The 72,089-nt window shown below is 32.6% G+C and overlaps 5 protein-coding genes and 1 long non-coding RNA gene across 11 annotated transcripts; 2 read left to right on the top strand and 4 right to left on the bottom strand.

Moving 5' to 3' along the window:
• The first annotated feature begins 6,996 nt into the window (after positions 1–6,996).
• LOC107262204 lies at positions 6,997–9,474 on the top strand. 4 transcript variants are annotated; one of them, XR_001536103.3, is made up of 6 exons: positions 6,997–7,256; positions 7,541–7,964; positions 8,095–8,199; positions 8,357–8,961; positions 9,038–9,121; positions 9,211–9,474. It is a non-coding gene; the product is annotated as an uncharacterized LOC107262204 (long non-coding RNA). The 4 variants fall into 4 exon arrangements; XR_007217095.1 differs by having other exon boundaries at positions 8,266–8,961; XR_001536102.3 differs by having other exon boundaries at positions 8,038–8,199.
• Positions 9,475–11,947: 2,473 nt separating this feature from the next.
• Positions 11,948–13,425, bottom strand: LOC107262205. Its single transcript, XM_015726580.2, has 3 exons — positions 13,261–13,425; positions 12,986–13,143; positions 11,948–12,644 (listed from the first exon to the last, which is right to left on the bottom strand). The coding sequence occupies exons 1-3, from the start codon at positions 13,423–13,425 to the stop codon at positions 11,948–11,950; spliced, it is 1,020 nt and encodes a 339-aa protein (XP_015582066.1).
• Positions 13,426–33,449: 20,024 nt separating this feature from the next.
• On the top strand, positions 33,450–40,855 carry LOC8286131 (protein NUCLEOLAR COMPLEX ASSOCIATED 4). The gene is made up of 15 exons (XM_015726581.3): positions 33,450–33,900; positions 33,987–34,079; positions 34,163–34,236; positions 34,451–34,512; positions 34,593–34,647; positions 35,174–35,274; positions 35,528–35,601; positions 35,756–35,857; positions 36,667–36,725; positions 36,818–36,992; positions 37,259–37,432; positions 38,284–38,443; positions 38,984–39,041; positions 39,126–39,231; positions 40,193–40,855. Exons 1-15 carry the CDS (start codon positions 33,535–33,537, stop codon positions 40,388–40,390), a joined length of 1,857 nt encoding a protein of 618 aa, XP_015582067.2. The 5' UTR covers positions 33,450–33,534; the 3' UTR covers positions 40,391–40,855.
• An 823-nt stretch (positions 40,856–41,678) lies between these two features.
• LOC8286129 (large ribosomal RNA subunit accumulation protein YCED homolog 2, chloroplastic) lies at positions 41,679–44,538 on the bottom strand. 3 transcript variants are annotated; one of them, XM_015726577.3, is made up of 7 exons: positions 43,795–44,538; positions 43,390–43,572; positions 43,177–43,269; positions 42,345–42,434; positions 42,184–42,264; positions 42,025–42,070; positions 41,679–41,929 (listed from the first exon to the last, which is right to left on the bottom strand). In XM_015726577.3, exons 1-7 carry the CDS (start codon positions 44,035–44,037, stop codon positions 41,853–41,855), a joined length of 813 nt encoding a protein of 270 aa, XP_015582063.1. In that variant the 5' UTR covers positions 44,038–44,538; the 3' UTR covers positions 41,679–41,852. The 3 variants fall into 3 exon arrangements, with proteins under 3 accessions (XP_015582063.1, XP_015582064.1, XP_015582065.1); XM_015726578.3 differs by having other exon boundaries at positions 43,177–43,266; positions 43,795–44,280; XM_015726579.3 differs by having other exon boundaries at positions 43,906–44,217.
• Positions 44,539–44,832: 294 nt separating this feature from the next.
• On the bottom strand, positions 44,833–54,557 carry LOC8286130 (protein S-acyltransferase 11). Its single transcript, XM_015726576.3, has 4 exons — positions 54,401–54,557; positions 52,250–52,472; positions 49,535–49,833; positions 44,833–45,708 (listed from the first exon to the last, which is right to left on the bottom strand). The coding sequence occupies exons 1-4, from the start codon at positions 54,449–54,451 to the stop codon at positions 45,226–45,228; spliced, it is 1,056 nt and encodes a 351-aa protein (XP_015582062.1). The 5' UTR covers positions 54,452–54,557; the 3' UTR covers positions 44,833–45,225.
• Positions 54,558–61,839: 7,282 nt separating this feature from the next.
• On the bottom strand, positions 61,840–69,270 carry LOC8286132 (probable U3 small nucleolar RNA-associated protein 7). Its single transcript, XM_002531087.4, has 7 exons — positions 68,923–69,270; positions 68,742–68,831; positions 68,214–68,346; positions 66,999–67,117; positions 66,273–66,340; positions 65,936–65,984; positions 61,840–62,986 (listed from the first exon to the last, which is right to left on the bottom strand). The coding sequence occupies exons 1-7, from the start codon at positions 69,010–69,012 to the stop codon at positions 61,955–61,957; spliced, it is 1,581 nt and encodes a 526-aa protein (XP_002531133.2). The 5' UTR covers positions 69,013–69,270; the 3' UTR covers positions 61,840–61,954.
• Between the last annotated feature and the right edge of the window lie 2,819 nt (positions 69,271–72,089).

The raw sequence follows: 72,089 nt of genomic DNA, 5'->3' as shown, positions 1-72,089 counted from the left end.
GATTGGTGACCCTAAACGAGGAGTGCTCCGCCATTCTGCAAAACAAGCTGCCTGTTAAGAGGCGTGATCCAGGGAGTTTCGTTGTAGCTTGTGTCATCGGTGAATTACCTATTAGTGGTGCTTTAGCTGACGTAAGAGCTAGTATTATTTTGATGCCCACTAGCTTATTTGATAGACTTGGTTTGAGTGAGCCTAAACCCACTAAGATGAGCATTTAATTAGCTGATAGGACTATTTAGATTCCTAGTAGAATAACCGAGGATGTACTTGTTAAGGTAGACAAGTTTATATTTCCTATTGATTTCGTTGTCATGGATATGAAGGGTGAGAGTGTTGTGCCGCTGATCTTAGGTAGAACTTTCCTTGCTACATCTAGGGTCATTATAGATGTTTGTAACGTGAAGCTCCAACTTAGGGTAGATGACGAGACTATCACCTTTGACTTAGCGACTTCCATGGGACATTCCCTAGACCATGATGATACTATATTTTCTGTGGATGTCTTAGATGATGTTGTTGAGTCTCATATGCAGGAGATTTTGCTTGATGATCCTTTGCAGGTTGCATTGCAGGTAGATAAGAAGGAGTTGTCCAACGAGCAAGTGTTGGAACAACTCGCTTGTTTGCTAGCAAGTGAGCCCAGCCGTTCTACTGACCCATTTGTTTCTCTTAATAGGTCAGATGTGCAGAAGGTGAAACCTTCAATTGAGGACTCCCCAGTCTTAGAGTTGAAGGAACTACCCAAGCACCTGAGTTATGCCTACTTGGATGAGGCAAAGAGGCTGCCAGTTATAGTTGCAACAGACTTGACTCATGAAGAGAGGGAGATGACATTATCGTCTCTTAGGAAGTACTTCACAACCTTCACATATAAGATTGCGGACATCCCTGGGATCAACCCTAGTTTTTGCTCGCACAAGATCCTAATGGAGGATAGTTTTAGGCCAGTGGTGCAGCCACAAAGACGACTTAACCCGAACATGAAGGAGGTAATTAAACTTCTTGATTCATGTTTGATTTATCCCATATCTGATAGCTCGTGGGTGAGTCCTGTGCAGGTTGTATCAAAGAAAAGAGGGATGACTGTGACAAAGAATGAGAAGGACGAGTTGATACCAACAAGGAGGGTAACCAGTTTTCGGGTTTGCATCGATTACAAGAGGCTAAATGATGCAACCCGAAAGGACCACTTTCCCCTTCCATTTATTGATCAGATGCTTAAGCGTCTATCGGGCCATATGTTTTATCCCTAGTAAAGTCGCCACTATAGCCTGGAGTTTCAGGCGCACACCCAAATGTTCTTAGTAACTATGAAACTGTAAGACTTTTCAACCTAATTAGGAACACGCTAACTAATCATTGAGATTAATGAGGAGATGGGAGTCGCCAACCAGGTAATCACCAGGAAACTTTTACTAATGAGTGGCGTTTCTCAGATTTCATAAGGAAGCTTACGCCATAGAGTCCAGAGATGGATGTGGAAGCCAACTTCCTTATTTGTCTATATTAGTCTTTAAATATATTGTTTAACAAAGTATTCCCTATAAATGAAAATAATTTATACACAGGCATGCTAAAACAACACACAATACACCTAAGTCTAGCATGTTTTATTCAAGCCCAGCCTATATTTAAGTTATTAATCTAACTTACTAACCAATTATGTATAAAGCCCATCTATTCTAGCCCATATACATGTTATACTCTTTGAATTCTATCCTTTAAGCCTAATGGACTACTTGTTATGAGAAGGCTCATTCATTGTGATCTTAATCCTAACTAAGTTCAAACCCTAACTAATCATGCCAAATGCCACTAGTCTACTTGGATTTTAGGGTTTTAAGCCCAGTAAAGGTTGATTAACCTATTAGACTACCAAATTCATGTTGGATCAACTTTTAGCTCTAAGTATTTGTAGCCCATTATAATCAATCAGTCACTTAATCATTTATTGGGTTAACATACGATACACAAAAATAAAGAAAATAAAGTAGAAAGAAAAACCCTAACTATTATAACCTCCTACAATTACGATTGTGAAACTAGAAAGACTAAGAATACATCGAAATATGCTAAAAATACACAAAATAAGGTGTCTAGCTTGATCAGCCGATCGACTATGTAGAGCCGATCGGCTCTAGGGTCCTTGGGCAAGTTTCCATCGGTTTTCCATTCGTTTACCAATACAATCTCGCATCTTAGAGCTGATTCCCACATGCACGTATGTTAAAAATTAGTTAGAATGAGATAAAATAGATAAAAAATAAAAAAATAAAAAAATAAAAGTTATAGAAGCCAAGAAAACTCTAAATCACTAAAACCCTAAATCTTATAAACTAATAAAAGATTATCAAAATAAAAAGAATCTTATTTTATTTAGGCTTAATTACTATATCATATTAACAAATAGATCTAAATATTAACCCTATGTTTTTAATCAAATCTAAAACCCTAATTAGCAAAACATCAGATCTAAAAAAACCTAGTTCTTAATATCAGATTCAAAAGCCTATTGTTATGCATATTAATAAAAAAACTAATATAATCATATTTATTAAAGATCAAAACTCTAATAATGCTTCTAAGAACAAATAATATAAAAGGACACAAAAGGAATGAAAAACCCGATTTTTATGATAGATGCATATGTATGGTGGTAGGAATCCTCAGGTTGTCGTCGTGGATGTTGGATCTGCGAGTCTCGAACGATGAGGAGGCAGTTGAATCAAAAACTGGATAGGAATCCATAGTTGGATTTGGATAGAAATCTACACTCGCTTAGTTTATATGTTTTAACTAGTGAAAAAAAAATATTGGAAGCCATAAATAAAATAGAGGATCCTGAAAAGGAAAAAAGATATTCTATTTAAGTATGTAGAAATGGTGCAAACCTCAAAAAAGGATAAAAATATGGCAATAGAGAAAATGATAGAGCCTCCTCCGTATAATTTTAGAACTATAATAGATAGAATACAATGCGACAATTCTAAAAAAGACATTACCTTACATGATTTAAAACATGAGATAAATGAAATGAAGAAAGAAATTAAAGAACTTAAAACTAGAATTCAGATTATAGAATTACAGAAAATATATTAAGAAAGAAGACACGACGATGAGCAAATATCTCAAGAATTTAATAAATATTACGGGAACATCAAGATTCTAATAATTAGATTCTAAATTTCCTAACCAAGGTAATATCTCATAAGTAGTATAGTCCTATAACAATTATTGTAAATGAGGAATATAAGTTTTTATGTATAGCCCTTATTGATTCAAGAGCTGACCTTAATTGCATACAAGAAAGATTAATGCCTTTTAAATATTTTGAGAAAACTACCCAAGTCATTAGAGCGGCTAATCAATAAAAATTAGCTATAAAAAATAAACTACGAGTGTTGCAATATGTAATAATAATATATGCATAACCCGATCTTTTGTAATGACAAAAGATACTGGTTAAGCAATCATATTAAGAAATCCTTTCTTATGTAGTCTTTACTCGATAAAAAGCTAAATGAAAAAGGTATAAGAACAATTTAGTTTGGAATACTTATTATTTTTAACTTTATAGATGAACCACAATAAACCTCCATAAATCAACTACAAACTCAACTTTCATTAAAAGAAATTTTTTGATAACGCTTCAAACAGAAATACATCATAAATCAATATAAGAGAAATTAATACAATCATTTAGAGCATCCCTAATAGAGTTCTTTATCTTAAAGAACATAATTCTATAATAAAGAGCATCTTAAGGAATATTCAAACATAAAGAGTAAAATTCTTCATTCAAGTCCAATAGACTCTTTATATTTTATTCTTTATTTTGCTTTTATTTTCATAGCATTAGTAGTTTTAATTTCTCTTCTCTTTTTAATTTTACCAATAAAAAATAAGAATAACAAATATTAATTAAATCAAATACATAGAAGCTTGTAGTGCATTTATTAAATATAGAGTAGAGAGTGAAGTTTAGCTCTTCATATGTAGATAGCCAAATTGACTTTCTGCATTAAAAAATAAAGAGTATATTGGAGTGTCATTTATGCTATGACTCTTTAAAATAAATAGTTTAACATATATAAAGAGTGCATTGAAGATGCTCTTAGAGCTATTCTACAAAAAGAAATATGTGCTGATATTCCTAGTGCCTTTTGAAAATGAAAAAGACACATAATAGAATTTACATATGAAGCTAATTTTGATGAAAGAATGATTCCTACTAAAGTGAGTTTCAGATGAAAAAAAGAATTAATAAAATATTGTAAAAACGAAATATCAGATTTAAAAAAAATAAAAAGTTAATAAGCAAAAGTTATTCTTCTTGGAGTTTCTATGTTTTTTGTAAATAAAAATATAGAAATAGAAAGAGGAGTTCCTCGACTTATTATAAATCATCAACCATTAAATAAAGTTTTAAGATGGGTTAGATATCTTATTCCTAATAAGAAAGACCTTATAAGCCATTTATATAATGCATCAATATTTTCTAAGTTTGATATGAAGTCTGGATATTAGCAAATACAAATAGCTAAGAATGATAAATATAAAACTGTATTATATCCCATTTAATTGAGAAAGAATCCTTAGTGCCATCCTAAGATTTGGCACAAAAAAATAAAGATATGTGTGCAAAATATATACATGAATAATGAGCAAGCATATCCCTACTTATTAGTAGGTATAAAATTGTATATAAATTATATAAAGATTATATATTATATATACATAAAAAAAAAGAAACAAAAGAAGAAACAATAACCAACTCCACATGAAGATATATGAAAGAAGTCTTGGAAGAAAGGTGAAGACGTAGGCCTTGGCATTTAGTTGAAAAAAAAGATAAAAATAAGACAAGCAGACAAGTAGACAAGCCTTGGTATTTGTATACTAAATTGGTGGCTATTAATGGATTTTAATAAGAAGGTAGCTTCGAGACGAAGAAAAAAATAAAAAAAGGACACGATCAAGAACACGTTCCAGAAAAAAAAAGAAAAGGAGAAGAAAAGAAGACACATCAAAGCAACTTACAAGGATAGCAAATGCAGAATATAAAAGAGGTTCATTTCCAAAAAAAAAAAAGGGAGGACACATCTCTCTCACAAAAACCTTTTGAAAAACCTTTTTACTACTCTACCTATTTAGAATAATTTTTAATGTACTTTTAAGTAGTGTTGTTTATTTTCTTTACATCAATAAATAGTGGATCATCAGTTCTGTAAATATACCTTAAATATATGAAGTGGGCTAAGTTTTCATATCTTTCCTATTTATATCTTGTCTGAATTAGCTTCATAAACTAATCTGATAATTTTTTATTTGTTTACTTTTAGTTTTATTTTGTAATTAAATATTTAAATTTATTATTATGTTGCTTATTATAAATATTTATATTAATATATATGTATTGAATATTGTGATTTGTATTAAATTAGTCGTTAGAATTAATTATAATTCTATTATTAGTATAAACTTTAACTAAATTTTGTTAAGTTAAATTATCTAATTAAATCATTTATACTAAAATTATAAAGAATAATTAAATAATAACCTAAATTATAAAAAAAATTAAATAGACAAAATTATAAAGAAAAATTAAATAATAAGCTAAATTATAAAAAAATTAAATAATAAGCTAAACTAATTAGGAAGCTGTATCTTAAATAGTATCAAAGCCTTAAGATTAATGGATATATAAGATTGTAAGGTTTAATAGATATAAAGTATTTGGAATCCTTCATTTATTTTTTTCTTTGTTTTACATTTGTTACTATAATATCCTACTTTCCACATTTAAAATAAATAGACAGTTTTTCTTAGGCTTTGAAGTTTCTAGTTTGAAATTCTTATTTTACGATAAAAGTCTATTTTTCTTAGAATAATTTTTATAAGTATATTTTCTAGTAATCCTATTTTGTTGAATTGGAATTTTCTTTCTATAGTAAGAAATCATACTATTATAACCAAATTATTCACATAATTGTCCTCATTCTCTTTTACTATTTATATTTTATTTTTTAATTTATTTTTATAGTCTTAAATTTATACATATTTCTATATCTTCAGTATTGATTTCAGCTATTAAATCTCCATAAGTATATTTATCGTAAAAAATTAATCCTCAATATTTATCTTTTATTTGCATCATAACTTTCTCACGAGACAATGTAGGTAACCCAGATAAGAATTTTTCTTTTCAGAATGGACTATTACAATCATATCCATTTATTGCTTTAGTAAAAAATGTATCTTTATACCATTAAAAATTTCCAATTTCACATTGTAAACTTAGTTTCTCTATTAATTTAGTCCAAATTGATTTTAAAAATTAATTTTTTAGTTCAATTATTCGCAACCTTAGCCGTGTTTTGATGGTCCTCAATCCCTTGAAACTCGAGACAAGCCGCAACTTTCATCATCGGCTTTTTCGTAACTCCCTTGATATCTGGATTCAAAAAATAGATGCTGACAATTTGCCCCCAATTTTTCGAGATTTATAAGCAAATGTATGATTAAATAAACCGAGAGAAATTAAAAATATCAAGAATACCTTAAAAAAGAATATGAGTATGAGTTCTAGAAGCTACGGTTCGTAGGCCTGAGTTAGTGCATACTTTTTATCTGGCTTTGACTTAGGGACCACACTCGTTCAATTTACGGACCATGCCTATCTGACTTAAGGACCATGCCCATATGATTTAGGGACCATACCCGAAGATAAATATTTGTAAGGACTTCTCTATGGCTTCTTGCAATTTTCACTTTGGGATGTGACTTGGTCAATTTCCCACTTCCAGGTTCTGAATTGGTGTAAACTTCACCTTTTATCAATAATTTTTACTTCTGCATATAATTCGACTAGTTTTGCCTTCTAAGGACTAAATTAGTAATTTGTCCATTGGGGACTAAAATATAATTTGCCGATCTGGGACCAAAATGGCAATTTCTTCGCTTTTAGGACATACAAGTATCCTTCCTTACTTATTTTCTCATTTCACTACTTTCTTTCTAACTCTTTACATACTCTTTCTTTGATTTCTTCTTCGATTCTTGATCAAATCTTTTTAAATTTGTCTTAAAATGGCAAGTTCTTCATCCAGATCGGCAAGCAGCACCCCTAGTTGCACCTGATTGGTGACTTTTCATCGTCAAATTCTCGTCAAACTGACTTAGGGTTGGAAAAAAAGGAGGAAATCCCCATTTTGGTTAAGTTGAGCACGCATCGGGCTTTCTCGATCATCGATGAGGTATTTTCTTCTACTAAACTTACTTTTTGATCTTTAATACACTTGAATAATGCACAAAATGTCAAAATATATGGAAATTTTAGCAAAAATTGGCTACTTTGGTAATGAACAACCGATCTATACAGTTGTGATTGGCTCTACATAGTCTAATTCAAATGCACACAAGCTGAAACGGCTTGTCACAGAATGATTCGCTTAAAAACTTTTAAAAAGCAGTATACTTACCTAATTTTCGACTTTAATGCATGTGTATTTGTATTTATACATGTTTTTATGCTTTTTAGAGTGTACATCGTGTCGATCAGATTTGCTGGGAACTTCTACGGTACCATAAGTGGTTTGATGACCTATCGAGCTTTGTTCAGGCTTGGATAAGCGACATTGAGTTCTACTAATTTCTTGCCTATGCAAAAGACCACTCGCTGTCTGGCCTACCAAAGCATCCCACTCCACTATAGAGGCTTCACCCCTCGGTCTGCTCGAGAGATCGACTAGATGGCCTAATCTTTTATGGTTTACTTGTTCGGGACCACCTTGTTCTGCGACTCGAGGAATTTGCTGAACTTTCACTATTTAGCCCTTTTGAGAGATTTGCACCTAGTCTCTTCATACAATTGGGGGTTTGTTGTACTGGCTTAATTGTACTAGCAAATGGACATTACAATTTGCATAAGCAAGAGGCGTTACTGCATTTGGCATATTGTACATGTAAGTTGTCCTTTCCGATTATGCATTCTTATTCTCTTTATTTGTACAATGTTTGTTGATTGCTTGAATTTAGGTGCGGGCCTTGGAGCTCGGCCTTATGGTAGGTTCTCAACCTATTAGTACTTCTCAGGCTTTCTCCCATTTGAGCTGCCAGGGCTCGAGCATGAGCGTCTCCTTGGAGTGGGCGTAGGTCCACGTGCACCACCTGTGGATTAAGTCTTTATCCTAGGACTAGGTAATAAAAAACATGTTAGTTTGATTTGTAAAATTAAAGCTCAATTACATACCTTTGTATTTTCAGATTTGTGCTAATTGGCTCGGGGACCGCCGATACTAGGATCCCTACATGCTATCTACTCTTGATATTGAGCACATGAGAATACTCTTCACAGGTACTGCTTTCCGAGTATGGTACTTAGGCGAGCGAATTTATGGTTAGGAGAGAGGCCTAGCCGCCAACAAGTTCTAGCTGCCAACAAGTTCCCATGTCACCACCTCTATCTATGTTTTAGACAGCTAACTTAGTAGATGAGGAGCTGGCAGAGTGTCTTGAAGGCTACGATGACCTCAAAAAGCTTACTATTAGGTCACAAAGGTTACACATCTTTTTACGACGCAACTATTGGGATATGTGCCCCTTAGACAAGGATACCATTGCTCAAGTACTTTCTCACCACTCTTCTTTTATTCAATTATCATTATATAGTTGTCTAAATATTGTTCTCGTGTTACAATTCTCATGTCCCGGTGCTCCTCGGGTCTCCGAGTTGGAAGAGAGGCGGCCAGCTCGCCATCTTTGGGCCAGTCGTATTTCTAGTTCCTCGACTATTACTGCTTCTGAGGCACCCCCGATGCTGATGTCAGACGTGATCTGTAAGAGCATCCCGTTCCATTCGGATTCGATTGTATCATATTGGAGCCCTTTTGGTATGGTAGACCATGACTGGCCCTAGAGTCGAGCCTTCTTCTAAAGTTCACTCCGAGCAGCTGTACACAAGTGAGTTATCTTTTCTTTACTACTTTGCACTACTTTATTTCCCTGAGATTTTAGTGACACATATATAATTATATAGATTTAAAGAGATCAGTTTGAGCGCATACATCGGCTCGCTGTGGCTGCTAGAAAACAGTTCTTTGACATCGGTGAGGACTGGAGGGTAAGTAAATAGAAAAAAAATGTATGGAATGTATGCATGTTATGTTATAAAATACAATGTATAATCCCTTGGGTTTTCCTTTTTCGCAGAGGGACCATTAGGGCTTATAGGGGCAGGTGGATGCCCAAAAATGGTAGATTGAGACCTTGAAGCTCTAGCTGTCTGCTCTTTGAACTTAAGGTTTAGAGGCTGATTCCGATGAGTGGATGGATGACTCGGGGGAGGGCCCCAATAAATTTTGATTAGATTAGCTTCTTTTTATGCTTTTTGAATACTGCCTTGTATTAACATTTTCTTATTGCACTTTTTATAAACCAGATTTTGAATATTATAATGATCTTGTTTACATTAAATACACGTCTTTATAGTTTACAACTTGCATAAATGTTGGAATGTCTAAAATACATCAAAAATCTCCAAAAATAGTGTTTTAGGGCCGGATGACATCACACAACCAATTGACTACATGTAGTGCTGATCGGCTCTACAGTTGTATAGTCTGATTCCACTACTAATTTCGAGAATATAATATGTGGACCCCTTTTTAGACTTTTTCAAATGCAAATCGTTCTTTCTTAGCTTAAAACTATAACTCAAAGAAGCGCGAAAGCTCTAAAAACTCTTCTCAAAACCCTAATTGATAATGAGTGGACCAAACTTAGGAAGTTCATCTTTCTTCCTTCAATGACATAGGGCCGACTGGCTCTGTGCTGTGGCCAAATCGCCTATTCATTTGATTTGTCTCCTCTTTCGCTAAATTTGGGATTTTTGCTTACTTTTATTAATGTTTTGCCTCTTTATAGTTAATTTTGAGCCAATTGGTTGTAATAATTTATTTTTATTATTTTTCTTTATCTTTTCACTTTATTTTGCTATACTTTTCTTAATAAAATGCCTTCTTATGTGATTATAAATTAAAAGTTGAGTATTTAGACCTAGGACCTGAAATTGGATCTTGGCATGCAATGTATAGTTTATTAAGTTTAAGGAATGGCAGTGGGCCTAACCTATAAAATCTACTTAGATTTAGATGGGCTTTGTTATATTTAGTTAATGAATTAACTCATTTAGATTGGAAAAACTAAATTAGGCCTTGGCATGTAAATTGTAACCCACTTAGGATAATTACTTGGTAATCAAAGCATAATTTATAGTTGGGTTAGACTAGGTGGGTCTCATTATACATAATTGAATAGTTAACTTAGGCTAATCACATAAAAGGGGTAATTGGGCTTAAATTAAAATGGACTAGACTTAGGTAGACCTCATATGCTGTAGTATTTGATGTGTAGAATTGTTATACTATATTTGTAGGGAATAAACTATTAATTAATAAAATTAAAAGTAAGGATACACAAATAAGAAAGTTGATTTCCAAATCCATCTCTAAATGTGACGAAGCTTCCTTATGGAATCTATTACTCCACTTAATTAGTAAAAGTGTCCCGGAGAATTACCCGGATAGCAACTCCCTTTCTCTACACTAGTCTATGTGACAAGTTAGCTTATTCCTATTTAGGTTGAAAAACCTTTCAATACCATAGTCGCTAGATGTACTTGGGTGCATGCCCAAAACCGTCACGTACAACTGGTAAAGCAATAATGACAACAATTACTTTAAGTTAAGTCCCTTTATATGCACGACCAGTTGCTTCAGGTCAAGTTACTACGACTGGTAGAGGTGGCAAATCTGCAATAAAGGATAGATGAGGAAGGAGTGCAAGGATAGACAAAGGTGGTAATGTCAACTGGCATTATGGTAAGTGGATTAGGATGAAGTGGTCTACAAGTCAATGGTTGGTAGTCATAAGAGTGTGGCTAAACAAATGTAGTCATTTTGCTATTTGTCGATGTATTACAAGGTCTTAGACTAGTTTACTACTTGGATTTAATACTTTGGTCTAGACACTATCTATTTTGGTACCATCACAAACTTGTAATGATATGGTATCTTGGTGTTGTCCATTTTAGAAAGGGATGGTGGTTGTAATGTCAAGGTATAATGTAAACAATGTGTTATATTGATGAAATTCATTTTGCCACTAATTTTTGGCACATTATTTTTAATTTCTCAAGATATAATATAGTAGGTCTTTTCAGATTTTCTAGCTAATTATTTTCTCTCTTTTTGCCTGACCAGCCTTTTTAGGTTTTCTGATCAGTAGGCTATTTTTCTATTATTTGTTTTTTATATATAGTATTTCTTGAGACAATCTAAGTTTATTGGTTCAGTGAACTCATCCCCTTCTAGGTCTGAGATTTTAGCAATGCCTTTAGGTAGGATCTTCTTTATCAAGTGCGGGCTTTTCTAAATTGGCTTGAACTTCCCTCTCGGGTTGAATGTAGTAGGTCTTGTATGTTGCAATACTAGATCGACGATTCTGATCTTTCCTGGCTTCACTTTCTTATTAAATGCCCTAGCTATCCTTTTCTAATACAATTTCATGTGGTATAAGGCTTTCATCCTTCTCTCATCAACTAGAGCCAATTGCTGGTATCTTTGCTCAACCTATTGGTACTCTGACATTTCAGCCTCTAATACAACTCTCAAAGACTTCAACTCTAACTCAATTGGCAAAACCATTTCAGTCCCATAAACCATAAAGGTGTTTGCCCAATCGATGTTCTCTCGGTTTTTCGATATCTCTAAAGTACAAAGGGTAACTAGAATGACCAGTCCTTGTGATTCCACATCATCTTCTAGAGTATTTTCTTTAGGTTCTTGTTGGCTGCTTCTACCACTCCATTCGCTTGATATCTATAAGAAGAAGATCTATTGTGCTCGATCTTGTACTCTGCTAACAAGTTTGTTGTCTCACTAATGAACTACACCCTATTATCCATCACGACATGATGTGGAACCCCATATCTACAGATCAGGTTCCTTTCTATAAATCTGGCCATCTGCCTTGCCCCCTCGCTGTTGAACAATACAGCTTCAACCAACTTTGAGAAGTAGTCAATTGCTACGACTATGAACTTGTGACCATTCGAATGAGGTTTAATTTTACCAATGATGTCGATTCCCCAAGCAGCAAAGGGCCAAGAAGATATTAAGTTGTGTAGCTCGGTTAGAGGTATATGACTCAGGTCATTATGCAGCTCGATCAAAGGTATATGACTAAGGTCATTGTGCAGCTGGTGTTCACGACATTTTCTTACCAGTGCTATACAATCTCTTTCCATTGTTAACCAATAATAACCTTGCCATATGATCTTCCTAGTTAACACTATGCCTTTCATATGAGGCCCGCATACTCCTTTGTACATTTCCTCTATCACTACTTGAGCTTCTAGTTTTGTCACACATCGGAGTTGTGCACCTGACACCATTCTTTTATACAGGATTCCCTCATGGCTGATATAATTCCTATCTTGAATTTGCAGCGTGTATCTTTCCCTAAATTTCTCTTCTTCTACATATTCCTTATTTTCTATAAACCTCTTCAGATCTAAAACTATAGCTTCTCTTTTGGTCCCATTTGAACTTGAATTATCCAATCCCCTTGATAACAAGGCGCACCTGATTTCACAACCACCAAAGGCTTCATGGAAAGTTATGAGGGATTCGCCCACATAGATGATAGGCTAGCCAACGCATTTGCCATCTAATTTCATCTCGAGGTAAGTGTACAAAAGAACACTTGGAGAAATTACATACTAAAGTCCTGAGATAGTTGACATACAGCTTCAACCTCTCTTCTTTTACAAACTAAAGTCTTGAGAAATTAACTGCTTAGCTCCCGCTACCATGGCTACTTCTAATCCAAATAAACATACTTTGTACTCCACCATGTTATTGGTCACTCTAAAGTCCAATCTCTTGGCGATTGGCAGCATTTCTCCTTTAGAACTACTGCTAACCCTGCACCTCTTGCATTTACAACTCCATCGAAGTACATCTTCCACTCTTGGATCTCGATTGCCCCTAGATTTTCATCAAGAAACTCCATATCCCAAGGGTGATCTCCTTCAATCACATTTTGAGATAAAACCACAGCTACGGCCCTACCCTTGACAACCTTTTTGGTGATGTACTCAATGTTAAACTCTGTTAGGAGTACTAATCATCTAGCCAGTTTCCCTGTAAGAGATGGAGCTTCAAACAGGTACTTCAAGGAGTCTATTTTTGAAATTGCCTGCACTTTATAAGACTGAAAGTAGTGTCTCAACTTCCTTATAGCCCATATCATGGCTAGGAACGTCTTTTCCATGATGTTATACTTCGACCCATAAGACAGCAACTTCTTACTGAGGTAATAGACTACATGCTCCATGTCCTTGGGTTTGCACTGTGCTACCATTTTTCCTATAACTTCCTCGTCCAATGCTAAGTATAGGATCAACAGCTTGCCATCATTCGGCGGCTTTAGTACCTATGGCTTCATCAGATACTCTTTGATTCTATCGAAGGCCTTTTTAATAATGTTCATCCCACACAACGGGCTGATGCTTCCTCAAAAGCTTAAAGATTGGATCACAAACTATTGTGAGCTTGAAAATGAATATGCTGATGCATTACAAACGTCCCCAAAAAACCTCTGACTTCTTTCTCTGTCTTCAACGCCGGCATCTCTTGAATAGCCTTGACCTTGTCCGAATCGATCTTTATGCCCCGTTGACTCACCATGTGCCCTAACAACTTTCCTGATGTAACTCTGAATACACTCTTCTTCAGGTCGAGTCTCAAGTTATACCTTTCCACTCGTCCTAAAAATTTATCAAGAGCCTAGAAGTGCCCTTCCCTTATTTCGGACTATCATGTCATCGACGTACACTCTATCTCTTTATGCATCATGTTATGAAATAAGGTAGTGATAGCTCTTTGATAATTCGCTCCTACATTCTTTAGTCCAAAAGGCATAACCTTGTAGCAATATGTTCCCCACTCAGTGATAAACAATGTTTTCAGCTTGTCCACTACTACAATCATAATCTGATTATACCCCAAGAACCAATCCGTAAAAGAGTACGTTACATTCAAGACGGCACTGTCGACTATTAGATCTATATGAGGAAGAGGAAAATCATCCTTAGGGCATGCCTTATTCAAGTCCCCGTAATCCATACACATTCGAACCTTACCATCCTTCTTCGAGACTGCGGACAATGTTTGCCAACCATTCGGGATAGTCAACCACATCGAGAAAATTGGCCTTAACCTGCTTAGTGACCTCTTCTCGTATTTTTTCTGTCCATTTCAGTCTTAATCTTCTTATCTTTTGTTTGACCAGCTTAATGCGCGAATAAGTTAGAATGGTGCTCTGCTATTTCCTGTCCAAACCTAGCATGTCATCATATGACCAAGCAAATACTCTTTTTCTTTTTTTGCTTATTCTCTCGAATTCTCTCCTCTCTTCAGGCGTTATATTATAATCTATCAAAATATTCTATGGATTTGCATTTGTGCCTAAATTAAATGAATCAATTTGTATAGAATTAATGTCAAACATATACATGTCATGATTATCAAAATGCACACTACCATCAAGAAAAGCATCATACAAGTAAGCAAAATTATTCATATCATTGATCTTAGAAAGGAAAGAAACATCATCCTCATAAATGTTGGACGTTATTACATCTTCATAGAAAACATTAATAATGTCATCTTCTATAAGAGCAGCTAGTTCCTCTTGACTTATTTTCTCCGGCAGGGTGGTGAGCTCTTCTAGATTCAATTCCTCTACTAGGTGGTGACCTTCTCTTGGACTTTCTTGATACTCAGCTTGACCATCTTGTCGATGATCAGGTTCTTGAAAATCTTGAACCTTGGTACCTCAGTCTTAGCTACAGTAATAGGTTCAAGATCCCTAGGTTAGGGTTTATACTCTAGACAATGTCTTTTAGAGCCTTACCCTTTAGTTTGCCCTTGTCTTCCTCTTCAGAATAACTTAATCCAGGCAGCTTGTCTTTCCCTGTCAAGCCTAACGCTCAAGCCACTCACAGCTTCATTGGTGGCAAAGGTGGTCTCGCTTTTAGCTTGGTCTAGCATAAACTCATCAATGTACCAAAAAATTTGGGGCACTCCCCTTCTAGTTGGATTTTCAGTATTGGCATTAGCAGCAGCAGTAGTCTCAAAGGCAACTACAACCAGGTCAAAAGCAATAGGGGGATTAGCTGGTGCAACGGGAGAAACAGGTAGGGCTTGGTTTTCAGCCATCTTAACCAATAGTTGTTGGAGCTCTTCCCAAATCACACCCCTTAAATCGTGAATAACGACATTCTTAAGAATCCAACATCTTGCTCGTTAGCTCTCTCATTAGCTATTTCATATGTAGCTTCAGTAGCTTGGCATCTTGATCTTTCAAGATGCTCTAACACAACTCGAATTCTCAGATAAATAGGTACTTTTTCCAATCTCCTACTATCTTGCCTCTTCCAACCCACAAGAAAATCTATATGGCTAAAAAGACAAGGGTTAGTATGATGCATGCGATGCGTGGTATGCATGATGCATGTGCAATGAACAAAGACAAAAAAAAAGGGGTTGGCACACACAGTAATATACAATTCATCCTTCCAACCTTATTACTCTCACAGATGGTTCATGTTAGGTCTTTTTTTCCTAATATTTTGGGTCTGGGCTTCTTGTAAAAAATAGGGGATAATAGGCCCAATGCGCATGCTATAAGCTCTCAAAGCATATTTAAAACAAACAAGATAATGTTTCTCAATATAAGTATAAAACCCTGCATATTTTATAATTAGGGCATGATTCCACATATTTGGGCCAAGGCCTTTAGTACTTAGGCTTTAACACACTTATAAGGAAAAATATTTCATATAGCATGCAATAGGGTTCCTAAGGGAGATTGTTACTATCATTACCATAAGCTGAGTCTTAGATAAGGATAAAAGGCTCCTACAAGTAAAAATTTTTCTTCCTTGGCTCGTCTCCCTACTCAAAGGTCCATGCGAAGAAAGAAATTCACTCATTACTTATGCTAGATGGTTAGCTACTGTTGCAATTCTAGGGTTCCAATGGAACCAAAGACCGACACCATCGGGGCTATAGGGACCAAAATGCACAATGTGTGATAATGGTGTAATGTGCAAGAATAATTTGTTAAATAATAAAATTAAACACAAACATACACTGGAATCAGCTTCTCTTATCCCTAGTGGAGTCACTACTGTGGGTGGCAATTTCGGGCTCGCACCCAAGTGTCTTTAGCGATTATGGCACTGTAAGGCTTTTCAACCTAATTTGGAACACGCTAATTAGTCATTCAGACTAGTTCGGAGATGGGAGTCGCCACCTAGGTAATTCACCGGGACACTTTTACTAATGAGTGGCGTTTCTAGAGATGGCTCTGGAAGCCAACTTCCTTATTTGTGTATCTTAGTCTTTAATTTTATTATTTAACAAATCATTCCCAATAAATACAGTAGTTTATATACAAGTATACCAAATAACATATATAGTCCATCTAGGTCTAGCCCAATTTTATTAAGCTCAACCCACATTAAAGTTGTTAATTTAGCTTACTAATTAATTATGTGCAAGTCCTTCTTAGTCTAGCCCAATTATAAGTTATTTTACAAAGACTTTAATCCTAGATGGACTACTTATTATGATAAGGCCCATTTGTTTGAACCTAATTCTAATATGGCCCAATCCTAACTAAAACATGGTAAAGCCCCTTAAGTCTATTTTGATTTTAGATCTTAAGCCTAATCAAATATTGATTAGCCTAATGGACTACAGTCTTCACATTGGGTCCAATTTTAACCTAAAGTCTACGTGCCCGTTGTTTAGTTAAGTAGTCATATTACAATTATTTAACATACATTAAACCAACGAACAAATAAAAATAAAGTATAGAAAAGTAAATCTAATTATTACAATCCATCCTACAACTAAAATTGTAAAGAAAAAGTCCTCAAACTAAGCCTCAATACACAAAATCACTAAAAAATACATTAAAACTCATGAAACACCAAAAATTAGGGCAAAAGAGTGTTGAGTCGATCAGCTATAAGCATAGAGCCGATCGACTCTAAGGATTCTCTAGAGGCTTTTTGCGATTTCCTTGCAATTTTCATATCCTAGAGCTGATTTTTAACATGTACAAAAGGTAAAAGATGATTAAAATATGAAGGGAATAAAATAAAAAATAAAATAAAGTAACAAATAACATCAGATTGAGCTAGAAATCCTAAAAGGTTATACAAACCTTAAGAATCTAAAAACACAGTGGACAGACATGGTAGATTAATTATATAACTTTAATGTACTAATTTGATTACAAAATAATAAGGAAAAGACAAATCTAATCATATAATCTTAATCATGCGATTAATCAAATTCAAAATCCAAAGACCGACATATTATCATATTCAAAGACTCTAATGCTCTTATTATCAGATTCCAAAACCCAAGAAATCTACAACATGTTAATTCATAAGAAAAACCTTAATCTAATCACATCAATCATGGAAATAAGATATAATAAGAAACCCTAATCATGTTCCTAAGGAAAAAATATAAATAATGAGGAAACTAGTTTAATAGGAGAATGATGTTGATTATGATAGATGAATGTTGGAGGACCCTCAGGTTGTCACCGTAGTTGATTATTCTGTGAGACTCAAGAGATGATGAAGCGGTTGAGTCGAAGATCGGTTGGGAATCTAGTGATGGATGAGGTATTGAGAAAGCTTCTGTCGTTTTTAAAAATAAGTTTCCAAATCTCAATTCTTTCTTAATGACCTTCTTTCTTAGTTACCAAAAAATCTTTGCTCAATAATGAACGTGAGTTTTTAAATCCACAGTATTCTAATCGATATTGTTGCCTTCTATTGTCGTTCTCCCTTATTGTCGTTGTTCCTCCCAAACCCTAGGCATAACTTTCTATTTATAGAGGTAGATTTTTTTAGAAAACGCCAGAGTAACAAATAAACTTCGATTTTTATTGAAAATTCTTTTAAAGAATCAATAAATATCCAATATCAAATTTTTAAAATTTAAATAAATATCATTAAAATCCATCGATTATCGTCAAATACCTTCTAGAATATTTATCTGGACGTAAAATTATCAAAAGAAATGACGTCAAAATGAGAAAACCTAAATTGGCACTATGTAGAGCCGGTCAGCTCTGTGCAGAGCAGATTGGCTCTACATATAGAAAGTTTGAAAAAAGTTTGCAATTAAGTCCCCAAACTTTCAAAATCTATCATTTCGACCCTTAAACTTTATTTTTATTGATAATTAACTCCAAATTGATTTTAGAAAGGTAATTTTGGTTAGATTAACCCCAAGTTTAACCTCGGATTTGCTCGTCCTTTATCTCCCAAGACTCGAGAAGGCATTAACTTTTATCATAGGATTTTTTATAATTCCCTCGATATCTAGATACGAAAAATGGATGCTGACAGCAACATATTAGAGAATGGCAATTCAGATCTTCCATAACATGATTCATAAGGAAGTAGAGGTATATTTGGATGATATGATGGTCAAAACAAAGACTTAGAAATAGCACTTTGAAGCATTAGACAGAGCATAAAGGTATAACCTCCTAAGAAATGTGCATTCGACATGATAGAAGGCAAATTGCTTAGGTTTAAGGTAAGTGAGAAGGGTATTAAAATGGATCCTAATAAGGTAAAGGCCATCAAAGAAATGCCATCGCCAAAGACTGAGAAAGAAATCAAAGGATTCTTAAGCAAAATTCAGTATATTTAGCCGCTTCATTGCCAAGCTCACTACTATTTGATCACCAATTTATAAGCTGTTGAAAAAGGACGAGAAGATAGAATAGGATGAGAAGTGTCAAGAAGCCTTTGAGAGTATTGAGAAGTATTTGATGAACCCACCAATATTGAGGCCTCGACAACCAGACCGGAGTTTGATTCTCTACTTAGTTGTAAAAGCATAAGCAATCAAGGCTATGTTGGCTCAGTCAACCGAAGCCGGCTTAGAGCACGCAATTTACTATATTAACAAGAAATTATTTCCATACAAGGTGAAGTACAACGAGGTAGAGAAAAACTGCTTAGCCATGGCATGATATTCCAAAAAGCTAGGCATTATTTCTAATCCTATTGAGTACAAGTTGTATCCAGGCATGATCTAATGAAATACTAATAGGAAACTTCGTCCTTGGTCGACAAGCTGGGGAAGTGGCTATTATTATTGACAGAATTTAATATTGAGTACACCACTAAAAAAGTATAAAAGGACGCGCGATAGCAGAAATCCTAGCACATAATTCAATTGAAGATGATGAGTCGTGCAATTTTAAGTTCTTGAATAAAATTTTAGTGGCTATATCGGTTGTTGGATGGAGGATGTAGTTTGATGGGGTGGTTAACAGGAATGGTGCACGATTTGGAGTCATCCTTGTGACACCGTGTGGTGAAATATTGCCTATTAGCTTTCGGGTCACTAATAATATGGTTGAATATGAAGCTTATGTCTTTAGTCTACAAATGCTACTAGCTATGGGGATCAAAGAGGTGGAAATCCTTTGAGACTTTATGCTAGTAGTATCTCAAGCAACTAGAGATTGGGACTTAAAAGAGGATAAATTGAAACCATACCATGATTACATTCAGGTAATCACTAAAGAGTTCACCTAGTGTCAGTTTGTGCATATCAGCAAATATGGTAATACGATAGCAGATGCATTAGTAGGGTTAGCTTCAGTTTGGGAAAACCCAAGAAAGGTCAAGACAAGACCCTTAGTCATGGTGCAGTCATATGAGTCGTGTCAAAAGAAGAAGAAAGAAGTAGATGGTCGAGTTGCACTATTGGATGACAAGCCATGGTATTATAATATTTTAAGGTACTTAGAAGATAGGATATATCATAAGTATGCTGATAAACATAATGGGGTAGTCTTTCAAAGGTTGGTTGTCATATTCATAACCCATCAGGGGGGTTGTTACTCAGATGTGTTGATGAAAAGTAAGCGTTAGGGATAATAGAGCAGGAGCATGCAGTCATTTGTGGCAATCACATAAGTGGACCATCACTATCTAAAAAGATCATCAGATAAGGATACTCTTGGCTTACTATGCTCACTGATTGCAATCGGTCTGCTAGAAGATGCTATCAGTGTTAGGTTTATGGCAACCTGATGCAACTTCCACCATCTCACCTATACACTATAAAGTTCTCATGGCCATTCTCATCTTGAGGAATAAATATTATAGGGAAAATCAAGTCTTCTACTAACAGCAAACATCGATAAATAATAGTGGTAGTGAACTACTTTTCAAAGTGGTTAGAGGCAGAATCCTTCACGAAGGTAAGGGCAAAACATTTGGCTAAGTTTATAGAGAAAAAGATAATATGTTGGTATAGGCTACCACATCATATAGTGTTTGGTAATAGAGTTCATTTCTAGGGAAAGTTTAAAAAGAAAATTATAAAATTGAACACCACAAATCTTCCCCTATAGGTCATAGGCGAATGAAGCTGTTAAGGCAGCTAATAAGAGTACAAAGAAAATCTTGGCCAAAATAACTAAAGGGTCGAGAGATTGGACAAAAAAGTTTTCATACACCATGTGGGATTATCAATGACGAGTCCTAGTAGGAGCAACCCCTTACTCCTTGGTTTACAGCATGGAAGTTGTGTTGCCAATAGAAGTTGAGATCAAGTCGTTATGAGTAATGATAGAAGCTGAGATACCCAAGGTTGAATGGGTGAAGGACTGATACAATCAACTTAACTGATCGATGAAACTAGAATGAGGACCATGTATCACACACAATTATACCAGCAAAGGATTACTCAAGTTTTTAACAAGCATGCTAGCCTCATCCCTTAAAGGTGAATAATTTGGCCTTATAGAGGAAAAACCGATAGATCTGGACCGGTTGGATAAATTCCAACCTAATTGAGGAGACTTGTGTTTTGTTAAGAAGATCTTCTCTAAAGGGGCACTAATATTGTCAGACATTAAGGACAATAAAATCAGTCAACTAGACAACATAGATAGACTCAAGCGATAATACATCTAAAGAAAACATAATTAAAAAAAAAAGAAAAAAGAAAAATAATAAATAAGCTTTTCGGATTGAAAACCCGTAAAGGGCGGTCTGAGTAAAAGTTAAAGCGGTTCACTAAGGTGAAAACCGAGAAGCACCTTAGGCAAAACTAAGAACTAAATAAAAGGAGAGAGAGTGCTCGACTGGTTAGAAAACGAAAAAGAGCTAACCAATCAAGGGAGTTAGATTGTTTCCAGCATGTTTTAAGATGTACTTTGATTAAATTGATTAATAACGTGACTTTGGATTATGAGAATATATTTCCAAGATTTTATATATGTTTTGCAATTTTCAAACAACATCTAGCAAATACAACAATTTTCTTTTTTTGCATTTTCTACTATTCTAATTCCTAGTCATTGGCTAATACAGGAATAGTGTAGCATCAATGTTAAACATCAGTGTGCCTAAGCAACCACCCCAGCTCTGTAAGTGTCATCCATGAAAGAATCACTCAGCTCCAACAAGTTTTGAAGAATGGTTTGGTGGCTCCAAGTTTTGCAAACATGGTCTAAGAATTAAGCGAAGACAGGTCCTAGCTTGAATTCCTGGTGGGTAGTAAGAATCCTCTATGGCCTTCCATACTGACGGACGAGTCTGGATGGGGTATAAAATGAGTTAAAATCCAGCCCTAAGAGCACGATACAAAAGGTGTAGCTCTACAAGGTGATTTGAGTTATATGCTACCAAGGGCACATCAAGTATACCTCTTCATTAAGAAAAGTACTCATCCACTCATGCCACTTAGTGTAGTTGCTGGCGTGCGTGGCTTAAGAAATGTTGAGCAATATACTTCTTTGGGGACATATGCAGAATAGTAATGAGGCTTAATCTCTCCTATTACCATATCTAAAAAGAAAGAAATAAAAGGAAAAAAAAGAAGAAGAAATGAAAACGAGTAAAAAGCAAGTTTGCTAGGTCAAAACCCTAATTGGCAACTTAGGCAAAAATTAAGACGGGCTCACTAGGCTGAAAACCTAGAAATGGGCGGTCTAGGCAAAAGTTAGATCACAAAAGCAATAAATAAATATCAAATATGGAGTAGGTAAGTACCTAGAGGATGATCAAACTACCCTAGAGTTGGTTACTATGACCTCTTCAAACTATATCTAATCCTACTAAGGTCTCTGCTAGGGTGAGAAGGTGGTAGTGCTGGTCAATTGAGGAAGCAAGCTTACAATGCTCAAGCCATTTAAGTCATCCTCGTGCACCAACAAGAATTGAGCTATCAAGCAGAAGTGTTAGACTCTCAGCCAGGTTAGAGTGGTAGGATCGACAGACACTAGTAACCTCATCAAGAATAGGAGGTCAAGCCCAAGCCCTTTACAATGCCCCGCCAGGCTCTGAGTGGTCAGATCGAAAAAGTTTGCAACCTTCTACATCGTCGGTGATCCTGTATAAGGTAAAATTATTGCATTCGAAGACTGTGCATGAGCATCTAGGATGGCAGCAAACTCCTCCCATATGGGGCAAAATTCTAAGCTCCCGAAAAGGAACACATGGGCATCAGGGTCCTAAAAACTTAGAGCTGCATGAAGGAAGGCGGGATTAAATCTCACATCCCTTAAGAATCTGAGACAAGCCAATGGAGGTCCAAGTGTCAACTAGACACTCTTAGAGACGCCCTTCAGTAATGGTTGAAAAATAGCAAAAGAAGCTTCGCTCATAATATCGAAGAGATTTAGGCCGAATGGAGATGATAAATGAACAAAAAATACAACATTATGCCATTTATAGGCCAAGCTAGGGCCTTAGCCCTCGTGGGTTAAGCTTACCCCATGTGGAGTAAGCTTAAGGCCACATGGGTTAAGCCTTACTCCATATAGGTTTGGGCCTTATTTAATGCAATGTGGGTTTTCTTTTTTGTGAAATTCAAGCATTATTGTATTTGTAACCATTTTTTGTAGTTAAATATTATTTAACAGGCTTTGTTTAACATGATTTCTTTTCATATGTGTATGTAAACTACATGTGATTTCCTACCATTCAAAGTAAAAATAGCAAATAAATAAATGAAGTAAAAGTTCAAAATTCAATACATATAGAAAGCAGGAAAGAAAAGTTTCTAAAGGTAAGGTTGCATAGGACCATAAAGAAAAACTCTAACTATGAGAAAATAGGGAAAACAAGAGCATATTAAGACGCATCCTTACCATGTCCATCACCATCACCATCGCCGCTACTGTGACCATCTCTATTATCCTCCTTTAATAAGTCAGTAATGTCGATGGTGTCATCAAAATCATGGGTCCGCAATCGAGTAATCTCCTCTTCGAAAGCGATCCTCTCGAAGGCCCACTAGGCACGCTCCTCCTCAAAGCTTGCATAAGTGGCATCCACTATGCGCGGGTCTCCTACCACTATCTCTGTTGCTTGCTCCAAGAGGCCCGGTTGGCGTTCCACTATGCCACATCTGCCTGCTTAAGCAAACACACACAACACATTATTTTATATCATGCATGCATTCATAAAGCATAAATAAATTGGAAGATAGAGTTACCTGGTGGTGGTGAGTAGTCTCCGGGGTCATGGGCCCCAATGCCTCATAGAGCCAGCTTGCATAATCCATCGAAGCTTGAGGAGCTTGTAATCCAATACAACAATAAAAATAATAAAACCACACAGGCAACAAATACATAAAGTGACAAAGTATAAGGACTTATGTGGGTCGTGTCATGCAACTGGCACTCCAGTAAAAGGACTTATCAAGGCGCAAATATCGAGAGACATAGCCATTCTCAGTCAGCATCATCACGACGAGCAAAATTGGGTGTATCAGGTCTCCAAACATCATACCCTTTGGAGTAGCTAGCTATGGAGGAGGCACTAGTGGCTCAAGAGTAGGGGTAGATGTTGAGGAGGAAGACCCATGGTTTGCCCTATCTTACGGTGAGAAGACTCTCGCCTAGTACCAACCCCAAGGTCAGCATGAGCCGATGTGCGGGCATCTCTACTCGGGTAGTGGCAAGCATCCCAGCAAAATCTTCATAAGTCATGGTAGAGGACCTACTCTCCTCAACCAGCTCATCATAGGAGTACCATATTTAGGCTCACTCGACTAGTGCTATTATCATTTGCCTCACGTAGGTCAAACCCTAGGGTAGCGATAGAGGAACGAGTAGACTAGTAGGGCTTAACCTCTAGTCCCTCAATCGGTCTTCCATGTACCATATGCAAATCTAGGGGACTCTACTAAAAATTTATGCTCCTCCAAGGCAAAGGCCATTATTAAGGACTCTTTGCCGCCCAATCGGCAAGCCTACCCCACAAAAATGTCTCAATCTGTAAAAGAAAAATGACATATGTATGATATCTAACTTTTTCAATATAAGATGTTTTACTGATACCTTCCATTTCAAGTACTCACCTTGGCTCAAGGAACGATGTTAAGCCATCGGCGGTGTGCATCCAGCTAATGCGAGGAGCCATTCTCAATGCACGAGTCGGTCCATCGGTTGAGGAAAGGAATAGTAGGACCGCTAAGGATAGGGCACCTAATTGAGAATAACCGATGCTCGGGGCCTATATTTGTACAATACGTGACCAGAATAATGTGACTAGAATAACAAGCATATCCATAATGTAAATAAAGGCAACTAGATAAGAGACATAATGGAAGTAGGTAAGCAAAGCCGCATAGAGTCTACCTAGCTCAGCACCCCTACTCCAACCCTCAGTATAACTATGCCAGCCCAGCTCTTCCCTAGGCTATCCGAAGATAGTATTCAAATCCATCAATAGGGGAAGAATCTTGAAGTGCACACATTGCTCCGTATCAATTAGGATGGTGCTCCCTGCAAAGTAGGTGATGAAGGGACGAGCATATTGATCCACCTCTACATCGCCCAAAGGCTACTCAGTGGTGTCTACCCTCCCAATTTAATAGGCTCCTGATGAAGTCAGAACCACCTTCATATGGCTCTTGACTTTCGATTCGATCCCAAGTAACTCAGCTAGTCTAATGGTGCTCTAATGAAACTGATAATTAAATATCGGCAAGTCGCCATGGCAACAGAATTTAGTAAGGGAACGGGGTCATGGTCATCTCCCTAAAATGCAGCTAAAAGGTGTGTGTTTGTATCTGGCCACTGCTCTATCAACATAGTCATTATCATTGCGTCATTCTCAATAGGTAAAGAATAAATGCCAACTAAGCAAAGTCAGCATCAGCACACGAGCCCTAACCCTTATAAGTAGCTCATCCTACCATATACATGGGTAGGATAAGTTACCGACCAAGCTATGGCAAACAGTGAATGGCTACATAGGCAATAGACTAAGCTAAGTCTCTTACTTTGTCTTTTCATTAAAATCACTTAGTCTATTCAATTCGCTTTTTTATTCTATCAGGCTCATTTCATTCAATTTTTATCATTTACCTATTTGCTAACATGCATATATGCATAATAAATAAATAAAATAAAAAAATAAGCAAAAAAAAAGTACATAACAAAAATAATTGATGGTTGCTATCTATACAGCTACAATCTTAGGCAGTGTACCTATGGATGCAGTCTAGCACTAATGGCGAGTATCAAGGTCATATTCCTCAGGAAAGTGAAAGCCCAGAGTTACTCCTTTGTTCTTTGTTATATTAACCTAAAATGAATGATGAATAATTTCTAAGCTAACTAATAGCTACAAGCTAAGTTCTAAGGGAGATGCAGGAGTAAATGGATAAATGAAATAACCCAGACAAGAAAGCAAACCCAAAGGGAACCTAAACTAGTTGGCAATCAAATAAAAGATAAAGGATTGATAACTCCAATTATGCTACCCGTGGACAAATTCTTAACTTAATTCTGTTCTGGAGCTATAGTCAGGGCAGTATTAGTTCTTTCTCCTTTTTTATTTCTTATATTTTGTACATTGGGGACAATGTGTCCTTCAAGTGTGGGGTGGGTGATATTTATCCCATCTCAGTTATTTGTTTATTCTTTGTGCAATTTTTTATAAAATTTTAAAAAATGTTCACTTTGTTTCGATGCTCTTACTATTAACTTGCTTTTGAAATCCTGTTTATGTTTCGATGCTCTTACTGTTGACTTGCTCTTGAACTCCTGTTTATGTCCATGTGATCGGGTAAAAACCGATAATGTTGAGTTTTGCGGAAGAACGTAAGATAATTAGTTTGAGTTTTGCACTAAGTTGCTTTGGTTTATTTAATTCTGTTTTGATGATTTTTGTTTGGAACCTACTCAAAAGCACACTTGTGAGAAATTGAGCCTAAATTGAAAGCATACACTTTATATGCTTCTATTTATTTCTTGTTGAGAGTGCCAATTACTGTCTTTACTTTTAGAACTTGCTCGGTAATGCTTATGAGGGCCACAAGGAGAGTTTAACACTTTGGTATGAAAGAGGTACTTAGGTTTTTCATTCTAGCCAAATAGCCTTCATTCGTTTATTAATTCTCTAGAGTGAAAAGAGGTGCATCAGCAGGTATATCAGGGTGTTGGCTAGTCTGTGGTAGAGGAGTGGCTGTAAATAATAAAATAAAGACTTAAAATCGAAATGAAACAAAAATTAAATAAAATATGAAAACTAAAACTAATAAAATGTTTCAAAACAAAAGGTTAAAATATTAGAGATTAAAGATAAAAATTGGGGTGCCTCCCAAAAGGGCTTCTTTTTTATGTGATGAGTCTTCTTAGCTGGACTCGTGGTGAAAAGTAAACGGGCATGATCGACGACCATCCATCCTTCTTCCAAGCAAATGGCTTCAAGTATCCACTTAGAGGCATAATCGTCAATGTCCTCTTCCCGACTATCAAGCAAGCTGCCAGTATGATGGGCAAGACTCGCTCCTCGTATAATTGCACGTAGTCATGATGCTCTAGGGGCTCTTCCAATTTGAAAGCTGAAGTTTCACCAATTGGAAGGATCGACGGTTGGGCAATTTCTTCAGGAACATTGATGGTTTTCTCTAGTCCTTGGCTTGGTTCATTTGCTAGAAGAAACTCGAGCTCCTCCAAGACTTCTTCATTGGATAACTCGTGCTCATCTTCCATCATCGAAGAGACTTGTGGAAAATCCACCAAAAATTCCTCTAACTGCAACTCAGTATCATCAACTGTACGTTCCTGTTGATAGTCTTTCAAAGGAATCATGTTCGTCTCTTCCTTTTCTAGTTCCATCTCTATGTTCAAGAAATCGTCCTGCACAGAAGCATCATCGTCAAACATAGTAGATAAGCCAGAAAAATTCTCACCTGAACGCAAAGTGACGGCGCTCAAGTGTTCCTAAGATTCAGTAGCGTTTGATGGAGTTCTCAATTGCTCTTCAGCTAGTAACTTGAAGATTAAGCCTACTTGATGCGCTATGTTCTTAATCGAGGCTTGTTGATCTTCAAGTATCCTCTCTATTTGTTGGAATCTATCCTCAAGACTTACAATAAACCTCATCATCAGCTCCTCTGACACTAACTCTTCATCTTAAGTTGATGGTGCAAGATTAGGCTGCTGAAATTCTAGTGGTTCTTGGCCATTTAAGCTCCATCCAAAGGGTGAATGAGTGCTCCATTCCTGATTATAGGTGCTTCCATACGAGTCATTTGGCCAACTTCCCGTTTAATTCACCTGTTCATAGTTATAAGAACAATGAGCAACATCACTATATAATGGACAATCATTACTCAAATGTAAACCACAACAAAATTCACAAAAAACTTGAGATGAAAGGATAAGAGTGGAGAGTTGATCGGTAGCCCTGCAAAATGATTCCACTCGAGCTTCTAAAGATGCACGGGTATCCCAATTTTTAGCATTCTCTTATTTCCTGATCCCATTTTCCAACGTGTCATACAAAGAGTTTAGCATTGAACCTCTTTATCATCCACTATCTGAATCATAAACTTAACTAAATAAATATGTACAAAAAGAACATAAATAAATATAAATAAATAAATGGCTAAATTAACAAATAGCAAATTTCACTCTAGTTTTTAAATATTCCTCGGCAACGGTGCCAAAAACTTGATGTGTGCTACTTGTGTTAGCTACAATCTAAGGCAGTATACCTATCGATGCAGTCTAGCACTAATGGCGAGTATCAAGATCGTATTCCTCGGGAAAGTGAAAGCCTAGAGTTACTCATTTGTTCTTTGTTATATTAACCTAAAATAAATGATGAATAATTTCTAAACTAACTAATAGCTACAAGCTAAATTCTAAGGGAGATTGATGAGCATAGTTTTACACATATTTGCTTGTATATTATTGCGTATGTTCTTAGCAATTATTGTGCTTTTATTCCCAGATCACCCGTGTTTTGTGTTCTTTTGCATTTCAGGAACATTTATAGGACCATCATCGGTGTTTAAGCAATTATAGATCAATACGTGCGGAAACGGATGAGAATTCATCAAGATCGGACAAGAGTCCGCAATGCATTCATTGAGCACGGCCTGGACTCTAGCCGTGCTCAACCATTAGCTTTGATTCTTGAAATTTGCACTTTGGGCACGGTTTCCGTAGCCACCACAGCCTTCAGCACAGCCCGTGGTGGCCAACACGGGGAGAAACACGGTCGTGGTGAAACCCTACTTGGTGAGATCTACAGTTTCAGCACGGCCTGGACTTTGGCAGTGCTGAGTTAAATATATAAGAAAAATGAATTTTTCTTAGAAAGAAGAGAGGGGGAAGAAGTGACATAAAGCCCTGGCGGCTGGTTCGGTTTTTGCACAGTATTGAGTGCGAGAGAGAGTTGCGGGGAGTAAGAATCCCGGAATCGCAAGATTCTGAGTGCAAAACCATAGTGGAAGCAATTCAAGAGGCAGTTTGGGAGATTAATCAAAGTTTAAATTGAGTTTCAATTTGGTTTATGTTGATTTTCAATTTGGTTTATATTGAGTTTCAGTTTGGTTTATGTTTAGTTTATATTGAGTTTTTATTTTGTTTATATTTTATTTATATTAAATTCATAGCTTAACTTGTTTTTGGATGTGAAAAAATCAAATGATTTATTTACTATATTAAAAAATGATAAATCATATATAGTAATATATTAAAGATAGAACATGTACAAATAATAATAAAAAATTAGGACATATGATATACACATATAACATGTTATAAAATTATACGACCTTAACTTACAAATTAGACTCCTCAGACTGCACTCCTAAACCTGCAACGGAGTTGACTGCCCTGCTGGAATGTCTAAACGACTAATAATTTAATCAATTAAAATTTATGAGATAATCTAATCCTAAATCTTCAAATAAATTTAAGTGTTTAGACTTTATTTAATTCCTACTATAATTTCTATCGAGAATTTGGCATAACCTCCTTAAAATATAAATATATTTTCCTCTAAAATTTGTGCATTTCTTGTTTAACACTTCAATAATATTCTAAACTGTATACAACTTTGGTCAAACTCTTCAAAGTACAATTCATACCCCACCACTGCAACCCAATCTGTAACAATTCTATATAGCAATTATATAATTTATAAAGAAGTAACTGACATCTACTATGAATAATTAAGGAAATAAATCTAAGAAAGATAAATTTATATGAAGTTGCTTTAAACTTTAGTAATAGAAGTTAGTTTCTTAAGCTATTAATAAATAAGTTAAAATAAGTAAATATGTATAAAATAAAATAAAATAATAATTTATCTAAAAAAATAAGACGTTAATGAAAAAACAGTCATAAATACATAACTTTAAAGAAAAGGTTCTCATTTACTTATTTATAAATACATTATAATAAGATCTATAACAATGTTACTTTTTTAAATATAAATACCAATTATTTATTTATAATTCTAATTAAAATGATAAAGTATAAAATTTACGCTTTAATATATTTGAACTTTCAGAATTAAAACAAAATGCACACATAGATATTTAATTAGTTAACTATAAGGAATCAAAACTGATAAGTATTTAAATAATAATTAATCGCCCATGTCATACAAGAATTTTACTAAATAATTTTATCAACTTAACCCACAAAGAAAACTTGTATCCATCTATTAATTATAACTATCAATTAAAGCTTATAATTGAACAACAAAAATAATTAAAATAACTAATTAAATTACTTAGCTACATTTTAGAAAAAAAAAAGAATTAACAATGTAATCATACTCTTAATGATACTAATTATGATTATTGAAATTAAATTAAATTATAAAATATCAAACAGTTAAGAATTTATTCAAACGAAGGTAACGCCTGTCGACTAGTTACCAATCCTCGATGTTCGTTCGATGATTTGAAAATACCAACGGATTTCTCAATATATAAAATCATGGTTCAAGTATCATTTTTTTCCTAAAACTTTGACAATTGATCAAAAATAACAAAATATTATTAACCATTTGATCATAAATAATGTTTGATAAAGTAAAACCAATGGCATCCATGGACAACCCATATTTATTTGAAAAATCTAACAGTTGGATTGATTTGAAATACTGAAAAATCGAATGTAAACCATATTTTCTCTGTATATTTCTCTCTATACAAGCTGTAAAAATCGATGTGGTTAATCTCAAATAAAAGTTGGTTTCGTAATACTTCTATCGCCTTAAGAATCACAGAGTTAAAATGAGAAAGTAATAGCTAATTGGAGTTGTGTTAAGATCTTTCTTTTCTCGTATTTTAGTTCCATCGCTACTAATATATAAACTCTATGGAAAAAAAGTGTGCCTTTTATTAAATTATAGTTTGTCCTTAATCAAATAATAATCTTTCAATTAAGCTTCTATATACATATAAAATAAGAGATTCAATTTATATCAATTTTAATCCTTAGTAATAATAATATTTACATACAAAACCCAATTAACATTTTTCCTTATAAACCTTTCAATTTTTTTTTCTTTCTAAAAAAATAAATCCTTTTTTAATAATAAAATTAATTTGTATATATGTTCTTGTTTTAAAATATTCAAATAAATTAAATAAATATAATTATCTAAATTATTATCATTTGACAGTAGAGATTCAAAAAATTATTTCTTTTATATCACCATAATGTTATTTATTCAAAATTATAAACTTTACCAAATTATTTAGATTAAATATATAGTCAACCTATTTAAAATAAAACTAGTACTCTTCCTTTATATTTTTCAATATAATTAAAGACTCTAAGTTAAATCTTCATGATACTAATTAAACTGTCTTGAAATTTAAATTATATCTAATGAAGTTTAATAAACTTAAATTTCCATCAAGATATTAATTGTTCCAACATAATTTAAAATTATTGAACTTAAAAATTCAGTTATTACACTAATTGCAAAGTACATAGGCTATCTTAACTGAAATCAAAGACATACTTATTTTACCACCACAAGGTTGAATAAAGTCTAAAAGATAAAAAAGAAAAGAAATTCAAGTTTATTATAATATTATATGATAATATATCGGTTTCTAATTAGTTTCTATGTGGTTTCAAATAGTTTATATTTGGTTTATGTTAAGCTCTTGTCGAGAAGACCTTAGGATAAGTTGCTAAAATAAAGGAGAGAGGAGGATCGACCCGTTCAGTCAAATTTTAAAAAATGACTGATGGGAGGAGGTGGAGACCTTTCTTTGGCCCTCTTCAAAAGGAAATGCGAAGTCGCGGGGTTAAGCTCGGCAGAAGATTCGAGAATAGGATAGGGTCATATGTTCTTAAAATTCAAATAAAAAAAGGAGTTCCAAACCTTTATGCATGCACTTCCGTATAAGTGTTATATACAAGTTTCAGCCAGGAAAAGGCTAGAAAGATTAAACCAATTTGAACTGCTCACATAGTAGCATAAAAGTCGGGGGGGGGGGGGGGGGGGGGGGGGTGGAAGGGAATTACTTTCAGATCTCCCTCTCTCTATCTATAGAAAGAGATCCGTTGCGTGAGCAATAAATAAAATCAAAGTGGATATGCAAAAGAAAAGGTTGCTAATATTTTTTATAGGAAATTGAAAAAAACCATATATAGGATATAATTTCTTCAATAATTTTCATCATGGAATGGAATGATGATTTAATAAATAAAAAAGAAATAGCACTACATCGAAGGATATGGTAGTTCCATCTAAAAAGAAAGTTAAACAATGAATAATACCATTTCACTTAAACCCCTTAACATAGGATAATATCAAAAAGTCCATTACTCTAATTTTCAAAAAGGAACTAAAGTCCTCGAGTACTAAATTTTGTCAATATATTAATATTTATTTACACAAATAATAATTTAATTATCAAATTGATTAAAAATTTCCTTTTACCATTAGTTGATTAGATTAGATCAAAAGAATCTCACTTAATTTTTTTTCATCATTATTCTTTTTTCTTATAGTTATATTTACTGTATCTAAATATTATTTTCTAAATATCATTTTCTCATTCATATTCATTATTTTCTCCTAATGTTTTTCTATATATTTAACTTTGATCAAATTCGATACGTGATTATAACTTATACTATCATATTGAAAATCTTTTCTAAATAACTTTTTATTCGTATAAACTAATACAAAACAACTAATAATAGGTTTCACAAGTAGTTGATGGTGAAGTTATTTATGATGAAATGGGATATTAATTAATAAGATTAAAACTCAATGAAGTTTTAATATAATAAAGAAAAGAAATAAAGTACAATCTGGCCACTAACTTTATTGTTTGGATTTAATTTAGTCTTTTTAAAAATTTATAAATATTTTAATCCAAATTTTTATATATTTAGTTCAAAATTATCCTTATTGTTTACAAAAATAAGAGTGAGTTATACACTCTCTAGAAAGAGAGTGGATAGAATAAAAATAAAAAATATTAATTTTCTATAATTAAATTAAATTATTTAAACTAAAATATATATATTAATATTTAAACAAAACATAATAAAAAAATAAATGTTACTACTTTTCAGTATTCTTACTATTTTTTCCTTCATAATGAGGATGAAATAAACACTTACGGTGGTGGTAGTACCGAAGGCAGTAAATGTAAGTGCAATTTTAATGAGAATAATGGTGGTAATAACTACTTATTATTAATTATATTAATTGTATTAAAATTAATAATTTTTAAATATTATTATAAATTTATTAATTATTTTTATTTTCAAGAAAGAGTAACTATCACTCTCATTTTTTCTTAAAAATAAAATTAATTTGAGTCAAACATATAAAAAAATTTGGGATATAAAATCTATAAATTTAGAAAATGATTAAATTTAGGCCGGATACAAGATTAATAGCCAAATTAAACTTTATTCCTCAGGAAAAATACAGGGACTCATTGTGCAATAGGCCAAACCTCAGGGAGTTTAACGTAATTAACCTAAATGAATATCTCTGCTTCGAAACCTAAAACCCTGTTTCTAACAGAGCGTAAGAAGAGAAAAGAGGTGAAAACCAACTCGTTGCTTCCCTCTAAACACAAACAGCAACTCGTTGCTTCAACAATGGCTTCAAAACAATCAAAATCAAATTCAAAGCCGAAACAAACACTTAAAGAGGTCAAAACCCTAGGAATACAGCTACTCTCTTCAACAGCTCATGTTAACAATCTCCCTCTCCTTCTCACCTTCATCTCCTCGAACTACCCTCCTCAGTACGTCGTCGAATCTCTCCTCTCTCTCCAGTCCTTCTTCACTCCCCTCCTCCCTTCTCTCCCTGCTTCTTCTTCTTCGAAAAAGTCCAAGAAAACGACAACGGATGATGACGATGCTGCAGTTATTTACAAAACTTGGCTTCGCTCCAAGTTTGATGAGTTGGTTAAGTCGCTTCTCAATCTTCTTTTGTCCGTGGAGCTGGATGAGACTTTGAGAGTGAGTTGTTTTTATTGCTTGGCATTGGGTATTGTGGTGATTTAGTGATTTTGATGAGTTTTCTTTCTCTGATAAATTTTGATTAGGATGTTGTATTGGATTCGGTTATGGAATTTGTGAAACTCGGGAATGGAGGAAGATTCAATTCGGCTATTTATCATAGATTACTATACAATTTAGTAAGTTTTATTAACTTTCCCAAACAAAAATAGCATTGTCAAAGTAAAGAGATTAAACCTCTTAATATGTTTTTCGCTTGCAGGTTCAATCTGCGACCCCGGTTGATTTTGTGTTAGAATTGCTTGCCTCCAAGTATTTCAACTACATTGATATTTGGTATTGTTCCGGCCCACTTAAGATCATTGTAACTGCCAGTTACAAGAGTCATTTGTGTGTTTTGATAGTTACTGTTGGGTTTGTATGTCATTTCTATTCATGCATCCCTATAAAATAGCACGTACATTGTTTTGAATTATTTTATTTCTTTCTCTTTTGATATTGCTGAGTCAGTTTACTTCTTTTATAATCTGTTTTTTATGTTTGGGAACAGTTACTTCACCTACATTAGCCTCGACAAACTTGCTAAAACAATGGGGGAAAATGACAGCCCTGGTACAATTTTAGACATGGTTCTCATTTTATCATGAATTTGTTTTCCAATTGTTTTATCATGGATTTGTTTTCTTTTTTAGATAACAAGGCTAAGAGTGCTGCCAATGGAGATGATGCCAGTCATCCAAGGGCCAGGTTTGTGTGGTGTTATTGTATTTGTTTACCACAGTTTGCAGATAGCTTTGTGATTTTTTGTAGTTTGGTTTTAATTTGATGTGTGAACTTATGCACAAAATTAGATCCATAGAATTCTTTAAGCCACTCATTCAGACTGAGAATTAGTAAAGTCAGCACTAATTTCTTTTTTTTTTCATGTTATGTTATTATGACTCACTTTTACTTTACACATTCAGTATTTCCCTCAGTTATGTTGGCTTTTCTGATTTTTATTGTGTGCACTGCACAAATGGGTAAAGCAAGGAAGTTTCAGCTGCTTGTGTATCTGTTTTAATGTGTCTTTGACATCCTAGATCTCATTAATCGATTCCTATGGTTTGTATTAATTCTACTTTCTTGCTTGATGATTAGCTGTACTTTCTTGTTTCTTTAACTATTTTTTGAATAACCAAAATTGCTCAAGGGTGATCACGTTTCTTGTGTAAGAATGATTCTAATAACTCTATAGCCTGCCAAATGTTCAACCATTTTCTCTATCTTGCAGCATGGATCTATCTATTCACAAGATACATTATATCCTATCATGCATCCCCACAGTAGAGGACCCAAAAGAGAATTCTGATAATAAGATGTGGAGTGGCTTAGGTGATTGTCTTTTGCACTTGATGTTGATCTTTTTTAGTAGTTTAGGACAATTTATGCATGGAAATATACATGCACAATGTCCAACCCCTAAGTAAAGGTGCTACTTTATGAACTCAATGATAGCATGAATATTGGTTGATGATTTCCAAAGCTTAAAGAACCTTCGACAACTTTCTCACTCTTAACTTCTTCACAAACTTTCTATTTTGGTGGTTATCTAAAATCTTAATCTTCAATTTTTCTAACCTAGCAGGATTCTCATCAAAAAAAGGTGAATCAAAAGATGCTTCTGAGCTCTCGAAAGTGCAAGATAAGGATCAAAATAATGCAAGTTGTCAATCCTTATTCATGCAGATATTTTATGCCATTCTATTTACTAGATTCTCTTCTTTTTCTTTGTGCATTTGCTGGATGCTTTACTGTAGTTGTTTTCAATCTGTATTCTTCTGTGCTGACCCTATTATGCATGCAATCCATTCAGGTCTTATCTGCTGCCAGTATTAGTAAAAAGATGAAATTAAAATTCACCAAGGCATGGATTTCATTTCTTAGGTTACCCCTTCCAGTTAATGTGTACAAAGAGGTAAATTTCTGACACTATTTTTCAACTTCTTTTTTTTCTTTGAGTTAGTTGTGGCTTTCATTATAAAGAGAGTGGGACACAATTGTGTTGCATTAGGTCTTTAGAGAAAGAAAACCTATGTTCTAACTGTTACAGTTATCATTTTATTTCTATACTGAATTTAAATCATATATCCTAATTTATTATGCCCAAAAGCTCAATTTTGCTGTAAGTTTAAAACTGATGAATGGAAAACACTTAATTTTCTAATCTAGCTACGCCCTTGCTCCAAATTTTCAGTTCTGCAAAGGCAGCTCACTGCATTTGGCAGCTTGTTTCTTCCTCAACCGCTAAAATGAGAAATGATAAGCTTTATCAATCAAAATCATCCTATCCCTTTGTTATTTAGGATGAGACTTTCCTTGTTTATTCTTTTGCTCTCACCATTAATTATCTGGCCAGATTTGGTTTACTTCTTGGCTGTCAGTTCATCTTTCATAGCGAGATGTATATCCCTTTTTGGTTGTACTTGGTGGCAGTGAATCGTTTTTCTTCAGCACATTTTTTATAAATGTTCATAGTCATATTATTTGAGTGCCTATTTCTCCTTTAATTTGTAGATTTATTACTGACTGTGCAACACATTTATTTTAATTTTTTTTATGAGATGCAAATTTGCATTAGCTCATTTGGACATTTTCTTTGACTCTTATTTTCCCTTGTTGGTTTAACATAGGTTTTATATAATGCTTTCCATTCTCTCACCTGCTATCTTTTCTTTTTTCTTTCTTTTTTTTTTTCTTTTTTCTTACTTTTTTTTTCTTGCCCAGGTTCTCATTTCTCTCCATCAGGCTGTCATTCCTTATATCTCTAATCCGTTGATGTTATGGTATACTTATAAACCCAATTTCTTTCTCCTCGAGGATATGATGTCCCTTTATACTATTTCCTAACTTCTGATATATATCTGACATTATGCAGCGACTTCTTAACAAGATCATATGATATCGGTGGTGTTGTCAGTGTTATGGCCCTTAGCAGCCTTTTTATCCTCATGACTCAACACGGCTTGGAGTATCCCAACTTCTATGAAAAATTATATGCGCTATTGTTACCTTCTGTCTTCATGGCAAAACACAGGTCAAAATTCTTTCAGGTAATAGGTAGTGTTGATTATTGTTCAATGAATTAGAATATTATTTTTGAGTGACACATGATAAAATGAAATAAAAACCAAGCTGCAATAAGGACAGTAAACTTTGATATGCATCTTCATGGTCCTGAAGTTGGTAAATACCATGCGCGCAAAAACAACTTTTACGAACTCCATTCAACTGATAATGGATATAAAAAGAAACTGCAATAAATTAACATATTATTGACTTTAAACTTTGTCGTTGACATGCAATTATCTGTGTGCAGCTTCTCGACTCCTGCCTAAAGTCACCACTTCTTCCGGCATATTTGGCTGCTGCTTTTGCTAAGAGATTGAGCAGATTAGCACTTACAGCCCCTCCTTCAGGAGGAGTAGTTATTATTGCATTGATTCACAATCTGCTAAGGAGGCATCCATCTATCAACTGCTTGGTGCACCGGGTAATATTACAGTCTTATTATTGTATGTAGAATCTTTATCATCTATTTGGGTGAGCTGGCTATGTTACTCGTTACATTTCAAAGACTGAAGTATGCAGTATCTCATACATTTTTCTTCCCGTAGAAGTTGTATTTATCCCACATCGCTTGGTTAATTAGCTGTTATAATGTATATAAGTGGATTGGACACCCTTTTCCTTTGAGCTAGCTTTTGGAAATGAGTTCTACCCAAGCCAATTTATCATGGTATCAAACCCGACCTTTTGTCTGCAATGGTGGGTTTGGACCCGACGCATTTTCATGTCACGCTAAGCGTGAGGGAAGGTGTTAGAAGTTGTATTTATCTCACATCGCTTGGTTAATGCATTGTTATCGCGTATATAAGTGGATTGGACATCCTCTTCCTTTGAGCTAGCTTTTGGGAATGAGTTCTACCCAAGCCCATTTGTCACCTCTTATTAATGATTAGTTACTGCATTACCACCTAAAATAAATATTTTAGTATATTTCCTGCCGTCTAGAAGAAATCTTTCTGATTCTAATAAACTTGGATAATAGTATATTGTCTTGCTGATTTAAGAGATGTATTCACATTATTTTACTTATAGAGAGAATGCCTTCATCAGTTCTTCTTCATATGCATTTGACAAGTTTTTCATGGATTCTCAAGACTCAAAAAGTTGTCATTTGTGAATGATATGCCTGATTGAACCTTTCAAGGAAGAGAAAAGGCAAAATGATATACCAATTGAATGTGATATAGTCTGAAGATAGTTGACTTGCTTATAAGATAGAACATATAACCTAAAATGTAAAACTTCTGCTTATGTATTACTTGGTTTATTTTTCAGGAAGATGGTAATGAAAGTGCAGCTGATAACTCCAAAGCAAAAGGGGAAGATGCCGGCGATGCGAACAATTCTAGAAATGGAAGTCATGCTTCTGCTAGAAAACCTGGCATTGATCGTTTCAATAATGAGGAATGCAGTCCTATAAAGTCTAGTGCCTTGAGTAAGTACTATTTCCAATTTATTTGAAATTCGCTCGTTCATACCATGCTAGCGCCTTTTCAACTGTCAGCTAAAAGCAACCCTATGTTGGGTGAATTTACATGAAAGTTTTATCCACATGCATTTGTTTGCTTTCAGTTTTATCCACATGCAAGTCATGCCTAGGGATAGGAAATCCACATTTTCAAGGGAAAATCCAAAAGGGTCCCATGTGGTTTATCCTTTTGACAATTTTTTATGTGGTTCTTTTCATGATAGATTAAGGTTAGTGATAAACATTGATCTCATTTCCATTGAAAACTGCATTTCCTTCTTTATCCTTTAACAATAGGCTGCCACTGAAAGTGTATTGAATCCTAGACCTCTTGGTCTTGAGGAATCTGTTACATCAATAATTTTTTTCAGTACATTCATTTTTCATCCTGTTCTCATATTTAACTCCATTCAAAATTCCTCTATTCTCATATGTTCACGTGCATATGAGAGTTGGACAATGGAAATTAGTGCTCAAATATATGCATTAACAGCAATCTTCAAACAGGAAGCTCTTTGTGGGAAATTGATACCCTTAGTCATCACTACTGCCCACCTGTTTCAAGGTAAGCGCTTCATCATTAATGCCTGATCAGCAAGTGATGCTATATTCATTTGTGTCTCAGTATATTTTATTTTGTTCACAATAGGTTTGTTCTATCACTGGAGAATGACTTGACAGTCAGAAAGAAAACCACTGAAGTTAACATTAACGATTTTAGTTCTAGTTCATATGCAACAATATTTGAAGAGGAGGTAATATTATAATCTTTGCCAATATCTATCAAATTTAATTATCAGTTCCATTATACATATGAAGCATGCATATAAAACAAGTGCGGTATGTGTGTTTTTTCTTCAAAAGAAATCCCAGTAATTTGATAAAGTTTGATTCACCTTGGAGAATCTGTATCAAGTATCTTAAAGATTTGGAGTACATTAAGTATATTTCCAGAACTTAAATCTGTTTTCCTGTTCTGCACTATAGTTTTAGGACAATAACTTTTACAACTTAATTTGTTGTTTGTTCACCATTGGCACTAGACAATGATTACTACCTCCACATACCATTATCTTGCAAGACAGTAATTTATCATGTCTGCGCTGCTATGTGACATCACAGATTAAATCTTCCAGAATTGATGTATTCTAAGTTTAGTTCGTCCTTTCCAGCCTGATGATAAAACATCCAAAGCTTCACTAATTTGCATTTTTGTCCTATCCCTTCAATTTATGTCTTTTCAGTTTTATCCTAATTATGCAAATTAGTTGCAATTTTATCTCTAAGGTCAAAAGTGAATGAAAGAATTTTACTTGTCATCTAAAGAATTATTTTTTACTTTTCATTTGTGAAGGGTCCAGGAAGTAACAGAAAAATAAAATAAAATAAAGAGCAAAGTTAAGTTTGTATGTTACATTTTTTAATTAATGCAGCCAGGTGGATAAAGTTGCAAAATTAAAGTGATATGATAAAGTTGCAAAATTAAAGTGATATGATAAGTTGCAAAATTAAAGTGATATGATAAAGTTGCAAAAACACATGAAGGATGGAATGGCTCCTTGTGCCATTAGGTCTTCTTTAATCTTGGATGTGGTAGTGTTACAGAATTGTTGATTTTTTTCCTGTTATTACGCATTTGCTATAGAGCTTTTTCTTCTTTCAATCTCTGACGTCATTTCAATTCTTTCGGTTTTGTGCTTGGTGACTAAATTGCAGCTTAGACGAAGGGTAAAACAGGTTCCATTGGCATTTTTTAAAGCAACCCCCACCTCCTTATTCTCTGAATCTGATTTTGCCGGTTGGACATTCAAATACGAACAAAGCAAAAGAAATGATGCTGTTAATGGTACCTCAGACAAATCTGAAGAAAATGACTGTAGTCCTACAAAACGACAGAGGATAGAGTGCTCATGAGACTGGCTGATTCTACAGGCATGTAGAAGCTAGAGATTATCACTTTTTTTGGAATCGCAAGACCAAGTAAATGAATTCCAGATCAATCAGAACTCTTTCCTTTTTTTCTTCTTCTGGGTGTTATATTCTGTTCAAGTTTGAGTAATTGATTTTTGAGTCTATTTTACATGTAGAGCTGTTAGTGTTCAGGCATGGTAGTATTACTACGCATTCCCCTTAGATTTCATACAGTTCATGCTACTGTTAGCAGTAAGCAAGTTTTGGTACACATGGTTTCTGGGGTAAGGGTTTTGGTTATCCTTTGTTTATTGTTTCTGAGGCTGTATTCTTGCTTTCTTTTTTTTCCAAAAGGTAATTTGTGATGGGGGATGAAAAATGCATGTGCTAGTAATTCAATTGTATTAGTTTTAAGTTGCATTATTAAATCACTTTACTGAGTAAATCTCATTCAAATTCTTGGACAGATACATGAGATTGAGGCTTTCTTTTTTCAATTTTTCTTCCCATATTATAGCTCTAAACAGTTTTTTTACTATATTAATATTATTAATGAACATATGGGAAATTATTGTTTGTATATATTAGTGATTAATACATTATTGCCTCAGAAAATATGAAATTGAGAAATTACATCAAAATTTATGTTCATCCAACTAGAGAGTGAATTATGATTCATCACCTAGCACACTTTTGAGATGATAACTTGCAGGGCATGGCTATAACTGAAATCCCTTGTTCAATACACACACACACACACATATATATATATATACATACATACATACATATATATACACACACACACACACACACACACATATATATATATATATATACATACACACACATATATATATATACACACATACATACATATATATACACACATACATACATACATATATATATACACACAGACGTGCACAAATAAAACATGAAGTGTATTGTCATTTATTGGGTAAAGATAGAAAAAGAAAGGTCTTTTAAAAAAAAAATGTACAAGCAAAAGTGTTGCACACACATACTAAAGGCCATATACACACTAGAACAAATTACTATGTCCCCCGAGTATATCTTGATCCTTTCTGTTTGAAAATTTAATGTTGTCCTTAACTTTTAAACAATACACTGTAATCTCACATTATATTTTAATCCTTCATTTTTAAATAAATTCATATTTTATTCTCTCATATTCTAAATGTAATAATATTTGAGTCCTAAATTTGTCTATTTTAAGAGTTAGAAAAGGTAGCAAATGAATATTTAAAAAACTCAAGGATAAAATATGTTGAAAATAAGAAGTGAAAGATAAATTTATTCAATGGATGAAAGTGTAATTAAGATTAAAACTCAAGAGATTTGTTCTATGTTTTACTTCATTGCATTAACAAGGTAACTAATCTTTTTAATCTAAATAAGAATATTATTTTTTTTGTTTCAAATAGTTGTACGCATGCATTTATCATAAAGCTGCTTTCTTCAGCTCCAGGAGTCTAGACCACCTCTTGTCAATAGAGGCTGCATTCTGTCCACCAATGTCTGAGATAGAAATGAAACAGATTTGCTTCAATAATTTACCAAATTAGAGCTTACTCTGATAGTCTGCTAATGGTCTTTCTCTTAACAATACTTACATTGCAATGTGAATTCAGATTTCTCACAAGACTCTGAGCAAATGTCCTGCAAAATCAAGAAATCCAAGTGAAGGGTTTTGCGCAGACATGCTGATACATTTTTTTTTTTCTTTTTTTTCTTTATTTTTTTGGTTACTTTTTCTGCTTTATTGTGCATACTTTGACAGAGGTTGTTAGCCTAATGGTGTCCTGTATTAATGAATCAAGATTGGCTTCATATCCTGGCTTCACATAGATGACCTGCACAATCAATGATCAACCGTCTTACTTTAAAGTTTGAGACAGATAAGGTAGACAAATTCAGAGTTTTAGGGACTTAATGATGGGTCATCGCCTCCTATTTCTGGTAGCTGGATTGCACCATTGTCTTTGTTGGATGGCAGAACCCAGACATTGAAGTTGGTATCAATCTGACACGAAGGCCGGAAACATGAACTTCAGGGTTAAATAAGTTTTATAATCAATCCATATATCAGTACAAACATCTAGCTATTTCACCAATGTTAGAGATCCCAAATTGTTAAGCAAGGGTTATAAGTGGTAATGGCTCACCATCAGATTAGCTCTAATCATTTTGGTTATGATTAGATCCAAATCAAGGTTGGAAACAAATTTAGTAGAGCACATTCTCCTCTCATATTGTTAATGGACACTGGACGCTATTCATTCTCACCTTACAAGTGATAAGGTGACTAGCTCTAGTCATTTTAATAATGCTTGAATCTAAACTTAATAATACTTAATTCTTATTGAACTCATTAATTGATTTGGCAGTCTGGTAATTTTTTAAGTCATCTTCTACCTATCTCAAAATTAGCTTCTGTCTAGATTATAATATCAGAAGTTTGGTCCCGTGCCGCTGCATTTCAACTCAATTTCAAATTACAGGAGTATTTGACTTATATTTCAAGTGACAACTGAATGCTAGTCCCAATTAAACTTGAGGAGAGTGTCACATATCCACATTGTTAAAATAAGCAAATATTAAGTAGCTTATATCCGCTGCTAAAGTGATAAATTCTAATCATTTTGATTATGATCACATCCAAATCTTATAATATTATTATTAAGCTCCACACTCTACCTATTTTCTCAATTTTAGAATCTATGAATGTGGAAACTTTATGGCAATTACAGGATAACAAACCAAACCTCTCTGCAGAATGGAGAAGAGCAGTTGCTGCATTTTCTGGTGAAAGATGTGAGGATCCTTCCATCCACTGAGAAACCAAAGCTGGCATGCTGCTAAAGAAAGTTAGTCTGGTTATCACATATTAACAGGTGAATGAAGTAGAAGAAAGGTTCTTTCGTTTGATATGCTCATCTATCCAAATGCAAACATAAGCAGAACTGATTGGATATGACCTTTTGAATGCAGAGACTGATAGAAACCTCAGCATCTTTTTGTTCATCTTCGATCAGATCTTCCAACTGTAGGTCTTGAAGGGAGAGCAGGTAATCACAGTTCCACTTTCCATGCCATTTCCCATCTGCTGTTGATATTGAGATCAGACTACGTGGAGTCCTACTACAACTTTGTTTGGTTATCTATAATCAAACCAAAGCACAAATTGAGTAAGAGATAAGGAGGAAATGACACTCGCTCTTCTTAACAAGAAAAGTTGCTCTGATTCATGCAGAAAACATACGATGAATTTAGATGATACACTAGTATATATGCAACCCATGAGATTGAAAGCTCTGGACTGGTAGTATATCTTACTGCAAGTATTTGTGATTTATTACTGGTCTAAGTAGATCTTAACTTACATGAACTGAAAGCCATCCATGGATAGCCAACTGGGTAGTAGTTGCAGCTATGCTAACTGCTAAAACACTCAAGAGAAATATACTATAGGTGTAAACAAGGATGGTATTTACCATTGTAAAATCTTTTCTTCTTGAAACAATAGCAACAGTTTTGGGAGTATGAGACAGAAACGGTGCTGAATACAAGCTGGAAATGCTTTTAATGGCTCTGCCAGGTGAAAGAAAATGCCCTGCTTCTGACATCTTCTCTACTTTCTCTTTAATTCATGCACACATTAGCACTAGATATCATATGTTATAGATATATAACCTTATCTGGGTTTTTCTTTTTTGTTGGGAGAAAATATGGATAATTGATTGGCAGTGGAAGAATGAGTGAGATATTTTTCTTTGGGTCAACATGTTTTCTAGACTTTATGAGTTGGATAAGATATTCTCAACTGAAAAGGCTGAGGATTTCATATGCCACGTCAGAAAATTACCCCTTTTAACAACGGAAAGACTTCCTTTTCCTTCAAAAATATTGACACCGAACAGCCCCAAAAGATAATCCTTGTTTGACGATTTCAAATAAGTAATATATATTAATTTTAAGAACTTAACGGGCATACAAAATCTTAATCATCACTTTTCTTTAGTCTGCTGGTTGTTCACAGTCACGTAGCCAACTTGCTCTTGAAATATTTTATTTAACTTCCCAGAAGAAGCTTTCAAGCATCCATCCACAAAAAGTGGATCACTTCCCTGTTGTTTAATGTCACAGAACTGCCTCAGCATCCACCCATAAAATGCCTGTTTCTGTAGTGCAATATAGGATTGTCCTGCACAGATCTATTAACATGTCTCTCCCAGTTATGAATCCTGTCCAAGGGTAGCAGAACAGGACTGTTCTACATGAATATTTATCTTGCTATAATATCATATTATCAATGGAATAATCAGAAGTATAAAGCAATAATTAGAGAGAGAAATAACAGCAGCTGCATTCTAGCCATGCATTTCCTTTCTCTAAATATCATTAATACTTGGGACAAAAGAAAAAATGGAATGCGAACCAATGAATTAACGCTCTCTTGCCGTGCAAATTGTCCGAAGTATCTCCAGCAACATGGGGGTGGGTATAGAACATAAAAATCTGAAGCCCCAGGTTCCTATTTCTCCACCATCAGAAAACAGATGAAGATAACCTAACACAACATATTCTCCATCATTTGCCTACACTTGCATCCTACAATAATTATGCAGTATGGTTCAGTCCCAAGAAATTACTCAGAAGCCAGAATGTAATCGCATCAAGATTTCTGCAGGCCTAGGTAATTGGATGATGCTGATGTTGTCCAAAACATGACAGATTAAGTTTTTACCAGTAAAAGCTGGTGACAGACTCTAATTTTTATGACAAACAATGATCATATCATTTATTCATTCATTTTACTTCTTGTGTCTCTTAGGGGAATTGCGAGCACTGGGCAACAGTCTTGAAACAGAATATGGGCAACCAAAGAAACGGAACAAATTGTTGCAGTCCTTTTCTCCAACATCATCACCTCCCTGGTCACTCAAGTGGCTTAAGTAAGTTGTACCCCGGTATATGTAACAAAGCTGCTGCCACAGAAGCACACTTAATCCTATCCCCACAGAAACACTAGCAAAAAGCAGATAAACAAGGACAAGTCCTCTTGGGGAAAGAAACAGTGTGGATCGCAGAAAAGCAATAACAGCTTCCTTCAAAATTCTCCAAGCTACATAACTGCTCATCCCATTCAAATAGCCCAAAGATCTATGTGGTAATGTTGGCCATACATGCATTGCTGCATATGCAGACATGATCGAAACATATATTGTGCTGATGACAGCTGAAATAAGGAAGGCAATGAAATGCCGGTGATTTTCTGCACCAACGCAATTTCCAATCTGCACAAGGATTTAAGGTTAGTTGCACTGTTGTCAGCATACAAGCATGAGCTAAACCTTCTAGTTACACAATAAAACTAAACTCTTGCACAGTAACTGAATGGAATGTTTAGTAAGAAGGGCAGAATTGAAAATTCTTTAGAAATCAATTCCTCCTAATTCTTTAAGAAGAGAACGACACACTTATCTCATAATAATCAAAAAATTTCGTTGCATATATAGTTGCCACTTCCATTGAGTTCTGGCTGTAATGGATGATGAAATGTACCTTTCCAATCTAAATATTGGAGTGAAAAAAGTGTCTACGTCCTGTTTGGTCCACCCATTAATGACCGGAATACCTCAGCTTATTCCAGCCACGAACAATTTATTTACCCTATGTTTGGTTGAAATCTATTAAAAAATTCATTTCATTTGGAAAAAAAAAAAATTAACATGAGAGAATGTAAAATAAAAATAATAAAGTTGAAAGAAATATTTTAGTGTTATGAAATATATTTACTTACTAATGTAGAATTCATTTGGAAACTCAACCAATTTTATTAGAATTTAGTTTAGCTATAACCAACTCTACACAAATTTGATTATGTAGAATTATAAAATTAACTTTAGTTTCATCCAAAGCATATAAACTTTAGATTTGCAAATGGATTTCAACCAAGCACACACTTAGACTATATTATTGGTCTTCCTTTCCCTTATTTCTTTTAAGTAAAATCATAAAATTTAACTATTATAATGAGTATTTCCAGACAAACCTTGAGCATTTATTTATATTAATTAACAATCCATCAACTTTTATTAGTTTAGTTGCATAGCTGTTAAAGGCGAAAAGTGCACCAAGGTGAAAAAGGCTCTTGGTGCCTGAGGCACAAAGCGCAAGGCAAGGCGTGTGCCTGACTAAAGCACAAAAAAATTGAATAAAATAAAACTAAGACTCATAACATAACAAATGCATAAAATACAAAACTTAACACAACCAAAGAAACGAAATACAAAGATCATGACAAAGGGATATGTTTAAAAGAGATAATAAAAGTAAAATAGTCTTAAATAACTAGAAGTCCTAGAAAAATAGATATCCTAAAGCATCTTCCACAGTTCCATTACTAATTTACTATAAGTCTATAATTATGGTCTTAGTCCTACTCCTACACTCCTAGTCTCCTAAATATTAATTATAGTCATCACATCACTCATCCTCATTAAGCTCTATATAGTCTTCTTCTTCATCCTCCTTTTCTTTTCTTGTCGATGTCTTTGTTTTGCCCTAATCTTCTTTCTTTTTTTTTCTTTTTTATTTTTTTAAGAAATAACCAGGTGCAGGAAAGCCTACATAACCTGTATTAATCTTATTATGAAGGGCTGAGATTATTTCATGTTTAAGAAAATACCTAAATGCCAAACTATTAGAAAGGCGTGCCTTGCCTACACCTCGCGTCAAGTCTCAAGCGCAAGCCTTACACATGTTGCCTGCCTTTTTTATCCTGAGGCCCCAAGGCTTGCACCTTGTGCGCCTCTCTCCTCAGGCGCGCTTTTGACAACTATGTTTGGTTGAGATGTCGGTGTGTGATTGTGTGTGTATATATAAAATATATTATATCACTAGGTTTTCATGAATGTGTTCGCTTTGTTCATTATATAAATGTTGCTAAAAATCTCATAACACATATATGTAATGTTTGCGTAATAAATTAAAAATAAGAACATAACTATTATAATTATGAAACTAGTATCATGGAAAATTATATTATTGACATAAGCATTACCATGTACTACAATAATTACTAATTATTAATTAAAGAAATAAAAAAATATCAAGATATCATTTATGGATGAGACATTTTTTTTATAATTTTCATCTTTTTCTTAACCTAATTATATTATATAGTCAAATATTCTAAGTCTACTCCAGTAAATATTCTAAATTAAAATGAAAAGATAATGAGTTCTAATTAAACAATGAGCTCTTATTTTCAAGATAAAATATTTCTTTCCTTTAACTAATTTCCTAACTAAACAATGATTTCTCGTCCTAAAAAAGCTACATGTTAATTATATTTCTATTGTTAATTTAAATAATTACAAGTAATATATTACTTAATAAAACTACCAAAATAATCTCAACTTATAAGAACAATTAGATAGAATTTATTACGAGCTTTTCAATAAATTTTCTCATCCTCCCTCCCATCCATACTTTTATATATATAATAGATAGATCAATTGAGATTATTATGATAAGTAAATATGCAATTACTGCATTAACATGCTAAGAGAAAAGAGGAATCAATTGAGATTATTATATATATATATATATATATATATATATATATATATATATAAGCCATTTTTGCATGAAACTCCACTTGGCAATATCTTATAAGGCTATATTACATACAACTCCAAAAGAAAATATGTGGATTTAATGTGGTATGCTGACATTAAGAACTAATTGACATTAAATGGTAATATGGATATGATAAACATAAATGACTTATTTTCTTAAAAAAATAATTATTATAAGCATAACACTTATTTTAGTTACTTTTTCTTAAAAGAAAATGCATATTTAAATTCATATATGTATGTTTGTGTGTGCTTGTGTGAAAATACAAAACATGATAATAGAAAAACAAAATATTGGAATTCTAAGAATTTGAATAATGAATAAAAAACTTTAAAAGAAATCATAGTATGTGAAGAATTTAATGGCTCAATGGAATAATTAAAAAAAAAATGTAAATATGTGCATGGGAAAGTTAAAAATATTAATAAAAAACCAATAAGAATTTGGATCATCAAACTGATTACTTAAAGAATATAGGATATATGAAAAAGTAATTTATCTAATAAAATAAATAGATATAGATATAGTACCTCTCACATTTATATATACAAGTCTATAATAAAAATAAAGAGTAGAATGATTTTATTAAAATATATTATGAGTGTACATTATAGAAAAATTTTATAAAAGGTTAATGTAGTTAGATAAATGATTTGTAAGAATGAAAATTAAACAGTTATTTTCTTAAAATATAACATATTTATTATTATATTAAAATATATTAAACTATAGACATACATCATAAAAGTGCATTAACACAAGTAAATTGCTAGTAAAAAATTGTGAAAATGGCAGTGAAAACAATTATAGGGAACCTACTACATCTTGAAACTTTTGGAAGCAAAACAACTCAATTTGAACTATTACTCATTGCAGACATCTTCTTTCTTTCTTTTCTTGCAAATCAACAAAATTTTCAGGAAGATACTTAAGTTCTACAAAGAAAACAAGGCTGCAAACTACAAGATTGAAATTGAGTTGAGCTTACATGACATTTCTGAATAATTTTAAAATTATCAAATTCCATATCCAGGAAAACAATGGATTGAAACACCATTAGGAGTTTCTTCTTCTATCAATGCAGCTTTCACAAATTGCTGAACCAACCAAAAAGGTTTTTCAGTTGCAAGAAAATACATTCAGATGTTACAAGAAAACAGAAAGAGATTCTACTTCCATCTTTATATAGTGCATAAAACTCGACTATTAAAGGAGAGGACCAAGTGTTTTGTCAAAATATTGCCATTTGCCAAAAAGCTTGTGGTCAACAAATTATATAAGAACTATTCGTTCATCTCCTTGCACTTAGTTGAGTTGGACTTGAGTTCTAATGGATAAAGATTGATCTAAATATATATGTTAAATTAAATTGAAAAAACTTAATAAAACTTCATTACAATATAAATATCTAACTAATTAAATTCCAGTACTAGAAGTAAGAACTTGTTATATCTAAATGTAATAATAAACACTTACAAAGGGGCAGTGATGATCCATGTCCAATATACACTTCCCACACGAACGGCAGTGATGGGTTCTAGGTGACTTTGGCTTCGAACAGTAGTGACAGAACGTATGATTCTCCAGGAAACCTTTTCCCACAACTGGGTAGCTACCCCACTGTCTGACAGGTGGTGCTCCAGCAAATCTAAAGGCCGCAAGACTAAACATTGAAACAGTAGTTGTGGACAAGATAACTGCTATGATTGAGTGGATAATCCCGCAGAAATTTCCAATGGAGAAAATAACAGGATATGCTGCCCACAGCCCACCACCTGCATTTTCAGAAAATTGCTCGAGATGAGATAAAGACTTCAAGAATTTTTAAATAATGCTGAAAAACTATCTGTTCATTGTATGGTTTTAGACCAAACAGCAACAGCTGCTGCCACTATAAATTGGCTTAAGAAAAAATTAAAAGCCACTTCAAATTCTTGTTAAGTATTAATTTAACTACATAATGCAACATATTAATACTTGAAACACCTACAATCACTGTTCATTAGAAGAATTTACATAACTCGGATATTTGGCAATTATCACAAGAATTTCTTTTCCTTAAATTGCATATTCCCTATGAAGCACCGGCAGTCCTGGGGGGCTGCCCATATGTATGCCGGACACTGGGGGGACACGGACATGCCAGAAAATGTGTCCTTTGCTTTTCTTTTTCACAAATGGGGACACGTTGAGGACACGTCGAGGACATGCAATGGACACATCCAGGACATGGCAGGTAACAAACTTTGCAAGTTTTTGAGGCAAATTTAAAAAACAATAGGCACTTTTTAAAAAAACTTAAAACTTAATGAATCAAATTGTAAAAATATAGAACACAAGTCTTTTAAGAAAATCTGCCACATTTAATCTCTATACATCTCATGCTAATTTCAACGAAAAGAAATCCCTCCCCTTATCTCTTTATCTCTTCAATTTATTCCCCATTGTCTCTCCACCTCAAAATCTTTTCTACAACTTGTTTCTTTCTCAAATATAATTGTTTATACATGAAGTGGGTGAAAATGAAAAGATGGAAAATATTTTAGACTTCTAGTTTAATTTTTATGAATGTTATTTATATCAATTTGAATTGTAATAATTATCATATATATATATATATATATATATATATATATACAGTAAAACCTTTCTATAGTAATACTCTAAATATGAATAACCTCCATATAGTGATAAAAATTACGGTCCCAATTTGGCCCAATTATAAATAGGAATAAACTCTATATTATAATAAGTTTTACATTTTTTAAGTGTGGCTTTAAGAAAATATTCTTCTATATAGTAATTTATATAATATATATATATATATAACTTGAAGAAAAATATATGTTCTGCTATGTTTTGTCTTACTATAGTATTATGTTGTCTCATCAATCTTATTTATATAGTATGATAAGATATTTACTGATCTTATCTCTGTTTTCTATCATTTCACCAATAATATAAAATATGAAGTCCAAAAAAAAATCTTTTAGTACTCAAACCTCCATTAAATTACAACGTATTCATAGTCATAAATTTCATTTAGTCCCAAACGTATGACTACAGAGAAGTTTTACTGTGTATATGTATATATATGAAATTTGTAGTGTCTCCGGCGTATCTATGTCTCACTATTTTAAAAAAAGGTTGTGTCTTGTACCCGTGTTCGTGTCCTGTACCTGCTTCATAGCAAACTCCCTATAAATCTACCCTTAGATTATAATGTAAAAGATTAATAAGAAATTTTGTTAGAAAGGAAGTTCATTGGCAAATTTCAGATACTGAAGGCTGGAAAATGAGAATGGATTGTTTAATACTGAATTTTGGCTTGTTTCTACCTATCCTAGGAAGTTCTATCTGCTGTCAAAAACCATCTAAAACATAAGCTCATCAGCCATAACACCAGGAAATGGCCCCATAATAGAGCTTATCACCTGTATTAGTGGATAAGACTGACAGACAAGTGAAAAAGTAGAGGCTGATAAATATCAGCAAAAGCCATTTTCATGGGCCAAAGAAGCAGAGATATACATCAGTAAATATTTAAAATTTGGGTCAGTGCAACATCCTCAGGATAACAGGTGGAGTCAGAATTATGTATCAAGGTAAAGTTTCTTAAGTTAACTGGTAAAAGCAATGAGATACCAGAACTGGCATATGGTTGGATAGGGAATCTTGGCCTGTAGAACGATACTAGAGCTCTAAGAAGCATACTAATTTGTATAAAACTTTCCTCTATTGTATCTAACAGTCCTTAGAGCTGATAATCCTATAGTAAAAGTTGCATAGTTCTCCTGATCCTCTATATAACACAAAACAATGGATTCTGAAACTAGAAAATATTAGACAACTAAGCTCATTCGTGTCACCCAAATTCATAGTACCAGAAAAAATTGTCAAAAACGGGGATAATGAAGGAATTACAATCATATGTTTTGGTCAACAATTTATCACCTGGCTCAATGAGAGAAATGATATAACATTTCAAATATTTGGTATAGCAATATGCTGTTGCATCCAACGGAAATCATAGAACTACTAGAATCAATGTTCAATAAACAGGATTTCTAAGTAAATGGCAGTTGGCACGCACTTGGTGTTATTATATAATGCATGTTCTTCTCTTCATTCAGAAGAGAGAGAGAAAGAGAGGATTATATATTATGAAGTATGAAATGAAATAAGACCTACATATTACAAAAAGCATGAAGCTGAGGAGTACACATACAAAGCAACGGTCACGCACGCGCCTCCACCAAAAGCACTTATCCTCACATTTTCTTTCATTTTGATTTGTTATTGCTCCACACCAACCACACTTGAAAATAGGTGAATAAGATGGAAGAAGAAGCCTTAGTCCACAACCCCAGCATGCTGTCTCATGATCTTCGACAACTGTTGTCACATAATGGTCCTGCATGTGAGTGAAGAAAATGACAAGTTATTCTCCCTTCTATCACATTTCAATAAAAAACAACTTATTCTCTTAATCTAGCCAAGTACTCTAATTATCAAAGAAACCCAATCCTTGTTGTTTTCCTTCATTTGTAAAGTAAACAAACTCATTCTGCTTATACATACAGAAAAGGAAAAGAATAACAGAATAACATGTCCAATACTCCTTACTGGATTGAGTTGCTTTCCATTTTTATCTCAAACTCTGAAAAGCAACAGATACTCTACATATCTTATGTTTTACAAACTCAAGATCCTTTTAGAATTTTTTTTTTTTTCAGAATGTATTGCCAGAAGGCTTTCCTCATCAATGATCAATGTTATGTTCTATTACCTAGGTTTTCACTGCACCAAGATTTTAGTCATCACATTCTTTAATAAAACAAGCCAAAGAAATAAACTAAAAACAGAAAAGACATATATGTGTGCACACACACATGTACATCGTACATTAACACGTATTCAAGTAAAGCTGCGAATGCACACAATTCCCACACTCTTAATATGCCAAATGTTTTTATTTAAGTTGTAACCAACTCAAAAGTGAGAAGTGACAATTCAACCAGCAGAAAGGCACACTTATTTCGGACAGGAAAAAACTGAGAAGGTAACAAATAGGGCATGTCAGCACTCAGCAGTGGACAAAGTTGATATGCAACATATACGAAGTACTAACAGTTTCAAATACAAGGAATAAGGCTTCCACTTTAGGTTAAAAATGGCAAAATCCTAGAAAAGTACATTGAGTACAAAAAGAGAAGATCTTGAAATATCTTAGCCTTATCTAAGACCATAAGCAATTGCTTCTTATTTTCCACAAACACGCTGACTTTATTCTAAGAGGAAGAAAATGAAGAAGAAAAAATATGACTTTGGCTGGAAAAGCAAGAGCCCAAATACTGAAAGTTGTCCTAACGCATTTATGTGCTATATCAATACCAGCATTTTGCACCAATAAAAATCAAATGAAAAGTAGCCTCTATAAACCCACTTAACAAATTACATCAAACATTATTAATGATGAAAGTTCTCCCTACTGGTCCTAGTAAAATAGGTGGATAGAAGAAGTTCAATGATATCCAGCCATCACCACCGAGCTATGGGACTCGCTGCAATATTATTTCCCCATGCACAATATATAAAACTTTGCTTTAAACATAAATACAAAATTTTGCGCTAATACAATACCAGTCCACAAGAAAATAAATAAAACTTGAAAGGTACATCAATGGTAAGTTAAAATGTCAAAAGCAATACATAAAACAGAGAGAGAGAGAGAGAGAGAGAGAGAGAGAGATTATATTCCAGTTTAAAATACTGAAAGAGAGAGGCTATGAAAGAAAAGGTATTCATGAATTCGCTTATCGCCTCTTTATGAAATTGAAATAGAAAGATCCAGATACAGTAAATAGACTCCTATACCAAGACTGCAGGGATACTTAATCGCATACGATGATAGTAAAATTTAATTTGCTATGCAATGCAGTGGCAGCACTTATTAGAACTGTCGGCAGTAGGTAGTTAAGATTATACAATTCATCTCCCTATATCAGCAACTTACAGAAATATTTTACATAAATGAAGTAGCCTTTTCGAGTTTCATTTTGACCATCAATTATTCCAGTAAAAAAGAAAATAAAGGAAAACAAGAAAACCAAGAAAGATAAAAACCCCAGACAGGCAAAGAGACATACCACTCTAGCAAATGATATCTTAGAATAAGAATATCAAAATGTTAAAGCACGCAATCCAAAACAAAAGCAGAAAGCAAGAGCTAAACCCATTTTGTTTTTTAAGAAAAGAAAAAAGAACCCATAGATAACCGACAGCAAGAAAAGAGAAAGAAAAAAAGAAAAAGCATAATCCCCCAAAAGGAATTGAAGTTACCTTGGATAAGTCAGCCATGTCTGGTTTTGACGCTTTGTTTAGAGAGACCATTGCTGTCGGATACACAATCCCTTTAAACCTTGCTGGACTGTTGTCCTCATTTCTTCAAGGCGGAAAAGGCATAATTAAGCCCCTAAGCTTTAACTCTTTTTATAATTATATTCCTCATGTTTAAAAAGGTAAAATTGAGCCTCTTTACTTAAAGATTTGATGTCACGGGCTCCCTATTTTATAGCGTGTTTAATTAAAATTTATACAATTTATTTATAAATTTAAAATATATATATTTTAAATCAAATAAAAATTAATTTAAAATTTTATATTTAAATTTGTATAAAATTAATTATAAGTAAATTAAATTCTAATAAAATAGATAAATTTTTTTAATAAATTTCATATTAGATTATCCATATATTTATAATATTAAAATATTTCATTCAACTTTATCATTTTTATTTTATTTTATTTTTTATGTTGTATTTGGTTGAATTCAATAAAATTTATAAAATTTATTTGCTTTGAAATGAAATAAAAGTTCTACATAACCAAGTTTATGTGAAATTGGTTATAATTAAATTAAATGCTAACAAAATAGATAGAATTTCTAATTGAGTTCCATATTGTAAGTCAATATATTATATAATCCTAAAATATCTCTTTCAATTTAATTATTTTTATTTTATTTTCTCTCTCATGTATTTTTTTTAAATAAAATGAATTATTCTATAAATTCTAACCAAACATAATATTATATTTTTTCAAATGAAATAAATTTTTTAATAAATTTTAACCAAATATAACATTAAAGTCCTTGTAAAAATTATTATTTTGACTTGACACCATTAAATATATTATTAAGAAAATGAATTTGTATTATTCGTAGAAATTAAAAAAAGACTCACCTCTAAAATCAACTCATACAATTAATACATATATTCTAAAATGCAATATCAAGAACTTATACTATATTAAGAATCCATTATTCATAAACATCGTTGTATGTTTTTTTTTCTCTCTTTAATACTAAAAGAAAACGAACAATAATAAAATCAAATGTATAGGAAGAGACAAAGACTGCCAAATCTACAAAAAGAATCGCAAAGCAATCAAATAAAATTGAAAGAGCTAATCTACTAAAAAGGAAGAAATACATAGCAAATAAAATGTTGAACATTATTTTATTTAGGATTAGAATTAGGGATTTGAGAGTGAAGGGTTTGAGAAAGTAATTGATAGGCTGGCTCTTTCACTAGATCTATAATTCTTTTATTGATCTTCTTCTTCTATTGCTTTTTCTTATTTTGAGAAAGAAATTAAAAAGGAAAAAAAAAAAGAGAAATAAAAAGGAGCACAAAAATACAATAATTGTTTTATTATTATTTATCAGTTAAAATTTATTTTTATTATTTAAAATATGACTCACGTGACTTGAATTGCAAGTATCAAAACAAACAAAAATGATTTTTATGTTTAATTAGGGACACGAATACATTAAATTGCAAAATTGAAGAGCCTAAATATACTAATTTAGAGTTACAATACTTAAATTAAAGCCAAAAGGAGGTAAGTCAGGAGCCCAAATATGTTTTCTTTGCCTCTTCTCAATCCATATTTAGAGCTCATCTTTTCCTTTGGTTATAAAGAATCAAAAGTCCACTCAAGTTTCGGAAAAATTATAAATGAATTTATGCTAATCTTCCCTTAAAACTAGACCAGCAATTTTAGCGATTTTTTCATTAAAAAAAAAAGTAAGAAGAGTTTGCGCTGTTAGTAAAAAAATTTAGGCTGTTAAAAAGTTTTTCTTTTAAAAATGCCGTTAGTGAAAATTTTATTGTAAAAATATTTTATAAAAACTAAAGAAATAAATGTCAAGCAAGGTTTTTGGGTTGGATGCCATATTCAAATGAAAAGAGAATTTACAAAAGATTTTTTACTCTTTTTTTATGTTTTCATTTAGTAACTTTTCATGTACATTCAATGCATGTGATTTGTACTAATATTAATTTATATTATTTATTAAAATATTTATTAATTTAATATTATATTATCTATATATACTAATATATATATATTTATATTTATGAACTCTAAATTTTTTTTGATATGTGTGCTTAATTTTTGATACATAAAATTTTTATTTTGATATGTACTACTTTTGACACATGGGATTCAAGCTTCTGTAATTTTATAGTTTTTCTTATTAATTTATTAATTGATAAATTTAATTAAACAATGACTCTAATTCTAAGAAATAGAATATTAATTATATTTTAATATTATATTAACTAATAAATAATTTCCTAATCGGATAATAATATTAATTTTATCCTAATAAATAGTAGCACATTAATTATATTCTAATACTATATTAACTAATAAATAGTTTCATAATTAGATAATGATATCAAATCTATCCTAAAAAATAGCACATTAATTATATTTTAATATTATATTAATTAAATTTTTATAATTAGATAATAATTCTAATATAGAAAATAACATCTTAGAATTATATTTCTAATATTATTTTAATACTAAATTAAATTTGTAATTATATAATATATTTTTAATTCTAAAAAATAGTAATATTAATTATATTGATATGTTAATTTATAATATTAAAATTAATTAATGAATTATTTTTCTATTATTGCATTAACAAAGTTTAAGATTTAAAAAAATTAAGAACATTTAAAAATAGGTAGTTTGTTATTATTTTTAAAAATTCTACAAAGCAATATTAAATATAGAAAATTTTATTTAATTGTATCTATCAACTTAATTTTATAATCAAAATAATAATAATAATCGTGCAATGTACGAATAAACGACTAGTTTTTAGTAACTTTTGAACTTTCTTTTTAAATTTGGAGAGCATCTGGGATAATAAAAATGTTTATATTATTGTGGAATAAGAAGTTTTCGTATCTTTGTACTGGTATTAGTGATATTTTATCGGTTCTATAGTGAGTGTAAAAGAATAATTATTTTGATAGAAAGTTTATAGAAATAATAAAAATTTGATAAATCAAATTATGTTTGTTGGAAAATGTATATAAAATTATATACAACAAAAAATAAAATATATTTTAAAAATATCGTAAATCAAGACTATTAAGTTACAAATTGACTTTATATCATGTTGAATTTATTAAAAATATTATTATTTGTATATAAATGAATTAAATCTTAACAAACATTGGAAACAATCGTAAAAAATTCTATATAAATATACAATAAAAGGTACATGTTTAGTATTGTTTAGTCAAAATTTAAATTTGTTCAATATACTTAAATTTTAAAATTATTTTTCAGTAGCAATGAATATTATACTAGCGCTTATAATATAATGGAATTTATTTAACTTATTTTAATATATGTTTCTTATATATAATAAATTTTCTACATTTATATCTTTAAAAAAAACACAATTAAAATTACAGTAAATGGTATATATTTAACAGATTTTTATATATATTTCGTATATATTTGATATATAATTGATATATAATCTATTTTACATATATGACAATTATGTTTTATTTCTTTTTAAATGTACGGTAAAAAGTATATGTTTAGTATATATTTATAAATGTATAGTACGTGTTAGCATTTTGGTATCTAGTTAGTATATATTTGATATATAATTGATATATAATCTATTTTACATATATGACAATTATGTTTTATTTCTTTTTAAATGTACGGTAAAAAGTATATGTTTAGTATATATTTATAAATGTATAGTACGTGTTAGCATTTTGGTATCTAGTTAGTATATATTTATATATTTATGATATCTAGTTGGTATATATTTAGTATATCTTTGATAATATTTATTTGTTCATGTTATTCTATTCGTATGAATTTAATTTATTGTATTTATTTTATATAATTTTGACGTATATTTTATAGGTACATGCAACCTTACACACTTATATACTTTAGTCACCCTTACACAAATTACTAACTGTATCATCGGAGTAAGTGGCCAAATAAGCCCGCCCGACACTTTCTAACGTTTCATTATAGGCACTCCGGAGATTGAGGTCAGCTTTTGAAGATCCTTATTAATAGCTCGTCTCAGTTAACCGAATTATCAATTAGCGCCGTCCGTGGAAAATTTGTGCAAAAGCTTTGTTTCCCTACCTACCCAAGCTAAATGGCAACCGATCAAGGTCAAAATGGAGATGTTTATCCATCAGAAACTACAGTTGCAGCCAGCAATTCCCCGGCTGGACCCCAATTTCCTCCGCATATCAATCAATCATCTTTAAGTCTGCCTAGACTTGTCATCTCGACCTTCCAGCATTTGAGGAGAAACCTTTTCAATGACTTCATACTGGAGCAAATTTTCAGTGAAAATTACACTTGGAGAGGTCCACCTCCAATCGAAAATCTTTTGGCTGCTTAATGGAGGGAGATGGGACAAAGGCCGCCAGCACCTTTCTCTCAAGCTCCGATCTTCGCTTCGCTTGTCACACCTTATAGCCGACCTCCGGCCCTAGGTCTTCCCTAGAGTCCTTGGCAGCCATCGCCAGAGGATGTCGTTACTATGTATAATCGATAGGTGGAAGAGATGAAAAGATATTATGAAAGTGTTCTGGCTTAGACACTTGTAAGGCAGCCTATACTAGTAAGCACCAGCCACACTCCTGCAACAACCGAGTATACTATAGGCATTGGTACGCCACGGACCATACAGATTCTGAGAACGAAAAATACTCGGACGGAGGATAACAGATCTCGAAAGAGATTCAACCGAATTAGAGATACATAAGAGAAAAGTTATAGTTCTCAAACCCATGATTTTGCATGGATTGAGGATACTATCAATAAGAGAATTAGTGATGCCCTGAAGAAGTATCATGCGGGAAGGATAATAAGAGAAGAAGTTATCTCTAAGGCAACCCATTGTGCCCGAGCCTTCTGGCATAGCATTTTTCTAAGAAATTGAGGTTGCCGCCTTTTGATTCTTATGATGGTTTGGGAGATCCACTAGGCCATGTTAATAATTGTAACATTAAAATGGGATTACATAATGTATCTGATCCTATTAGGTGCAGGATCTTTTCCACAATCCTGAAAGAAAGTGCTCAAAAGTGGTATCAGAGCTTACCAAATGGCTCTATATACGATTTTGCTATACTTGTTGAACTATTCAAAGCTCGATTCGTCACTAGCATTCCTCTGAAGAAGAGGTCAAGTGATTTGAGGAAGTGTATCTAGAGACGTGATGAGAATTTAAAAGATTTTGTAGAAAGATTCAATAAGGAAGCTGTCTAGGTCAAAAAGCTCAACCAGGATACAACTATTGATGTAATGACCGATGATACATGTATGAACAAGTTCAAAGACTCGTTAACTATTGACTCACCAGAGTCATATGCCGAGTTTATGAACCGAGCTCACAGTTTTATCAGGCTGGATGAAGATTATAGAGTGGGAAGGAGATCCTATTATGATAACCGATCGAGGAACAAATCTTACCAGCCTAAACAGCGGTCGAGAAATGATAGAAGGAAGAGTGACTTAAGGAGCAGCAGTGAAAAAGATTATGTTCCTCTGAACATGTTAAGAACCAATATCTTGATCTGGGTTCAAAAGAATAAGGACGATACTCGATACCAAACCCTATGAGGAAGCAGATTGCAGACTCGAGGAACAAAAATAAGTTCTATAAGTTCCATAATGGTTATGATCACGATCTTCTATTTTAAACACATTGAACTTTTATTAATTTATTTTTTATTTTCTCACTTATTTAATTTTTTTCCTTGACTAATTTCTTATTTCATTTATTTTCTTCATATGATTATTTTATAAAGAAAATTTTCATTGATGTATAGACATAAAGAAAACATATAATATTAAGAAGCATTCAATTTTTTAATAATGAAATGCATATTTATATGCAATAATTGTATTCACAAAATTGTAATTCAAGCTTTTAAAGACTTTATATTTTCAATTGATTGAATGAAATTATCAAGAAAACTTAGTCCATCATTTTCTTAAATATACTAAAGAAACATGATCATTTAAAAAGTTTGTTATGGATGTCTTAAGTTATTATAAAGTTTGACTATATAAAATAAATCATGCTTGTATGATATTCTAACTTTCTTTTATAATATCTTTTAGAGTTTTTAGTTTATTATATTTTTTAATAAAAAGAAAATAATTTTTATCTCACAGATTAAAAATTTAATATTTTTTCACACATAACTATAAATAGTTTAATTTTTATGAGATATAAATTTATCTAGATATATACAACTATATATATTTTTATTTCTTATAATAGAATTAATATTATATTAAATTGACAAAATGATCTTATCTATCCTGAACTTTGCACCTATTTATTTTATTTTATTTTATTTCCACTTTGAAAATGTATCAATTTGCTTCAACACTTTTGAGTTTCGATCCAAATCTATCCAGCCTTCATTAGGCGTGTACCCTATCCCATGTGACTTATTGATGTGGCATTTTATGCGGCCATCGAAACACAATGTTTCATTAAATGGTAAAACTCACCATTTGACATCAAAATCCATTGTTTCGCTCAGCAAAAAACACACTATTTCAAGTCATCTTCCTCAGTTATAAATCCAATCTAGGATCCCACCGAGTCTTAGAAACGCATATCCATTATCTTCTTAACTCTTTGTACGTAACAAAGAAAAGTGATTTTACGTTGCTTATCTAAGATAGATAACTGAAATTATCAAAAAGAATGCTCATGAGAATGCTGGTACACCCCAGTGGTAATTAGGACAACTTCTGCCATTATGGTAACTCATAATCTCTCAGTCAGAAGCTAATTCAGAGTGTAAGCTTTAGTCATGTCCACTTATCAATGTACACAACTTTTAGAAAACTCTCCATTTTATAATTTCTTGTGTAATAGAACTTTAGTTGAAATTATTTATGTAGGGGCTGCATTGTAATTTTTTTAGATGGCATGATAATTGAGCGAATAAAAAGACTTTCTTGGTACTTACTGAGCTCAGACTGCTCAGACTTTTCAATACAGATATGGAGAGGTTTAAAACTGAACTTCAATAAAAAATCACAAATGATGAGAATAGGAGGCTGAACAGAGAAATTGCATTATTAAAATTGAAGCTCAGAAGAATGAAAAGTGTAGCCGAAACAATAATAGGATTTTTTGTTGTTGTCGGTTGTATATTATAAATAGTTAGTTTATGAAAGAATTATATGCAACGTTATTTTGATTTTGACGTACTCTTGATTTGAAGAGTATTCAGAACATGCTTCTATCAAACAGAAGTAATTTGCTAATAAAATGGTCATGCGACTGGCATATGACTTTTTAAGTCAAAAGAATGATTTTGATTATCGAGTTTATAATGAGATGTAACCCATAGTAATTTTATGACTTTTAAGAAAGAACAAAAAAAGGTGTTAACTCATGCTCAAAATGTCACTAAATAGATGAAATAACCAAAACTCGAGGGGTTATAATTCACAAACATTTGAACGTAATACTAGGTTAGCATGATAAAAAGAATTGGAAGTTAAAATTCAAGCTATTGCTTTTTTCTGCTTAAATCTCTGCAACGCCACGGGTAGTTCATTATCCTGGCCTGTCTTTTGCTTCTTTTTGGCCAACTTTTCTTCCTCTTTCATTTGTTGATCCAAGAAAGGCCTCTTGACCTTGTCAATAAGCTCCTTTCTTTTCTTCAGTTTGTTACTGGCCTTACTCCTTCCTTTTGTTTTGTTTTTAACTGCGACGTCCTTGACAGCTTCTACAGCAGCTTCCATCTCAGCTGCTATTTCTTGCTTTGTTGGTTTGTCTCTCTTCTTTACTGGTCTCACTGTGCCAATCTTTGAAGGGTCCAGCATGATTGTCTCAGGTGGGAGCTTGTCAAGAAGAGTGCGAACTTCCTTCTCTCTTCGCTGCTTCGATGTTTCAAATGGGTTAGCTAACCAACTATCAAAGTTGGGCTCCCCAGATCCTGGGGTAAGAATTGAAGACCATCCCATGGAGTGTCCTATGCCTAGAACATCTTCATATGGCCTAAACAACACTTTGCGTATCTCATAACCTTTCACCATAGGATGACCCATATATCTGCTATAACTCTGTGATCCTGAGAAATCTCCTAAAATCTGGACATATGATCCAGTTCCAGTTGCTAGCAATCCGTTTTGACTGAAGTCCAAGGTCTTTGCATGGCCTGGTATGGTTTGGAGAACCTCAAATTTCCTCAAGTCCCAAATCTTAATTTTTCTTTCCATTCCAGATGTAGCCATGAGATGGCCATTAGGGTGGAATGCCATTGCCAAGACAGGACCAGGATGGCACAGCATTTTGATTAGAGGAGCTGCACTGGTGGGTTTCCACATGGTCACTCTGCCTCCTGCATGACCCAAAGCAACAACAGCATTGAAGGGATTAACCTCCATCACATCAGTACGGCCTAAACCTGTCCGGATATTACCAATCATCCCACCCATGGTGATATCTTGATAATGAAGCTGCCCAAGTTTGTTTATTGATGCCAAGAGAAAATGGTTTCTCAGAAACTGAAGCCTTAAAACTGCACCATGTCCCTGTAAAGCATAAAATGTAACTTAGTTCCAGAAATAATAGATAAAAGGTATTATCATTCTGAAATATTTATAGAGACAAGCACATGATCTACATGCACCAGGTGAAGATGGGGGCAAAATAATTTAAAAATTAACTTAAAACTCTGAATCGAACTTGACACTCCTATGAGTTAATAGACCACGAAAAGCTGGATGGTTAACAATCATGTACAGGTTTGAAAACAAGGCAAGCACAATGTTTAACAATTGCGCCTGACCATATTTCCAGCACAACATAATCCGTCGGTCTAGAATAAAATATCAACTTTCCATTTTCTTGCTAAACTTGAACATCAATATGAGAAGATATAAATAAAACACTTGCACTAGCTGTTCTTATACAAACCTACACCTTATTTCTTGGTAGGCCAATCCTCTATCCCACATGTAGCCTACTTGCCCATTGAATCACAAAAAGGAGATTGTGTAATCCAGCTCTACAACTTTAAAATCAATGACATTCAATATGTCGAGCTATTTGAATCAGCCCACTCGAGTCCAATTTGAATTTAATCGAGTTGAGATTGAGTTCAAGCTTCGAGCAACTGCTTGAGCCAAGTTCGTTTGTCATAGTACTTGGATATCACACATACTAATCAAGTATTTAGTTTTTTAAATAACTTGTCTATATAATATATTATATACACCTAATCTTTCTTGAGAGTGAGTTTGACGCAACTAGTAAAGTTGCTTCTGTAGTGACCAAGGCTGCATACATATGTCCCCACCCTCCTCCTCCCCCATAACCCCACTATTCAGTGAGCACTTCGTGCATAGGAGCCCCATATATTATATTTACCAATTTATTCTAAATAAATATGCTTAAAATGTTTAATTCAAGCTCGCATCTCAATTTTAGTCGAGCTTTAACCATAGTTGTCAAGCCCAGCCTAGGCCAGCCGCTTGAACTGGTTAAACTGTGAATAGGACCATGATCTGGTTCAATCACCCTTCGAAACCCATTTTTACACCTATATGCTTTAAAACCAACAACCCAAATGGATCAACAGGTAAATCGGCAATCCACCCATGGGTCACACATGTAAACAGGTTAAATAAAGTTGACGTGGCAAACTCAAAAAAGAATTTAAATATAGTAATCAAAGATTCGAACCTTTGACCTTTTTACCTATGCTTTAACCAATGAGCCAAACTAACATTACTGTTATTTTATTGCAAAACTTATTAATATAATTAATTATATTTCAAATTTCTACGTAATTAATTTTTTCAATTAAAAAATAACTAATATTTAATAAATAAAGTTCTAACAAATGATTCTTATATTAACTTTTTCTATACAATATTTAAAACTTTAAATGATAGAAAAACTTTATTTTATTTTTTTTATGTGATTGTATATATTTATCAATTTATGATATTTAAATTTTTTAAAACATTATTATCTTAATTTAAAAAGTCAATTAGATTTTTAAAAAATAAGCTACACTAAACATACTAATTTAATTATAACATTGATAAAATCTATTAAGTTTAGCGTTATTTAATATATTTATAATTTCTATAATAAAATGTATTAATTTCATGCATTTTATATAATATTTAATACATGTACCGTAAAACCGCTCTATAATGATACTCTATATAGGAATAACCTCTATATAGTTACAAAAGATTTTGGTCCCAATTTGAGCCAATTACAAATAGGAATAAACTCTATATTTGTAATAAGTTATAAATTTTCTAAATCTCGTTTTAAGAAAATATTCCTCCATATAGTAAAATATACATTATGCTATGTTTTATCTTACTGTATTACAGTAAAATCTCTCTATAGTGATACTCTATATAGGAATAACTTCTATATAGTGATAAAACAATTCCAATCTCAATTTGGGCTAATTATAAATAGGAATAAATTCTTTATTATAACAAGTTATACATTTTTTAAGTCCCTTTTTAAGAAAATATTTCTCTATATAGTAATATTTGTATATATAATTTTAAAAAATATATGTTATGCTATACGTCGTCTTACTATAATATTGTTTTGTCTCATCAATCTTATTTGTATAATATAACAGAATATTAACGTATTTTATCTCTAGTTGTTATCACCTGAGCAACATAATTAAATATTAAGTTTAAAAAAAATTTTAGTACTTGAACCTCCACTAAATTATAACTTCCTCATAGTCATAAATTTTATTTGGTCTCAAGTGTATAACTGTAAAGAGGTTTTACTGTATTGTTTTGTCTTCGATCTTATTTGTATAATATGATAAGATATTAACGTATCTCATCTCCAGTTACTATCATTTCACCAACTATATTAAGTATTAAGTCAAAAAAGATATTTTAGTACTTAAAACCTCCATTAAATTATAACCTCCTCATAGAAATTTTATTTGAACCCAAATGTATGACTATAAAGAGGTTTTATTTATTGTATTTAGAAAAATATCAGTTCGACAATATCGACCTTCGATGAACCTTTGGCCCTTACCCTTTGACTTGACCAGGTTGAAGCCCAGGCCGGGTTTGAAAACACAGGATTTAACTTTAGAATAACAAATTTTTTAAGAATTTATAACAATGGGCAATAACAAATGAGCTATGGATAGAGCTGAAGTATCTCAATCCTACAGGAATTGAGCTTAATCGAACTCCAATGATCTTTTATTTGAGCAAGCTCGAGCTTTATACCGTATCAGCTTGACTCAATCACACCCCCAAATTGGTAACCAAAAGAAACATAAATCAGAATTCCACCCAAGAACACGAGAAATGAAATTAAACACTTCAAGATACAAGATAGAAAATTATAATATCTTATTATATTATGGCGATGATATAACTGTTCATGCAAACTTGGTTGCCATCTCAAATTATCAAACAGCCTAACTACTGCTCAAATAGAGATAGAATTGTCAAAGACAGTATACTTACCTCTAAACAATGAAGCTCAGTGCCATCCCTGTAATAAATGTACGGGTACCTGTCATAATTTAGAAGTTTTAGAAACATCTTTCATATAGAGCTACATAAGAGCTTAACCAATGATACGTTATTAATCTTATAGATGTCAAATAGAAACTTCTTGAGCAAGCATAATAGACAGTACTTAAAATTATAGGATCACGGATTAAAATTAATGTACATAAGATGAGAAATGAACGCTTTCCTGGAATAAGCTCATCTAAGTCAAAAAGTATTAGTTAGTGATAATGTGTTATCAAATCAAGAGGCAAACATGACCAAAACAAAAGAAAAAAGAGAAACATACTTTTTCTGGGCAGCAGCAAAGAAGAGTTCATTGTGCAAAAACACAATATCACGCACTTTTTCCCTAACCTGAGGAAAAGAAATCAATTGTTTAGTCAGTCTAAAGTCTAAATTATGTGATGCATGAGTGAATATTATAAACTTTAAGACGGGTGAAAGAAAGTGCTGAAAGTTCAAACAAAAAGAAAAAGGATGAAAGAACTCGTTCAGTAATTAATAAGTAAGAGCAAGTTAACAAAAATAAAATACAGTCATTACGACATATCCGTTCATTCCTCTTGGAACCTAACATTCCTTCGCATTGACTTCATATTTTTGTGATATTAGTATTACAGACAAAAATTTACCATTGGCTCTGTTACTCTCAGAACTTCAGTCCCTCATCCCCCTTTTCCTCTTGATATTTTTCCAGGAGGTGTCAAGATTATGTTTTTAGTATATTTAAAACTGTTTAGAAATCAAATGACATCTAGTTCATACAGTCTCACAATATTGTTAAGAAAAATTGTGTTACACAACGTCAACAAATATTAACCCGCTAAGGCATCACAACTTCCTATTAAAAAGCAAATACAAAAACATAAAAATAAAAAAGGTTGGGCAAAAAATAAAGTGTAAATCTGCAAACTGTGTCCCAGCATCATTATGTCAAATTGGATAGCATGTTATCTATAAACCATTTGTATCTCATTAAGGGCCATCTCAACCTTAAAGCGGCAATATATACCTGCATCTCTTTAATTAGGCTCATGCTCATCATGTCTACAACTGCCAGGTGGCCCTTGCGCCCAGCAAGGGCCATATACCTCCCATTTGATGTGAAATCAAGTGTGTATGGACCAAGATCTGTACATGTTAATTAAGAATGTGTTACTTCCAGCTAAGTGCATTGCATAGTTTTATAGTCATGGGTGATGCTCAAAGAAGAGAACTTTTGCCACTGATATTTAGTGGGAGAAACAATATTTAAAAATATTAGCAACACCTTTTGCACACTAAAAATCTAAGCACAATTTACCCTTAATTACAGTTCAATTTTTAAGACAGGGGAGGACTGAATCTTAATCAAAGGAAGCAAATCTCAAGTAGCTGAAGGGAAAAGAAAAAGATGCCAATCTCAAATGTATGAATGTCACAATCAACTATCAGGTTGCAAACCTGATTAATAGTACAAACTTCTAAAAATGGGAGAAATTAACATGAATGACTGCATGGTAAGCAAAGCATGTAAATCTCAACTTGAACACATCTGAAAGGCCAAATTTACAATTTTTCCAAGATTTACATCAAATTGAAAGGCAAATACACAGAGCGGAGAGAATGAAAAGAGTTAAAATGCTAATATATTCTACTGAACTAAACATCTAAATTTCCATCCATGGAGAAAACTTTTTTTGGAAAGTGAGCAAGCCCAGGAAAAGACATTTTTTTCCCTCGTTAAATTTCCAGGCTGCATCGATCAGGCATCACATAAAACTAAGTATTCAATCTTCAGGAAACTATTGGAAAACTAAAGATCATGCATGTGATTTCAAAAATTTTTAAAATAGGAATTTGAGCATCCCCAGCATTCCATAATCCATATATCCACCCAGAAAATCTTGTATTTAAAAAACAGTTTGGCCCTTGCGATTCCTTTTCCTTCTCCTTTCTGCATAGATTTCTAACAATAGTAAATATGCAGTTTCTCTAGTTAGCATCAATTTCATCAATAACATCTGATAAACTGAAACCGTCACTAGCTAAATTGAAAATACATGGAAGCCAGAGCATGTAGCTCCATATAATATGTACCACTCGGACATTCACCTTAACATGGAAAATTTTCTATAAAAGATGTTCTCATATTCATACTCTACCAAATAATAGAATATAAATATATAAATAAAGAATTTGACTATGGAGGGGGAAAAAGAAAGCAAATTAGACAGCAGACACCAACCTGGTAACTTTAGGTCATGTGGTTTCTTTAAGCTTGAGATGTCAATTTCAGACAGAATATCATCTTGTTTGATCCTCCATGTCTTTTCAGTACCTTCAGCCTCAAGATAGCCTCCTGTGCTCGGCAAAAGCCACTGAACAGAAGGATCACATAATATGATTTGTTCAAATAAAACATAGATTGCAATATTCACAAAAAGGGGCATACTGGGCAAACAGACACAATATCTAGAAATTGTATATATTATCATTAAATATCAGAATTTGAAGCCACCTTTTTATTGCAAAAATATTTGATAAAAAGAATAAAGAAAGGTGAAATTCTCTAATTCTCCAGTGACTTGTTTGGAATAAATCACATCCATGAATTGAATTTAACTGAATTAAAGTCAATTATGGCACGATTTCGTTTCTATCAAAATCCCTCCAAAATGAGAATAAGATTCAACTTTTATATCTTCAAAACAATAATGAAGGCCCAAAAAAAATAATTACAGAATTGATATAAACTAGAAGATAACTAAGTCACCTTATCTGTCTTAGCAGCAGTTTGAGCAGATTTTCCATAAATTTGTTCCCTAACAGAAAGCTGACCCTTTAGTTTTTTGTCTTTCAAAACCTGCAAAATCAGAGAGAAATCATCACCCAACCTGAAAAAGAAAATTAAGAACCAAGAAAGAAAAAACACTTCAAAATAAACATTTTGATACCTCTAAATTAGGAGCCTCTCCTCTAAGATACTTCTTTGCTTTAGCATCTAACTCATCAGATAACTCATTCGAACTGAATTTGGCCTCCATTATTTCTTTTTAAATTATATTGTGTTATATTAAGATCTCTTAATTATATATATATCTCCGGCGGCAAATGAAGCAGTAGAGATTGTTGTGGGTTTAGGGTTTAATGCAGGAGATGATAAAGAACTATGCAGATAGTGAAAGCAAGACGAAGATAAAAGGGTATTAGCAACTAGGAGCGCCGTTTTGATGGATGGTACGACGCCGTTCCCAATCAACTTTTTATTTTTCTTAAAAAACACAAAAAGAGAATTCCGTTGCCCGGAATTGAACCCGGGTCTTTCGGGTGAGAGCCGAATATCCTAACCGACTAGATTACAATGCATGGATTATTATCCCCTTGTTCTGCTGTATGAATTTGAAATATAAATTTGGTTGTTATAATAGGAAAATGAAACACTCAATTTTGATTTCTAGATAGAGAGCATTATCATTAACTTAAAAGTACATTCTTACAAAATTTGACTTCGTAAGTTAAAAAGTCCTTTAAATATTTTTTTCATCAAAAAGAGTTCTTTAAATATTTTAGGAAAGATTTTAAATTCTTAAAATTCTATGTTTCCATAAATAGTAATTACAATATGCTATATTTTAATAAAATTGTAAGATTTCATTTTAATACTTGTGCTTTTTGTGAAACTTAGTAAAAACTACATGTATTTGGTAAATTATTATTATATTTATATTTTACTGATAAATTTATTATATCTTATATGATAATCATATTACTTAATTTTTATTTAAGTTATTATAATTTTTAATATAAATTAAATAATTAATAAAGTATGTATGTTAATAATTATTAGTAATAGATTTTTTTCATAATTATTTAGTTTAGTTAAAAATATTAAAAAAGCAATTGTAATTACGTGCTTTTATAAACTAGCGAAAAAAATAAGAAATAAAGATTATTGAAGAAACATTTTATTCATTGTAAAAAGAAAGTAAGATCGTGAAATAAACTAAAAATTTAAGGTAAGATTTTTATTTTTCTATTATAATTTTTTAGTGCATTGATATAATTTCTGCTTTAAAAATATATTAAAAGAAAATTAGATTTTACTTGCATCACTTGATTATTGAAATGCAAAATTGTGCATTAAGACTTGCATAAACCTTTGCTAGGTTATTGAAATATTTAAACAGCTAGTTTTGGTGCCTGCTGATTAGGCGAATTGTTATGTAATGACTTATATATGAGTCAATTATTATGTTCTGTATTTAGTTTAATGTGTTACATAATTAAAGATGATTATCAATTAAGAGAATAAAAAATATAAAAAATAGTATAATAGAGAATTGAAAAATGACAATGTTACAAGACATACAAAATGGCAATCATTTTTATCTTACTTTGGTAATATATGAACTATGTAAACAATACATATATAAGAAATTAAATTTAAAATAACATAAAAAATAAGAGATGTCTTAAAATAACTAAATATTTAATACTGAGATTATTAAACCATACAACTAATTAATTTCTATGATACACAAAAGATATTCATATTAATAAATGAGTTTATAAATAAAAAATTAAACTTTTAATATAACCAAGCAAAAATAACAAAAAAATTTACTGATTTGAATAATACTAATCATAAAACTTTTTAAAAATTCAAATAACTTTCTGGGGCATACCTTTTTAGAGCTTCTAAAAATAAAGTTATAAATTATTGTAATACTATTTCAAAAGCTATATTTATTGCATTTCCCTCTATCACCTGCTCTTTAATTTTATTTGCACATGAAAATAAAGATAAAATTGAAGATGGAGATGAAAAATATTGAATATCTGATGATAAAATGGTGATTTATATTAGAATGGTTGTGGTGACAAACAATGACTTCAATTATCAAAAGAAAGATTATGAGGCATAACATTAGACCAAGGAAGATAATGAGATACAAAATTAGCACCATATGAAAATTAAGGATTGTCAGTAATATATATAATTAATAGAAGAGATGCATATAGTTAAATTAATATTAATTAGCAATTAATATGGTTTTAAAGATGAAAGAAAAAAATAAAAATTATTCTTACATAAAAGTTAAAACTAAAAACTCACTACAATCTAAAGATATGCCTTAAAAATCATAAAAAGATTCAAGTGAGAAGAGAGAATGCAAGAGATAAAATCTTGCTTTCATATATATATATATATATATATATATAATTTTAAAGAAAATAAAAATAATTGATAACAAAAGGATTGCGTTTTCTATAGGAAAAAAAATTCAGAACCCATATTTTATCTCCACATAGCATTGCTCCATTTAGAAAAATAAAATATTGCACTATTGTCATATACAAGTAATTGAAAGATAGAAGATTGAAATTGAGTATAAAATTATAATTTTTTAAACTAATCTTCACAACTGCTTATTACACCAGTAATTAAATTTGTTTAAGTTGTTATCTAATGACTTTGTTATCAAAGTGAGAATAGATAGTTCTTTACCATAACTTAGAAAGAAAAAAAACAATCAAGAAGAAGTGAGAGAAGTATAGAATATGTAAAGATTTAAAAGGTGAGAGCAATTATATGAAAATTTTTTAAGAGAAAAAGAGACTCCCACTCATAAAAAATTTATATGATTGAAAAAAAGCACTTGAGACAAGGAGTTATTCTTTTCCTACCAAAAATTTGGCACATTATGGTATTAAAAAAAGTTATTAAAATTATAATTGATTGTTTGTATCATGAAAAATTAATAATTGTAACTAACTCTTAAGAAAGAACTGAAGTCTATACTAATTCTTTATGTCAAGTGGCAAATATGTACCAAATGAGACATCAACAACAATGGAGGTAATACAGTACTCTTTTAAAGATAGATAAATATGCTTTTCAAGAATTAAAAATATATATTTATAACTTATTATTTGGAATATAGAAAATAATATTAGAGGATATTGCTTATAAGAATTAATGGTAAACATTAACTTAATTCTAATAGCTTAAATTTCTTATAATAAATAAGAAGTTATACTTTAAATGTAATTTAATAACTTAATAAATATATTAATGCTTGTAATGTTCTTTCATACTCTAAAACAACTAAATTCTTAT

The sequence above is a fragment of the Ricinus communis genome, chromosome 8 (assembly GCF_019578655.1).
Source record: "Ricinus communis isolate WT05 ecotype wild-type chromosome 8, ASM1957865v1, whole genome shotgun sequence".
NCBI classification, from domain to species: domain Eukaryota; kingdom Viridiplantae; phylum Streptophyta; class Magnoliopsida; order Malpighiales; family Euphorbiaceae; genus Ricinus; species Ricinus communis.
This window is presented reverse-complemented; position numbering and strand designations above follow the sequence as displayed.

What these genes read in the sequence shown, in the direction of transcription:
- LOC107262205 (XM_015726580.2), bottom strand. Translation starts at nt 13,425, where the DNA reads ATGGTAGCACAGTGCAAACCCAAGGACATGGAGCATGTAGTCTATTAC. An exon ending in TTCAGTCTTATAAAGTGCAG is followed by an intron (nt 13,144 to 13,260) that starts GCAATTTCAAAA and finishes ATCACCAAAAAG; the next exon opens with GTTGTCAAGGGTAGGGCCGT. An exon ending in GTAAATGCAAGAGGTGCAGG is followed by an intron (nt 12,645 to 12,985) that starts GTTAGCAGTAGT and finishes TTGTGAAATCAG; the next exon opens with GTGCGCCTTGTTATCAAGGG.
- LOC8286131 (XM_015726581.3), top strand. Translation starts at nt 33,535, where the DNA reads ATGGCTTCAAAACAATCAAAATCAAATTCAAAGCCGAAACAAACACTT. An exon ending in GCCAGTCATCCAAGGGCCAG is followed by an intron (nt 34,648 to 35,173) that starts GTTTGTGTGGTG and finishes TCTATCTTGCAG; the next exon opens with CATGGATCTATCTATTCACA. An exon ending in TATAAAGTCTAGTGCCTTGA is followed by an intron (nt 38,444 to 38,983) that starts GTAAGTACTATT and finishes ATCTTCAAACAG; the next exon opens with GAAGCTCTTTGTGGGAAATT.
- LOC8286129 (XM_015726577.3), bottom strand. Translation starts at nt 44,037, where the DNA reads ATGTCAGAAGCAGGGCATTTTCTTTCACCTGGCAGAGCCATTAAAAGC. An exon ending in ATGGATGGCTTTCAGTTCAT is followed by an intron (nt 43,573 to 43,794) that starts GTAAGTTAAGAT and finishes GTTTGATTATAG; the next exon opens with ATAACCAAACAAAGTTGTAG. An exon ending in TCAGTCTCTGCATTCAAAAG is followed by an intron (nt 43,270 to 43,389) that starts GTCATATCCAAT and finishes AACTTTCTTTAG; the next exon opens with CAGCATGCCAGCTTTGGTTT.
- LOC8286130 (XM_015726576.3), bottom strand. Translation starts at nt 54,451, where the DNA reads ATGGTCTCTCTAAACAAAGCGTCAAAACCAGACATGGCTGACTTATCC. An exon ending in ACATGGCTGACTTATCCAAG is followed by an intron (nt 52,473 to 54,400) that starts GTAACTTCAATT and finishes ACTCACATGCAG; the next exon opens with GACCATTATGTGACAACAGT. An exon ending in CTTCATGCTTTTTGTAATAT is followed by an intron (nt 49,834 to 52,249) that starts GTAGGTCTTATT and finishes CTGAAAATGCAG; the next exon opens with GTGGTGGGCTGTGGGCAGCA.
- LOC8286132 (XM_002531087.4), bottom strand. Translation starts at nt 69,012, where the DNA reads ATGGAGGCCAAATTCAGTTCGAATGAGTTATCTGATGAGTTAGATGCT. An exon ending in GAGAGGCTCCTAATTTAGAG is followed by an intron (nt 68,832 to 68,922) that starts GTATCAAAATGT and finishes CTGATTTTGCAG; the next exon opens with GTTTTGAAAGACAAAAAACT. An exon ending in CTGAGCTTCATTGTTTAGAG is followed by an intron (nt 62,987 to 65,935) that starts GTAAGTATACTG and finishes TATGCTTTACAG; the next exon opens with GGACATGGTGCAGTTTTAAG.